Genomic DNA, 67,603 nt, shown 5'->3' on the forward strand with positions numbered 1-67,603 from the left:
CCAGATTCTAATCAGATCGGATAAAATCCATCCCATTTAAGTCGAGTCGCGTGTCCAACGGATCGGCTAAAATTGCTATCCCTAAGCATCATCAATTTTCTATCTCTTTAATTTTTGCACAGCATACATCTTACGATTAAGTTGTTCCATGTTTGTTATGATGAATTTCTTATCCGATTCGATACCTCTTATCTATCCGATCTAATATGATATGAAAATTTTAATAATGGGATGGATATGGGTATTGACCAATTTGACCCATATCTAATTTATTATCATCCCAATTTCAAACAATAATGTTTGCTTGCCGATGATAAGTTATCCATTGAGTTGCCACCTATATCTCCATGGAAAGCAAATCAGAGTTTTGGAGAATAACCTCCATCATTATTATCAACAATAGGTCCAACTCAAGCTACGCATTTTGGGCAAATATTATCAATTACAATACTAGTTAATAACAAAATAATGTTTGTTTTACAATATGGAAAAATAACTGCATCATAGCAACATTTTATAGTAGAAACATCTCTTTTTTATTAAACTTCAACGTGGAGGATGTGGCACTCTAGCCATGGCATAGTGAAATAGTGATGTAAACATGAACTCAAATTCGAAACTAATGACAGCATTATAATATATGCAATGGACCCTTTCACTAAACTGCCATAAAGAATAAGCCGCTAGCCACGATTTTACAAGAAGAATAACCATCCGCATAAACTTTAATTGAAAATTAACAATATCATTACAATATTTCTTTATGCAACTTCATTAATACCGAACTTTGACATGGAGTATATCCCTTTCGAGCCGTGACCCACTAAATAAGTGTTCATGTAAACTCAATTTTGGAATTAATGACATTCATTATGGAAATTATTTTAGCCAACATCCTCTTTTACTGATCTTTAATATATGGCATGTCACTCCGTGGCCACCCCCCATTGAAATGGTAACCGTGCAGAAAAGGACAAGCTTGAAAGTAGTGGCATCATTATAGCATTTAATTTAGCAACACTACTCCTTTGACTAAACTTCAAAGGAGTATACCACCTTTTAATGGTGACCCCACTGTAAACTCCAACTAATAATTCGTAATATCACTATACTACCTTTATTTTAGCAATGTTCCTTGTCATTGAATTTCAATGCAAAATGTGCCACTTTCAATTTTCAACAACGATCCCACTGACATGAGTTTAAACTCAAGCTTGAAACTAAGGTTACATTTAGCTAGTAATTTATCTAAATTATTAATAATTTAATATATATTTATCATATTATTATATTTGATATATTTTTAGATGGTAATTTAGATTGTCTTGACAATTCAGATTACCTCTTAAGTGATAACCTGAATTATCATAGGGAGAGATGGCTATTTAGATTACCACATATTTGATAATCTTACAATATTTTTTTTAGACAAAAATATCTTCAAAAAATTTTACGATCTTCTTCCTTACGATAAGCAGTGAAAAGAGAGGGGGCCAAAACTGGTACCCTCCTCTACAAATCTGGCCGACGGCGGTCGAAAACCAATCGATCGGTGGGCCGCCGTCATAGCCCTTACCGAGCGGCTGCAGGGGCAGCACGAGTGGTCGACCTTTCCAAGAAAAAAGAAGCACAGCAATGTAGCCTTCACCGAAGGGCTGCGAGGGCAGCGCGAATGGCCGGTGGGTGATGCAAGTAGTCAGGGGGCAGCATGGGGGGCCACAGAGGGTGAGGTGCGGGGGAACCGACAGCGTGGGTGAGGGCGGCGGCATGGGTGGGTGAAGGCGACGATGGAGGCGGCTGTGGAGGGCGCAGGGTGCGGGTTCATCGGGAGCCTAGGGGACGGTGCGGGAGACACCATTGCCGGGGGTTCGGGCAGATGGTCGGGTGGTCAGGAGGCGGAGCAGCTGGGGGTTGGGGGGTTGTGGCATGCGGAGAAGGAGAAAGAAGAAAAAAAATTAAAAAATAATATAATATAATATATAATATATTATATATTATAATATATAATATATTATATATTATAATATATAATATATTTTTATTCTTTTATTTAGAAAAATTGAAAATTTTATGTATGAGGTGTGATTTTAATAAATTTGATTTAAGAATATTTTAAAAATTTGATGTTATATTACCAGTAATCTGATTATCATACCAAACATGTCAATTAAGATTCTCAGTAATTTTACTGCAACATTACCTATGCATACCAAATACAGTAATCAATATTACTGGCAATCTATCCAAATTACAGATAATCCAGATTATCAAGTAATTCAGATTAAGATTGTCTGATAATGCACCAAACACAACCTAAAGACATTAGAATCACAGCCCATAGGATTAGCCACCACTAGACATAGATTAGGGTTTGTTCTCCATAAGGTTATCTTCTCGCCATCATTATCTTTTCCTTAGTTACCCTCTTGCTTGATCTCTATTTTGTACGTCTACTATTCTCCATTTTTTTTGATGTTCTCTCTCTTTCTCTAAAGAGGCCTTTTGAAGCCTTTCTAAGCCCATAAGTCCTAATGGAGCTAAGGCACTTTTTGTTAAAGTTTTAGAGGGAAATTGAAAACTCAAAATTCTCTCTATCTATTTCCAATCAAATCTCTAGCTTTCATAAAGTTTAATCCCACATTAAAAAAAAAAATGAGAAAAGAGTTTATTTTGAAGATCCTTCTCTTGGACCTATGAATACTCATGCGCTATCCGACCCAGCCCGGCCTGCATGTGTGCGATCGTGCCCACTATGGGGCCTACAATTTATTTCTCCGATCTTTATTTTTTTTTTGTCTTCCGAATATTGTATTTTGCCCATTGAAATTTGTTAAATTGTTTTCGTCCGTTTTGTGATTGGCTAAGTTGTTTTCGCCATCCATTTAAACTAGACTGTTACAAGATTATCGTTGGAGTTGGACTAGCTAGTCCATAGGCCTATAAAATGGTCCTGTGGTGGAGGGGTTTAGGAGCAGAAAAATACTCGCTCTTTCCTCCCTTCTGATCTCATTTCATCTTCTCAGTAATATTTTCTTCTTCAAAATCTTTTCTTGATTTTTTGATCATTCATTTGCTGGATCGAAGCTCTATCATCTTCTCTACAATTGTGCATGCAGGAGAGATTTTCGATTATATCTTGGGACAGATTTTTCAAGTCTGATCCCGTATGAGGGTCGGAAATCGTCTTGGGAAGATGCACTGCATGCCTCCGGTCCGTAAACTTTAAATTAATTAAATATTAATTTATATTTATTTTAAATTAATTTTATATTAATATTTATTTATTAGTTGAATTAGATTACAATAAACTCTTGTGAAAAATAAGATTCCTAACACTTTTTACACCCCCCGTCTCCTCTCTCTCCTGCAGAGCGCAAGATCTTCCATCCCTTTACTTCCTCTCTGATCTTGTGCCTCCTCGGAGACACAAAACCTAGCAAACGTTTGTCCGAGAGATATGATTCACCTGGGATGAGGCAGACACATGTGGACTAGTGATGGTGCCCAGGAAATCCCCTTTCTGCATAGCTATTATTAAGTGAAAGGTTTTCCTTGTGGCAACATTGGCAAGCTCAATCTTTACTATATTTGATTTTTTTCCATAAGAATTGAGAGACTACTAGAGATAGACGTCACTTTTCCCTTCATTATAGCTATCAAAGATTAGAGGGCTTACTTTATATGGCTGTGTATCTCACATATCGGACGAACTTTGACTTAGGTCCAATGACAGAGCTTCATGAGTTCTAAGTTTGCAGACAGCCCTAGAACTAGTCATAAAGGACAAACAGTTTATATGCTTACCTGCTTGTTCTATTTCTGAAAGTGCCCCGGTGCAATACCGGCTTTTAAGTTCCACACAAACTTTCTTAATATTCCAAAAGGAAGGTTGCATCAATGGAAACAATGGCCGGACCAAGGCAGCAAAGCATAATGGACCAAGGATTTCATCAAATACTTGGTACATATTTTCCTTTCTTAAGTGCATATATATATATATATATATATATATATATATATATATATATATATATATATATGAAAATAAATAAAGGGATAGGCTAAAGTTGTGAAGGCTAATGGAAAACTCCAGAAGCTTATAGATTTAGATAGAAGCTAGATATTTTCCTGAATGTATCTAGGCCTCTCTTGTGTGGAAGTGGAAGAATTCTAAGAAGTGATTTAGAGTGAGCCTAACCATTAGATTTGTGACACTTTGTACATAGCTAAAGCCATTCACTGTACATAGTGGTGCATACAAAAGGAGGTAAACCAAGCAGGCAAACAAGCAAGTATTCTATTCATTCAAACCCTTTTATGTTCTCTTCCTAAATGCACTAGCTTATCTTGTTAGCTTGGTAGGCTGACTTAGAGGCAATGTGAGCCAAAAAAACATTTTAACTGCCATACAGGCGCTCGAGGAATTGCAAGCCTGTGATTAGGGTTGAGCAAATAACCGAAATTCAAAAAAATCTATCCAATCCGATCCAATAAATATCGGTTTCAGTCGGTTGAAAGACATAAATCAGATATAATCGGATTGAGATTTGTAAAAAATAGATTATTTACCGTTAAAATTGATTCCTATATTTTTAAAATGTATGAAATCGAGCTCAACCGATGAAGTATTTAATAAACTCACTTTCATTTTTGGAATATCATCATTTAGATTTTAATATTTTATTTAAAAAAAATACTCCATCTATTTAGACTCATGAAAAATTAATGTTGAATTGTTGATGAAAGTACATTAATTTCAGACAAGTTTAAAGTGAATACTTTCAGATGTAATTGCTTTCAAATGAGTAAATCTTTCTTATTTCTGTTTTATTTTGTATAAATTAAAAATAAACTCAAAATTTATAACTTATAAAGTTTAGACTTTTTTTTGTATTAAATTGATAAAAGAAATAAAAAGCAAATAAATTAAGTAGGCCAACATTAGATTTAAAATCAATATTGAAGTCCAAACCGACACAATCCATCCGAACCCGCTACAAACTGTTCACTTCGATTTCAAATGGTTTACACATAATAAACGGTCAACAGCATGTTAAATTTTTTTCAACTCAATTAGAGTCAATCGTTTTTTTCAACTCAATTGAGTCAATCGTGCGAAATTTTTTTTCCAATTCGACCAATCTGGCCCGTACTCAACCCTACCTATAATAAAAGACATAAACCTCTTTTAGAGCATCTTTGTATGGCTAACTTCTGTTTGCTTTGAGAATGCTCACGCTATAATCATTCCAATCAAGGTATAAGTCTATATTAGTAGAAAAATCTTTTATTCATTTAATATAAAACTAACATCCATATTGTTAGATGATTCTTTATAAGTTTATTGGCAACACTATATGATTTGAAATGCAAATCATTTCAAGAATCATCTAATTAAATGTTTATTCAAGAGTGGACTAATACTACTTCTTTGAGTGTGAAATGGAACCTTTCATTCAGGTCTTAGTTCAAAGTTTATAATTTGCTTTTTTTAATGAAATGGTCATCCTTTCAATAAAAAGAAAAATTGCATTACGCTAATTTATCTAATTTAATACTATTGTTGTGATTTCATATAATTTTACCATTAAATGGCTTGGAGCTGCGCTCATGTATTAGAAGACAAAAGAAGAGAAAGATATGAAGATATACCAAATCTATTTTCATCCTTGGTTAGTGTACTTGTTTCTCTCTTGCATACAAAGGTTTATTGGTGCTCATCTATACATACATATACGTGTGTCCCCACACGCACACACACACACATATCTATGTATACACACACACACATACCTACACATATATGCATACATACACAAACACATACTTAGATAATGCGAATTGATTTGGTTTTGTACCAAACTGCAATTATCTCCGAATCGTCCCGGGGAATCCAATCTGGACCCATTGCGCCAACGGCCCAGTCTTGGTCCGGACAGAAAAAACCGAATGTCGGACCGGACCGGCCTGAGGCCAAACAAAGCCGTCCCAAATGCCGTCTCGACCTCCAATTTCTCTCTGCAACCTAGATTCAGAAGAATCGGAGAGATGGGAGTTGGATTCGTGGTCGGGGTTCTTGGCTGCGTTATTCTTGTCGACGCCGCCTATTCAGCCATCCAATGTAAGCCTGACTTCTTTTTTCTTCCGATTCTTTTCTCTGTCCCGTAGAATTAGGGTTTTATTACATTGAATTTTGGGTTTGAATCCCTCTGCAGATAGAGGCATGCTGAAGATCATGGAGGAAGAGTTCTCCGGTCCTCCGATGAATGTACGCCCACGGATAAAGATCCTATTTTTCTCTAAAATTCTTGCTAAAAATCGTTTTTTTGCCTTTAAATTCTTGTTTATTATGTGTATTTTTGTTATATAATATGAAAATTTTGGCGTTTATGGATTTCGGGTTGGTTTCGAAGGTTGTGGTGGAGCTACTTCTGGGGTTAGCTCTGTGCATGTGGGCGGGGCTGGCCGTGCCCGCGAAGTTTCTCTCCATACTCCCGATTCGGAAGAGAACAGGTATTCCCTTAGATGTTTATGCGTGCGGTTTTTATTTGTTTTGGATTTCAGCTTATATTTGTGTTTAATTTTTGTGGTTTCCCGGCAATTGCTTGTTTTGAGCACACAATAATACGTATTGCTGAGATAACAATTTGAAGCAGGAACTTATAATTCTCAATGCATCAAGTGACAGAATTCCAGTATGTTTTGATGGTCTTGTGCATTGGGTCCATTTTCTGTGCTAAGATTGTGAGACCGGGTGTAGAAGCCAATCCTTCTCAAGTCTGGATGCTGGAGTTGGAAAATATTTTCAAATTATTATCTGGCTTTAGATAATGGCTAGCAGCTATAAATCTATAGATGCGGAGCAACAAGTGTAAGTGATTGGATGACCAAAAATTTCTCTATCTAATAGTTGCATCTCTAAGACTCGTGAAATACAAAAGCCTCAAAGATATTTTTCCAATATTTTAGTTGAATTTGGTCTCTTTATGGTGTTACTTATGATAAGTGGTGTGCAAAAAGCAGCCCAAGCATGTAAGGAAGATGGATCTGTGTGATGCGACATTTCATATGGATCGTCTGAAATTAAATTTTCAAGGTGATTCACCTACTTATTTGTATTTAAGTTGATGAAACTAAGTTGTTAGGGTGGTTCTGGCTTCATAAGCAACGAAGATATGATGAGAGGTCAAATAGAAATAAAGGTATAATAAGAGGTTTCTCAATGAAAGGCTTTTCTGGTTGTTGGATGATAGATGGAGCTTGGGGGGATATGGTTATCTAGTTGATGGAGAAGTTTTAGTGGCGTCACTGGAGATAGTATACCTCACCAAGAGTCATATTTAATGGTTTAGGTTTGTAAAATGGAACTCTAATAAGTACGTGCATGTTAGGCATTGTAGTTATGTTTGTAGCCGATAAGTTGGATCTGTTGTGTGCTTGGCATTTTGCATGATGGGTTAAATTCCAGCCTGATCCTCCACATTTTTGCTAAATACGCTAAATGGCCAATGCATGCTTAGGCATTCAATTGTCATATAGCACAGGATGGAGATGCTGACCTGTGTCTAGCAGAAACTATAGGGAGAGGCTCCGAATATTAAAACAAGCTGAAGATTGCAATGTGATAGAGATTTAGATCAAAACAGACCATGAAAAGATGATGAGAGGAAATACCAAAGGAAAATGAAATGTTAAATTGTTTTGTTTTTTCATCAAAAAAAAAGTAGGGAAGAGGTGACCAGTGCACATTCTTGTACTAGGCTTTCCCCCACAAAACATTGCCTTTATGGGATTATGGATTACTTAGATTTTGTGGTATCCTGACACATTAGTGGTTCAATCTGGGGAAAAGGTAGTGCTATTAGGTGTTACCAACACACACATGCATAAAAAGAGTAGTTACATCGCTCAGGAAGAGATCTTAGAAGACGCAGAACAAAAGGAACTATTTAGTTGTTAAGAGTGAAAGTTTGATTCAAAATTATCGAAGAGTTAGGTTGATTCATAATTATCAAAGAGTTAAGAGTGATGATTTTTTGTCAAATAATATTGCTTCATATGTTGATCTGCTTGTTTTTGAATTTGGTATGGTCACTCTTGATGTTTTAATTGCCGGGGCTTATTCTGTGGAGTCTTATTCTATTTTATTGCCATCGGGTTGGGAAGCTCTAGGGTATTTCAAGGATGAGCCAAGCAAATTCATGAAGCTTTTGTGATATGAGTTTGTCAGACAATTTGGTAAATTGAAATGTAAATTTCTGTTAGTTGGAATACACATCTTTGAAGAGAAGCTTTTAGTGGGACATCCCACTTCTATACATCATTCTTACTTCTGGGATTGAAGTGGAACCTTGAGAGAACATGATCATAGAAATAAACTCATGTTTCTCATCCCTAAGTTTTGCCTAGATGAGAACTAGGCCATTATCTCTCCTCTCGAATCAAAGTATTTCTTTGCCATAGCATCTCATATGCATGAATTTAGAAATGCTATGAATCTAATCTGTAAGGTAGTAGTACTGTATGACCCTTAGTAGCTAGAATCTTCTACAAGTGCTTTAGAAATAGACTTGCTTCAAGTTTTCCAGAATCTTGAATCCTCACCCATTTCCAAAGTGCTTTCTTGTTAGAAGTGTTTCTAAGATATCCACTTCCCTGCACCCATACCCATTTCTTATTTTGGTAACTAAAGTATGACTACACTATTAGTCTTTTCACAAGCTCACTCGATTATCTACGAAGACTCATTCCTATTTTGAAGGCATCTCAAACTACAAGATCCTTGTAATAGAGGTAGAAAGGAACATAATAACAGCAACAGTCCAACCACCCCACACAACCCAACCCCTCTCCCTCCCCAACATCCACACTGCCCCATCCCCCCCTATCTCCTTCCAGCAGCAAAGACACACAGCCCAAGTTGAGGAAAATCCACACCCATCCATCCCACCTAAACGAAGAGAAAATTAACCTATGGTTCTCGAGGAGTTTGTAAGATGGATGATCGCTTGTCTTCATAATAATTAGCCATCCATTTATTTACTATCTGGCTCACTTCAAAAACTATTTTTGGTTTTGAAAGCAAGCTATTTTTGTGCAATAACAGTTAAGCCAAATAAGTTGGACTTATTGGAAGATATGTTTAAGTAACATGGGGTGCAAGATAATTATTAACTCTAGCAGTTGAAGATGCATTCATCCATGCATGTATATATAGTTAGTGATGCCAATGAGTTAAAAGGAAGAATAGTTTTTTGGGTTTCATTTGTTGAAGACAAATGAATAGTCATGAACACCTAAAGATTAAAGAGGAAAAGATGAACAAATAGATTAAAAAAATGTGGAAGGAAGCTTTTGAACAACATTAAAGAGTGGTTGGAGGGAGGAGGGAGGCCTATCTTTCTTGATGATTTACTGAAGAGGGTTGCTTAGGGTGACAACAGAGGCTAGAATATTGTGCTGGTACAGCAAAGACCACCCGTGTCCCTCCCTAACATGCTTTTGTATGCTTGCATGTAACGTAATTCTCAGGTTATGCAATAGCTTGAGAGTAAGCAACAGAGAGACAAAACATTTTGACTTAAAAAAGGGTATGCGGTAGGAGTCATAGCCTTATTCCATTTCATTTGCAACATCCACTCCCAAATATTTTTATGCAAGTTATTAACAAAATTTAGGGCTTTCTGTTCCTGATTGTGTTACGTAACTAATATAGTTGATCATTGAAGGGCTGTAAATTTTTAGGCTCATACTGACATTACTAATATCGAGTATTTTGAGTTGGTCTAGTTACAAAGAAAAGAGTGTGAAATATGCTTATAATTGAGAGATTTTTTTTTTTTTAAATTTCTTTTTCTTAATGGGCTTTTATTTAAATAAATGGTTGAAAGATGATATTTCCACTAAATTCTAGACAACTTAAGTGATTCCAATGTTTTTGATTGATTTTTTCCTGAAAAGTTTTCTCTTTTCTCCACCTGCAATAAGAAGCCTATTCAAATGCACTAGTTACAAAGAAGGACAGGAAATGGTGAATGCATTTGATGCCATTAGCATAAACCTCCAGCTAGATGTGGAAGGGTGTAGATGATGATGACCCAAATGCCATCCCTAATATCTAGGTTGTTAATTTACATTATCACTGTAGTATCTTATGCAACTTTGGCAGTGCATCCAAGATTAGGTGGGCGTCCAGTATTATCACCTTTATCTTCTTTATTCCTGACCAATAGGCTGGCCAATTAATAAATGAGCAGCTCTATTGGCAACTCAGAAATTTGCTGCAGAAAAGTTACAAACATGGCTGATGTTTCAGACAGAAATCTCACATAGAAAAGTTACAAGCTGATGGAACTTTTATGCCTCATCACCAACTGCTACCTGCTCTTGTCAGGTTCTGGCTGTTGGTGACGGGTATAAATAACAGAGCTGTACATCATTTGTGAAACTTCTTTGTGGGAGAGATTTTGTGTTATCATAATGCTGCTTTTAATAAATTGATAGTAGATGAGGCTCAGTGAGGACCGTTTCGATAAAGTTTAGCCTTTTCTCTTGGCTGCATGGAAAGGTAATACAGTGAGCCTCAGATAAGTTCGATACAAGGGCCACATAGCCAATTGTAGGTAACCTTATTTATTTGCTCTCTCTCTCTCTCATTCACACACACGGACTGACATAAGGCACAGGTTTCATTGTTTTTATCCTGATCCCAGAATTCTACGTTGAAATGCAGGATTGTTTCTTTACCGGCCAACCTGGACTTCATGATATTCAATCATCGTGGCAAAGTGTTACCAACCAATACAGAGTTGAAGTTGAAGGTGCAGGCTTTCTAATAATTCTGAAAATCCTGATTTCTTCCAATGCCTAATTGAGGGATGTTATCAGAAATTAGGAGTTAGTTATACGTCTCGGAACAAGTGTTGCACCCTTTTTATTTTTAATTTGCTCCATTAGTTGTTTTGATTGTTGAAGACCGAAACAACTGTTCCTTTGAAACACAGGGAGCTTGTGTTACATGTTTGAAATAGCGGTTTCGTATTTATTTGGTTATGAGGTGATGTTCATCGATAATATTTGTGCAATGTACAACTTTTTAAGAAAGTGGACGCCTAGTTCACTGAGCATGGTGTGGTGATGGTAAATATTGGTAATGTCCAAATCTAACATTTTCTATCTAAAAGCACTACTACTCACGGGTTGGAATTTATCATATTTTATAATGCAATTCCAAGTCATATTTTAACATTATTAGTTCTGGTGACATATAGATTGTAATGAAACTTGAGTAATGAAAGGAGATACGGAATAATGAAAGAAAAAATAATGATGCTGCTAGAACTATTGTTTGGATTGACCAACATGCTGATAGTGTTTGTGACTTATCAGATCACACAGTCTGTGATTGAAGCAATTTATTTTTCAATGATTTTCTACAAAGGAGAATTTATTCGAATGCTTGCTTGGATGGGTTTGAACGTTGATGTTAGCAGCTTGCCATTTCCCACTTTCTAGCTTTCATTTGCTGCACATATTTTGTAAAGCACTTTTCATGCACAATGTCATGTTACAATCATTGAACCAAGCAAATTAATATTGTGCATGAAACAATCATGAACCAAGCAAATTAACTATGTGGGGCACTGATGTATGGTTTCGTATCACAAGCATGGATCTAAAAGAACTAAAATAATTGGCGCAGTGCTCATAATTGAGTTTTCTGTAAAATTTTGGAACAAGTAAACAATTTACAATGCGTGTAGGGACCTAGAAGCAAATTTTTCTCAACTTATCGTGTGTAAAATGATTTAATTGAAGCTGTCATATTCTGTGGAAATTTGGATATTCAGAAACTTTGATGCTCAACTAAGGATTTAGAATTAATTTTATGTCGATATATTCGATGTAAAATGAAGTTAGCGGCATCTGCAATAGAAGAAAGTAGATTTCCAAGCATGGTATACTGGAAAAGAAAAGTTTGCGGTTTATTTCTTTTGAAGACATAATGTTCAGATCTGCACATTCAAAGAGAAGAAAATGATCAGACCAAAGCAATCTCTCTGTGACATCGCTGGTACATTTGGCCTTGAGCATGCTGTGCATGTCCGGTGGTCAAATGGTTCACAAATGACTATAGTAACAGTGGGTAAATTATGATTCAAGATATTTGTCATAGCTCAAATGGATTCTGGTAGAGTGCTGTCACTGCTCTATTCCAGTTTCTCTGGGGGCCTTGAGCTGATCATTCAAATGCATTAGAATGATCACTTATGTCATCCTACAGATTACAACCTTAATTAGATGAATGCAATGCTGGGCCACAAATGGATGTAATTTCTGGTTTTAGATTAGAACTAGCATAGCGGCCGGACGATGCTTGGCCCATTGATTTTTCAAATACAGAAAAATAGCTAGCACAATAATAAATGTCAACATAAAGTAAATTATAAATATAATAATTTAATTTATAATTTAATTGAAGTAAACAGAAAAATACATCAAATATTCAAAACAATAGTTTAGATCAAAATGAATTGGAATAGTAAAATTGTTTAGAAATTAATAATTTATGATATTTAGAATGTAGCAGATATAGTGAACTATGGAACATAATCTTATGATCTTAATATATAATACTTTATTTCAGAACATTCAATTTTCATCAGAATATACGATTGTGTATTTTTTTGATTGTTTGAATATTATCGATGGTTGGCATTTATGAATGATTTTATCAATTATTATTTCAAAATCAATATCTCCTTGAAAATCATCTATTTCATGCTCTTCATCTGAATCATTTATATTCTGTTGAGAATAGCCAACAAGACTGATAAACTCAGATGATTGAGAGCAACGGGCTGAGGAGAAGGGGGAAGAAGGTACCATGATTTCGTGAATGGCCGTGGGGAAGACGCCCAAGGGCGGTAGTATTTCAAGAGATGGAGTTTCATATTTTAAAATAAAATAATAACTATGAAAAAAGAAAATAAATAAAATAGTAAAATATACCATCATATTATGAATCTTCCTGTCCTTCGGTGAATAATCCCACGGATGCGCAAGATTTAATGCCTTTTACCATCTGCAACATGGAGCCGGCTTAGGTTGCAATTTACTAGGCTTGCAAATGGATCAGATTAGATCGAGTTTTGAATGACTTCGATCCGATTTGATTTTTTGATCGGATCTTAATATTGAATCCATATTCATTCGATAAAAAATCGGATTGGATCATGGCCGAATTTATTGATCCATTGGATTATTCGGATCGGGTCAGACCGGGTCCATATATAATCCAACCTCAATCCATGAAATACAGATCTAATTCGGATCGGATCGAGTTGCGGGTTTAATTTATTTGAAACCTACCATCAGTGAATACTAATGCTGGATGACAGCTAAGAAAGGCCTTTTTTTTTTTTTTTTCCTCCAATCTTTCAACTGTAGCTTCTAATAATTAATTGTATTGAATAGTAGGGGAAAACAAACGATTTTTGAAAAGCGTTAAGATTCCAAAATCCACACAAAAGAAAAAAAATAAAAAAATATGAATTTTATATAATGATATAATTATCTCAATCTAAAATATCATACAAGGAGAATACTTGTATAAGGTTAAAAATGAGACTGCATATACTGTGAATGACACAACATCTGTGCACATTAAAGCATGTCCTGAAATTTCTTAAAGTAACAAAACAAAGTTGGAATTCAAGAAGCTTTTTTGCTTTTGTACCTCATGGCACAGTAAACATAAACCAAAATATTTAGAAAACTGAGCCCATCAAAAAGCCAGAAAAAGTAATCGAAATGCCCTTCATTTAAGTTATTAGAAATACATCCAGTCTTTCTTTCTCGAATTGTTATAGATGTTACAACAGTCAGAATAAAAAAACTAAAGAGTTTGAAAAATTTTTAATTTTGAAGATTTTTAGTTTGAGAATCAGATAGAGAAGATCGAAAGATTTGAAAAATTTTGACCCAAGTCCAAACCCCTATTTGGGTGAGTCATTCTAACTGATTTCGGATCCTATATTTAGATCCAGATTGGGTCGGATCGAATCAAGTCATATATTTTAAAATCAAATTAACCCAAAAGTCTCCACGGATCGGACTGGGTCGGATCGGGTTCAAATTCAGAAAATTCAGATCTGACCTAGAAAAAAAAACGGGTCTAATTTTTGAATCCGACCCGGCTCTATGAATCTTTTAAATGGGTTTAAGTCGGATCTAACCGAATTAGATCAGATCGGATCACGGATCAATCCAATCTATTTGCAGCCTTCCAATTTATCGAGACCCCATCTTCTGGGGAAAAAACGTCTAATATGCAAAAGGGATGAAATTTTCGTGCGATCTAAATTTAAGAAAAAGATAGTGTTCAATATTATTAGGGTTTTAATATCTGTTTCATCGTCTAGCCATCCTCTATCACTAGGCGGTGATGGCAACCAAACCCGGAGCAAGAAAATCTATCTGAAGTAAAGAAATCAAGACTCCATATTTCGATTTCCTCCGAGATCCATCGCAACATCCTTCTCCGCTTCCATTCCCGGCCCCGGCGCTCCAATTCCCACCCCCACTTCCCTCTTCGAATCCAGGCCAAGAACATGAGCCCGCACGTCCCATCCTCAATCTTCCCCACCAGATCGTAATACTGGAGCTATGCTAGCCGGCCGCCGAAGGCGCCTCGCCCGGTGATCTCCCGACCTCCCTCACCTCTTTCCTCTCTTGGCTACGCCCTTCCCCTGCTTTCCTTTCGTGTTATGGCACTGATTTGGAAGCCGATGGAGACTTCAAAATCTGATACGTGGCGTGAGATTACTCTATAACCTCACATGTCAATACGGAATTTCATTCATATTATCTATTTATCATTTTATAAATATATATAGATAAATGCATGATGACTACGATAAAGTTTAAGAACAGGAGTATCTACCACAGTATACATTGTACCAATGGAAAATCTAGTGATATAAAGATTGTCGTGCAAAATATAATCAGTCTACTCTTTACGACATTGGATATTAGATTGTATTTGGTACATTATCGGACAATGATAATCTAGATTATCTGATAATCTAAATTATTTAAAATCTGAATAAATTATTACTAATATTGATTACTATGTTTGATATATGTAGGTAACATTACAGTAAAATTATTGAGAATCTTGATTGACATATTTGGTATGGCAATCAAATTACTGATAATATAATATCAAATTTTTAAAATTTTTAAATTAAATTTATTAAAAATTATATTTCATATGTAATTTTTTTAATTTTTAGAATAAAAAAATAAAAAATATTATATATATAAATATTATATATAATATATAATATAACATATTATATTATTATTTTTATTATATTATTTTTATTTTATATTATTATTTTTATTATTAATAATATATTATATTATTATATTATTGTGTTTGGTACATGCTGTTTTTGGTCTCTGTTAGAGCAAGATTCTGCTGGAGAGAGATCCGGTCAGTGAGAAGAAACGAAGAAGAAGAAGGGCACAGGAAGATCCATCCCTCTTCTTCCGACGACCATGCATGGCCGTTCGGACAGGAGGCGGCAATCCCAGTGGGGTGGAAGTCCTTCGTTTCTGATCCCTCTTTTTCGTTATCCGATCTGACATCGCTGTGATGATCGGCGGCGCCACATCCCTCTCTCTTTCGGCACGGTCGTTCTACACAATGCTGCCTGCAGCGACCAGTGCACTACGCCCCTTCCATTTTTTTTTTGTGCGGCATTGATCGGCATGGCGTCGATTGCGGTGATGAAACACCGTCTCTTTTATGCCTATCAGCAATGGATGGATAGGGATCGATGGCGGTACCGACGGCCATGCTTTCGGGCGCCGTCGGTCGGATTTGGTGATGAAAGAGGTGCCGGTTTGGCCCTCTTTCCTACCATCGGAGGAGGAGTTGGGAAAGTTGGAGAGGAGGCATGGGTTTTCTGCATGTGGTGCCATGTGGGAAGGAGGGTAATTTCTTCAGATATATTTTTGCAAGATTATCTCATGAGAGGTAATCTGGATAGCCACTCATCCTTTTGAAATTCAGATTGTCTGATAGGAGGTAATCTGGATTTTTTGATAATTTAGATTATCAATTCAAAAAGTATACTAAATATAATAATCAGATGAGATCTCTTTAAATTATCAATAATTTGAATAGATTGTTAGCTACTAAATGCAACCTTAAGATTATCTAATAACAGGAACTATTATTCCAATCATTCTGTTATCTAAAAGGTGTTTTTCTTCGAGTTCTCGCTGGATTTATCACATGTTCTCAAGGGGAAAGTACATATTATTTTTTTTCTGATAAAAGGAAGTACATATTATTGTTAAATTGTCCTCCCCCCTCAGCGTACTCTGCTTTTATGTGCAAAAAATTCTCTCTCATAAAAGAACCTTCAATCTACCCGAGGGGACATTTTTTTTCCTCTAAAGTAAAAGGGATATATTTACGTCACAAGAAATTAATTAATCATTAATCCTCCTGTAAATAACTTCTTGCTACCACGACCATTCAAGCCATTAATGAATGAAAAACAACCTAGGCCAAACTAAACTCCATACATCACTAAATTAAGAGCAAACTCCATCAGAACTCTCTTGCGTTTTGAGGTAGACCCGAACCAGGAATCCAGTGGCATTGTTACCACTACCAACGATGATGGTGTACTCGCCCGCCAGTAAAGCAGCATATATAGGCTGATCCTGTCACGATGTTCAAAGTCTTGCATGAGATAAAGCTTGAACATAACCACCTCATGAGTCTTGTTGGCTGGCACAGAAACGCTCCGGAATGCAATCACTTAGTTGATGAAAGACCCAACGGTTCCTTGTGGGGGTATGAGAGAATCGAATCACTGTTTCATCAGTACCATCCATCTTTTCACAGCGACGTCCATGGAGATACCCTCCTGATTGCAGGCAACGACGCCATTGATGAGAGCTCCACAGTGGGATGTACAGATAACAGAACATAAATAGATAAATTATGATATATAAAATTAAAAATTTTGATACCAATGATGAAGCATAAGTGAGACCAGAGAGAGCTATTGCCTCTCCAAAAATTTTAAAATATTTATTATCGATATATTTATATATATAATGGCCTCTCTAATTTTTAATCTTACACATATTACGAGTCCACTAATTTAAAAAAAATCATATAATTAATTTATATATTAATTTTTTATTAAAAATAATAATTTTTTTAAAGAATGAATAGTTATTTATTTATTCTTTAATCCTTTATTTATTCTTCAACCTTTAATATGGAAGAGATTATTGAGATTTTTATACAATCAAAATTATTTTGCAGATGGTATAAGATAATATTTTTTATTTATCTTTATTTATATATAAAATTAAATATTTATTGATATTTTTATAATATTTTGATTATATATCTTTATTTTATTATTTATTATAAAATATTTTTTAAAAAATTATTAATAAATTATTATTTTGTCCTCCCAACATTTGATATCAGGCTCTGTCACTATTTGCTACGATACTCCTTTATAATATTTTATTATAAAAAATATTTTAGATATTACACCTTATTATTTTTTATATATAATTTTTGAAAATAATATTTTTATTTTATTTTTTTTTCTTCTTCCTTTCTCTGTGCCCCCTCCCTCGAGAGCCACCCGTAGCTCCTCCATGCCCACCCCGGCCCCCCACCTGCAACTCCTCCGCCCTTGTCTCCATCCCCCCGGTGCCAGCAACTCCTTTGCCCCCCAACTCCACGCTCGCAGCTCCTTTGCATCGCCCACCCCCATGCCCATGGTCCACCCTCCCCTGATGGCGCTCGCCACTGCTTTATGCCGCACACCCCCATTCCCTAGCTAGCGGCCGCAACCCACGCCCCCACCCCTCGACGGCCTATGGCTAGGCACTCTGGCTGCTCTGCACCCCACACCCCCTGGACAACTTGTGCCACTGCCTCTCCAACGCACACCCATGGTTTCCACTCACACCCCCCCACCCCCGTCGGCGACCCACAGCTATTTCGTGCCACCACCCCTCTTGACACGCACCCGTGGTTCCCACCCGCCCTTACCCCCCACCTCTGGCGACGGCCCTCAACTGCTCTCCGCCACCATCCCTCCTGGCACACACTCATGGTTCCAACCTCCCCTCCCGCCGGTGGCCCTCAGTTGCTCCACGCCACTGTCCCTCCCAGCACACACCCATGGTTCCCACTCACCCCCCCACCTCCTATCGGTACATAGCCCATGGCTACTCCATGCCATTGTCCATCCACCACCCCCCCGCCAGCGACTCATGGTTGCTCCGTGCCACCGCCACTCCCGGCACGCACCCACGGTCCCCCCTTCCCCCTGGCTTTCGGTGGCCCATAGAGAAAGCTTTTTCAATAAAAAAAGATTTAATATGATATGAAACATTTTAATCTTTGAAATATTTACTGCATCAACCATATATTTTAGAACTTAGCCGGTTAAAATCTGAGTAGTCCATATTTAATACGACGATAAAAATAGATAAATAATAAAAAGACTAAGATATCCTTGGAAACACTACAGCAAAACCCATAGAATCATATATGAGTGTATATGGATGACGCTAAGGACATTGAAACAAAGTTGAACATGAATTCTTTAGCTTTATAATTTCATGATGAGATGTCTTGCATACTTGTGGAGATAGTTTTCTATGAGTATACAATGGTTGACATGACCTCTTACTTGAGATCTTGGGTCGGGGGGTGTGACACCAGCTATCTCTCTATATCAGAGAATCAATAGACCTAACAGGCTTGAACCACCTTCCACATAGAGCGAGATATGGAAAGTGGTATTTGGTCTAGCCAAAGACAAATTTGCTGGCCTGGGGGTTGCTGGCAAACTTCTACCAGAGAATTTAGAAAGTAATTAAGCAGGATGTTTGCAGGCTGTCTGAGGAGATTTACTCAAATTCCACGGACATCTCGTGGCTAAAGTACTCTTACATCGTGCTCCTCCCAAAGAAGCAATAAAATTTATCAGTTCGTAATTACAAACTGATCACAAGTCTGATCAGTGGGGTCTTGAATATCTTCTCTAAGGTTCCCAGCAGCCGGCTGATTAAACATATGGACTCATTGATATTCAACTCCCAACCCACCTTCATCAGAGAAAGGCAAATATCTCACAAAATGACAAAGTTGATAGACAGTGATAGACTTTTTAGCGAAAAATTAATCCTGTCCTTACATAGGTTCCAGAGGAGAACACAGAGCAGCAGATTCTATCCTCCTGCAGTCGAACCCAGACTTGCTTAGGTGTCCAAGTGACCATAGTAACTTCTTTCATCCGGGATGATTTTGAGTTGATTCAGGTTGATGGCACGATCGAGAACAGCCTACGGACATTGCATGGCCAACATTCCTCCCTCAAGCTTATCATCTTTAGGAAGATTGTTGAATGGATGTCTGATCAAGACACCATCTCTCAAGACCTTTTCAGTATCATGCGATGCAGCAGGAAAAAAGAAGAAACAAAACAAAACAAAACAATCAAAATATGTGGATCAGCCACAAAAGGGCTCACCTCCATGGGACATGCAAACTTCACTATGAAAAAAAAATTTTACAAGAAGAGACCTCACCCTCAATCCTGATACACCAAATTCTCTCTCTAGAAGTTCCCTCTCAAAAGCTCTTTCTCTCTTGGAAGACCCCCTGAACCCTGAAGTGACCGGCGTCCGCTGTCCAAGAGCCCTGCTCCTTCTATCACAGCGGCCTCACGCCTCTCTCTCCTCTGGGTCCGTACGACGCGTCTTCACAGAAAACTGGATCACCTCCTCTCTGTTTCACTGATCAGCCCTATTTAAAGAGTTTAAACCTGATTAGAGATGGTTTAGGAGTCCTAAACAAAGTCAAATAACCCCTTGGACCATCGGATCAAGATCGTGACGTCCCTGGCCCTCCGATCGCACTCCAGTCCATGAAATAGTACCGTGGACCATGAGAAATGCATGAAAAACACCCACACGGTCCACAAGCCCACCAGTGGACCGCCCGGTCCACAGTGGACCGGGGTACAGGCCTAGGCAGGCGCTGGGCACCGAGCGCGGGCCTGGTCCGCGCCCACGCGCGGGCCCGCCACGGGCTGGGCCGTGCGCCGCCTGGGTCGCTCATCCCGCGTGTTGGCCCCGCCTGGGCCGCACACAGCCACCGCTCCGTCGGCCCGCCGCCGGCCGTCGGTGGTCCTCCGCCGCCTCGGATTTTGTGCCGACTTCAAAAGCTCGTATCTTCTCCGTCCGAGCTCCATTTTGGGTGATCTTGATCTCGTTGGACTCCATTTTTCACTGCGAACCTTGCTGTGGGCTCAATATAGACTGAATCTCAAGATGTCAAATCCTAACAATCTCCATCTCAACTGATATTCGGCCTCCTCCAAACTCGAGAGCTTCTGGATCTCCTTGCCCCCATGCCTTGGGGCAATCGCCTGCTGATCATGGATGGACAAATATGAGAGTCGATCTAGGCTGCTCGATCCCATCTCCATCGTATGCTGTGCTCCTCCTGACCTGAGACCTGCTCGGGGCATCATCCTGCGGTAATAGGAATCTTACCTTGCGACGTCACATCTCCTCCTCCCGAGTCTCCTGTCCCGAGCCCGATCCACCTCCAAGAGCTCCACCTGGCTCTCCGAAGCTCCATCTCGCACTGAGCTCCCCATCAGGTAATAATCCTCTGCTCCCCTTATTCCCCTCCAGCACAATTCTATCGCCGCGTAGCACCTCAAGATTCCTCCACCAGCTACCGTCCTGTAGCCTCTCGAATCCAGTTTGCTAAGTGAGATAAGATTCCGCCTGAAATCGAGTATGTATCGGACCTCCCCAATCTCCTCACTACATCGTCATGTGTCTCTAGCTGACCGTCCCAATACCTCTGATCGCACAGCTCGATCCATCTGGCAGATATACAGTGCTCTCACTGTTTTCGGAGAGTCAACTGCTCCTCTCTGTAATATACATGATAGGGGCATGCAGAATCTAATATCCACAGCTGAGAAGAAGTAGATACCTCATCAGATATCTCCAGGATATCTCCATCTAAATCCTGTCGGCCGTCGCTACAGCAGCCACCGTCCGATTTTTGAGTTGAGGGAATCTCTGGCTAGATGCCCCAACTCCATACATCGGTAACACCTGATTTTGCTCAAGTCCTCCTGGACTTGGACCGCCCTCGTTGCGATCTCCTGTCGCTCCGTCTACCGCCTCCTGCTCCTCCAGAGGCCACCAAAGCTGAGCTACCGCCACCTGAGCTCGAAGCTGGGTTCTCCCTCCTGAGAACCTCATTCTGAATATCGCCACGGTGACCTCGTTCATCTTGATGGTGCTCTTCTCCATTAGAAGAGTAGTCACCAAGGACTCGTATGAAGGGGAAGCGATGCCAGCAAAACCAGCGCCCGGTTTTCTCCTCAACATTCTCGCCAACGCTGAGGAGATCGGAGAGGATCTTCTGAAAGTGGCTGAGATGCTCCTGCACGCTCTGTCCCTCAGTCATCCACAGTTGGTAGAACTACCTTCAGAGAAAAAGAGTGTTGGTGAGAGACATCGCCATGTACAACTCTCGAGCTTCGACCACAGCACCGTCGGAGAAGTCTCGCTCAGCACATGGATCACCACTTCATCCGTTAGGTCCATGCGGATGGTGCTCACCGCCTGCATCTGTAGCCATTTCCAATCCCGCACCTCCATGGTAGTCGGCTTCTCATTGCACAAGAGAGTATCGATCAACCCCTATTGGATGAGCACGTCCTTCACCCTTGCCTGCCACAAGGAGAAATTGCTCTTACCATCAAACTTATTGATCTCCATCTTAGTTGTTCCTGCTTCTCCATCTTCAGTCTTGCTCACCATCATTGCAATCTGCATCATTGTACCGCTTGCTCTGATACCACTTGTTGGGTGGATTTCTGGCCAGGACACCACCTCCCAAGACCTTTTCAGTACCACGCGATGTAGCAAGAAGAAAGAAGAAACAAAACAAAATAATCAAAATATGTGGATCAGCCACAAAAGGGCTCACCTCCACGGGACATGCAAACTTCACTATGAAAAAAAAATTTACAAGAAGAGACCTCACCCTCAACCCTTGTACACCCAATTCTCTCTCTCTAGAAGTTTCCTCTCAAAGCTCTCTCTCTTGGAAGACCCCCTGAACCCTGAAGTGACCGACGTCCGCTGTCCAGGAGCTCTGCTCCTTCTCTCACAGCGGCCTCACGCCTCTATCTCCTCTGGGTCCGTACGACTCCATACGGCATGTCTTCAATAGAAAATTGGATCACCTCCTCTATGTTTCACCGATCAGCCCTATTTAAAGGGCTTAAATCTGATTAGAGATAGTTTAGGAGTTTTAAACAAAGCCAAATAACCTCCTAAACCGTCGGATCAAGATCGGAACGTCCCTGGGCCCTCCGATCGTGCTTGGTCCATGAAATAGTATCATGGACGTAGAAACGCATAGAAACACCCACGCGATCCACAGGCCACCCGTGGACCGCCCAATCTACGGTGGACCGGGTACAGGCCCAGGCAGGACGCCTGGGCCTGGGCCGCGCACGCAAGCCTGGGCTGCGCCCGCATGCGGGCCCGCGCAAAGGGCTGGGCCACGCCTGGGTCGCGCATCCCGCTCATTGGCCCTGCCTGAGCCGCGCACGCCGCCTGCAGCCGTGCCGCCGCCGCTCCACCGGCCGCGCCGGCGGTCCTCCACCACCTCGGGTTTCATGCCGACTTCAAAAGCTCATATCTTCTCCATCCGAGTTCCTTTTCGGTGATCTTGGTCTCGTTGGACTTTTTTTTACCGCAAACCTCGCTGTGGGCTGAATCTAAGGCGTCAAATCCTAACAAGAATTGTTGTTTTATGCAACCAATATAAAAATTTGATTTTCTTGGACTTGGGTTCAAGAAACTTAAAAGGACAGAACATTTTGTTTCACACAATTTTTAATTTTAATTCACCGAAAGTGGTCAATGATCTCTCTCTCTCTCTTCTTTTTTGAAATTTTTAAGGCGTGGATCCACCAAGTTCGCTTCGAAGAAAAAAAATTAGGAGAAAAAAAAAAAGGAAAAACGCTTGGTTAAGAGATTGAAAGCTACCAGCCTTAGTGTTAGTTTTCTATTATGACATTGGACCTGTCAGTCACTTTCATGCTTAACTTTTAACATCAGAAGGCTGGAACAGCCTCCCATGTTGTTTGGCTCACGCACAGGCTACAAATAATTGAACTCTGAAGTGAACTCCGGCAAAAATCAGCACTTAACAATCTTGAATCCTGAATGACTCTCATGAACTGATATATAGGTGCAGTTTCCATGAGACAAGCAACTTTAAGAATGGTTTCGTTTCCACGTCGTTGAAGAAGACTGTCCTTGCTTTGCTCTTTTTTCTTTTCCTTTTCCTTTTTCTCACTCTATACGCGTTGTACTTGGAACCACTTTTACACAAAGCCATGGGGAACTATTGCGATAATATAAGAATGTATTTAAGGAAAAAAAGAATCCGATGAGGTCCTAGTAATTAGAGAGACGTAACTCATGATGATGTGTTAAGAAATATATAATATATAAAAAAACATGAATGGAAGATAGAGTGTGTGAACAAGATTAGGTGACCTCATGAAGAGAAAAAATTATCTGCTGCATGAGTTCTACTTTGTGCATGAGAGAGAGAGAGAGAGAGAGAGATCCGAAGATTTCATAGTGCACGTGTTTGCTGTTGGTGGACTCTCTCTTTCTGCTGCCGTCCCTCAATTGGAATTTTTTTTGTGTCCTGCATTTTTTTGGTTTTCATTTTGGTTTATTTCTTCGGCAAGCCTCCTGCCTTTTATTGGTCGTGCTTGTCAAAGCACCTGTTAATTTGTATATTCTCCTTGTTTGTAAATTTTACTCTTTTATTAATAAATCTGGTGACTAATGATGATGTGCCATTAGTCTCCATCTTTCTTAAAAAATTATTAAAAAAAAAAAACTTGTGTGTGCGTGAGAGAGAGAGAGAGAGAGCATGAAGCTGTATATGTTACGATACATTAAGGACTAAAATGCACCGATGTGCTTTCATGTTACGACAATAGATAAGTGACAAACTACTGAATGGGTCTAACAACCACACTCAAGTCTGTAAACAACAGTCGCACTGAAGCTGCAAATAACTAGCTAGAAACCACACTAAAACAAAATAAAAGGTTCTACACCCCCCTCTATTGGAGAATATGGATAAGCTCGTCCAACATATACCCGCCATCCTATCATGGCTTCCCACCTCGATGCTGAGCTCTGAAACCCACACCAGGAGTGACCGGCACACCGATGATGGGGACGGACCCAAAGACCGGCCTGCCGAACCCAAAGCCTCCAGGAACCAGACCCGAGCCACCACCACCAAGTCCAGGAGGACCAGTGATGCCCCCAAAGCCAAAGAAATTCTGAGGCTTATAAGGTTTAGGCTTGCTCTGAATGTTTCTTCCCTCCACAAGGCACACAGCAAAAGTGGCGAGGGCAAGAGCAAGAACCAGCACCATCTTAGCAGACCTCTCCATTGTTCTCTCAAATTAACTAGCTCGAATGGATACTGAGGAGCTGTACCTGTCCCATTTTTATAATAGAAGGTGCTGGTGGTCAGTAGGTCACTTTATGGAGGGCAATAACTCAGGACCAGCTTGCCAACGGCCCTAGCATTTAAGAGCATCTTTATTACAGACTCTGTTGCCATCTGATGAGCCTCTTCATTGTCTTCCCATTCTACTGGGCCTCAGGATGGTACGAAAATTTTAAAAATATTTTTTATAATCAAATTGATTATAAAAAAAAAAATTATAATCAGACTATCACCTGCCGTATTGATATATTAAAATATCTATAAAAAAATAATTATATAATATTTATTTAAATTATTTAAATATTTTTAAAAATTATTCATTTATTTTTTTAAATATTTTAATGTATGTGTTTATACGCATGCGGTGCTCTACTTTTGATAGATATTTTTTAAATATATTCGATCGTAATTTTTTTCATAACCGATCAAATTATAAAAATTTTATTCGAAAATTTCATCCGATTTTCTCTAACTGGGTTAGGACTGTAGGATACGTGAAGCAACTGATACGTGCGCATACCACTTGATCTAAGAATTAGCTGTACTGGGTTTAATTACCTTTATCCAGGAAAAACAGGAACCACAAACCGCATGGCTTCCCTTGGCACAAAAGGAGTGCGCGCGCAAAAATGTAGTAAACAACCATGTCAGAATATTAACTACGTTTGAATTCCTGCCCTCAGGACTCCAACCACCGACTGGTGCAGTTCTATTATTGGTACTTGGCAGACCATAAGTAAGTGGAACTAAATAGGGAGTTACCCATATGTAAGTTATCAAACAAGGATTAAATTAGAAAAGGGGTCAAAGGTCCATACTTAGTTGAAATCTGATATGAATTGATGAGGAGCTGAAAAAAATTGAGGATCGAACCAGAGGTGAGCTATATTTCTGAGACAGGGTAAATCTTTGTAGTGACACTCTCGTTTCACCAGACGTGATTCAAATGACTAAAATCCAGACTTTTCTAATATCTTTAACTTGGGCAATTAAAAATAGGCTCAGGCATCGAGATCAGTAGATAATTCTCACATGACTTGATAATTGGAATACCATGACTTGCATATTTATCACATTAATTATAAACACAAATAAATTGGTGGATCTCTTAGCCAATAGTGTTATCTTTCTTTTTTTTTTTTTTTTTTTTTTTTTTTTTTGACTAAACCAATAGTGGTATCACTTTGTCACAGGAACATTTACTACATAAAATATGTCAAGAACTAATTTTACTATGAGAATTCAACTGTATGTGAAGATGATTGTTAAATCTGGTGGGGTTCCCAAATTCTGTTGGAATCATAAAACCTTTGCGACACAGTAAGCTAGGCTGATCAAATGTGGCAATCATCCTACTCTTCACCCTGATGCCATCACACCCAAAGGAGCAATCATCCTACTCTAGCAGAGTATATCAATTTTGAGTTGATGATTTAATCAATGCTCAACTTCTCCTGTTCACCTAATTCCAGTGCTCCATGTTATATACTTCCAATTTTATTAACCCCTCCATCTCATATGATATAGGATGAATTTCTTCACTGCTTGCAGGTCAAAAAGTCTCTAAGCCCATAAAAAATTCATGAACAACTCCATCCACCTCCAAACTTTTACCTGCAATCTTTTGAACCTGTACACCATACATCTCCCTTCTTCTTACCTTTCCTGCACACTCCCATCACCCAGCCTCATTAATGATATTCGAGATAAGTGTGCAAAAACCACTATCTTGAGGGCCCAACTCAATTAACTTTCTGCATACACGATCAGTCACTTCCAGCTTATGAATTCTACATGCACTGAGCAGGGTCATCCAGATAACTGCATGAGGTTCCATTGGCATCTTCTCCACAAACTCCAATGCCTCTTTCGAAAGCCTAGCATGCACAAAAAAAGATAAATCATGCACCCATAGAGTCTTATTTTTGGAGTTGACTTGTAGTAATCGGTAAAGAGAAAAAAAATCATCTGGCCGTCACCGACCAAACCTGCATGAGTACAAGCACTTCAAACACCAACAAGTTTGATATCATTGGGGGTCATAAGGGAGTCCTCCTGCATTCTTGAGAGTAAACAAAGATCTTCTCAGCCATGACCATGGGCTGCAACACCGAAGATTATAGAATTCCAAGCGGACGATTCCGTTTGCTTGAGCTTTTCAAAGATGGCTACAGCATTCCTAAATGCAGCCACATTTTGAGTATTGTCCGCAAGATGCACATTTATCGCCAAGAGATAGCAACCGAGCGGGGGGGGGGGGGGCTAAAAATTAAAAGCAAATATGACTCTAAATATCAATTACAAGTACACTTGTGATGTGATTTAAGAAATATAGATATAGCAACGGAAAGTAAAGATAGATAAACACACAATGATCACAAACACAAAAAGTTTATAGTGATTCGATTGTTGGGGATGTCTGGCCAGGACACCATCTCCATAAGATCTTTTCGATACCATGCGCCACAGCAGGAAGAAAGAAGAAATAAAACAGAAATAATCAAAAATATGGATCAGCCAAAAAAAGCTTACCTCCATAGGACATGCAAACTTCACTATAAGAAAAAAAAATTATAAGAGGAGATCACACCTTCAACCCTCATATACTCAATCTCTCCCTCACAAGAAGCTCTTTCTCACAAAAGCTCTCTCTCTAGAAAGATCACTTTGAACCCTTGAAGCGATTGCTGTCTGCTGCCTGAAACATCCTACTTCTGCTCTCTATCGGTACCTCTCTTCAAGATCTACTGCTGCCGAACCACCCTCTGTTCTATGCATGGCATCGCCCACTGCTACCATCGATTTTCTACGGCTCTATTCAACAGTACCCAGCGTCTCTATTTAAAGGGCCCTAAACTACTGCGTGAATACAGCATTGAAAATGGAGCTCAATTCGGGTGAAAGACGGTCTTAGAATCCTGATAAAATCCAACTCCCAGTGCCCTTAGGAAACCTCCTTACTGAATCCACATACCGCCCAAACCCGCATTCGTGTACCCTTCATTGTAGCCTCAGCATCGGAACACTGTTCTCTCTGAGTCGTGATTTTTTCCTATGGATCCTTAAGGATCCATAAGCCTGCCATGGTCCATAATAATAGGAGCCGGTCCACCATGGATCGGAAGAGGAAAAAATGGCCTGGGCCGCCTTCTGCCGTACGCACTCGCTCCGTCGTGGGCTCTGTCGGCCCACCACTAGCCTCCACCATCTCATGGGCCATATCATCTGCTTCGGACTTCTCTCAAGTGTATCTTCTCCATTTGGACTATATTTACACTGATCTTAAACTCGTTGGACTTCGTTTGTCGTCACGGACCTCACTGTGGGTTCAGTGTGGATCGAACCTCGAGATGTCAAATCCTAATAATTCGATACTAAACTCGATGCCTATGTCCACTCCTCAAGGCCTCCCATTTAGAAATTTCAACTATAATCAATTAGATTACAATCCAATTATTTTACTCGGGCTCATAATCAAATCTAATGAGTTTTGCTCAATCTTATCGGCCAAAATCTTTCCAACTAAATCTTTGAGATTTACTCAATTACACATGCCCAGTTCCAAACTTGAACAGGCCTTAATCCCCAAATTTCTATCCCATGAACTTGTCGGAAGGCAATTAATATAATGTATAAAAAAATTAACATTACTACAAAAAGGGGCTATGGCAGTGATCTAAAATCGCTGCTGTAGCTCAAAAAATTACTATCATTGTGACCGTCGCCGTAGGCTACGGTAGTGATTTTTTAACTACGACAGTGATTACGTCAACCGCTGTTGTAGGCTACCTATGGCAGCGATTTTTCAAGCTACGGCAACAGTAGCCAAACCGTTGTCGTAGCATTTGATCGATCAAAATATCCATTTAGCTACGGCAGCAATTATATCAACCGCTGCCATAGATTACCTATAACAGCAGTTATCAAATCGCTGCCATAGCCTTTGACTGATCAAAATGATCGATCGGTGGAAGGGGGCAGTGGCTGGCCGCTGCATGCCGGCGGTCAGTGGGCGGAGGCGGCGGCGGTGGGAGGCTGAGGCGATGGGCTGCGATGGCGGGCGATGGACGGCAGCAACGAGCGACGGGGGTGGGTGGCAGTGGCGGCACTGCCGACGGCGATGGGGCCCGCAATGAAATGCTCAAACCTAAGCTGTTGGTGGTTGACCACATAAGTTATTATATACCGGTCATTCATTAGTTCCACGATCGATATTGGATTATCAGAAAAAATATAGATTGGACCTCTAGCAGCGATTATAGGTAATCATTGCCACAGGTCAGCCTATGGCAGTGGTTATCTGTGATTGTTGCGATAGGTCCGACCTATGACAGCAGTTATAAGTAACCGCTACCGTAGGTCCAACCTATGACAATGATTTTTGATAACCGCTATCATAGATCCGACCTATGGCAACCGTAGGTCCGACCTAGGTTGAGCTACAGCAGCGATTTGAAAAAACTGCTGCTATAGGTGAGAATATATATTTTTTTTCTCTAAATATGGTATAATTTTAAAATTTAAAATTTATCTTTACCGTTTATTATCTAAATAATTATTATTAGAGTATTGTCATAAAAGACTGCCTCGATTCAGTAGCTTTGGGTATATCGATCAATAAAATTTGATTTTGACAGCCACAAACGACCGCATAATGATCTGATAGATAGAGACCACCGATAGATTCAAAAATTTACAATGATGATCTCGATAATATTTATAGTATACTATCAAAATTTTACTTCAATTAAACATCATTATCATGATCAATTTAGCACGAAATAATTTAGACCATTAAATAAAAAATGAGTGATCAAAAGGTCAAACAGCATCTGATTATAAGATGATTTTTTAGATAAATGATCTTTACTACTACTTTGATCGTTTGTACGGTGGTGATCATAAAATTCAAACCGTGCATATATGAACCATCCAAAATTATATATCTTGATTCTCATTCTTAAAGTCCCTTAGTAATTATACTTGTGCATTTGTAAGATCTACTTAATATGGATGGTTCATATACGTGTGTTTGAATTTGATGATCATCACCGTACAAATGATTAAAATAGTAGCAAAGATCATTTATCCAAAAAATTACTTTAATTGGACGTTGTTTGGCCTTTTGATCACTCATTTTTTATTTAACGATCGAAATTATTCTGTACTAAATTGACCATGATAATGATGTTCAATTGAAGTAAAATTTTGATAGTGTGCTATAAATATCATCAAGATCATCGTTACAAGTTTTCGAATCCTTTGATGGTCTCTATCTATCAGATTATTATGCGATCGTTTGTGACCATCGAAATCAAATTTTATTGACCAACATACCTAAAGCTATCGAATCGAGGCAATTTTTTTGATGATACTTTAATGATAATTATTTAGATAATGAACAGTGAAGATAAATTTTAAATTTTAAAATTATATCATATTTAGAGAAAAAAATATATATTTTCAACTATGACAGTGGTTAGGAAAAACTATTGCCATAGCTCAACCTATGGCAGTGGTTATCAAAAATCACTACTATAGGTCAGAACTATGAGAGCAGTAATCAAAAATTACTGTCATAGGTTGGACTTAAGAAGTGATCATTTGTAACCGCTGCTATAGGTTCGATCTATAGCAGCGGTTAGTGATAACCGCTGCCATAGGCTCTACGACAGCGATTTTCAAACTACTACCATAGTAAGAGCTGCCATAAGCTCTTATTATAGCAGTGTAAAGCTCAAACACAAAAACTCATTGAAGATTATGGAAGTCACTCAAGTAGCTTCTTTAACTAGTTCGACTTCCTTCTTAATTGTTTGAGAGATGCTTGAAGAATTGCTTTAATTGATTTCTAAGTTATTAGACCATACAATAAATGATCTAATCCTCTCTTTTAGGGTAAAATTTAATGTCTTTAAGGATTGGACTTGAAACCTCTCTTAAATGAACTATTTTTTTTCTTTTCTCTTCTCTTGGTTTCCTAATTAAATTCTTTACTTAAATATGCTAAAAAATGGCTGGAAGAGGTAATATGACTATTGGAAAGCTAAAATTAGCCATTGTCATCTTTTTCTGCTCATTAGAGAGGTTTAAAAAAACTAGCCATTGGGCTGTGGATGCAAAGGGCTCGACTCGTCTCATCCAAGGGTTGACTCATCTCAATCAAGGGTCAACTTGTGAAGCATTATATCTCCAACTAGGTCTTTGTTTCTTGACCATGGTCATTTTAAGATTGACTTGGCTGAAGTTGTGGTTGACTCATCCTATCCTGGAGTTGACTCATGAAGTGCAAGGGCCAACTTAGGAATAGAACTTTTTTTGACTACTTTTATCTTCATGCTAAGACCATTCTAGGGTTGACTTGTGTTCTGCTAGAGTCAACTCTTGCTATGCTGGGATTGACTCATTAAGCTTTGGAGTCGACTCATAAAATGCTTAAATTTCATACCTCTCTGTCTGCATCCTAAAATTGTTCTGGAGTCGACTTCTGTCCTATTTGGGTCGACCATGAAATTTGCCGATCTTCTTCAAGCATGCCAGGGTCAACTCCTGATGCTAGGGTCATCTCCTAAACATTTCAAAATAATTATTTGCCTTCTATTTAAGTCTGTAGATGTTCAAGGATCAGCTCTTAATGACTAGATGTAGTTCTTTTCCAACACTTGTTAAAATTCTTGGGAAACTTGAACTTAGATCATTTGGAAGAGGATTTCTTGATTTTGTGTACAATATTTGAGCATCATAAGAAATCCTATAATCATGTTGTCAAGCTTACATCAGTATCATTTATACTCAAGCATTTTGGCATCATCAAAATCAATCTTTGGGTCAAGCAATATTCCCCTTTTAATTTGATGATGACAAAACTCTTTAAGTACCAAGTAATAAAAAAATATAAAAGTTTGATACATAGGATTAGACTATGCAATCTAGCTATAATTCTAAAAGAAATCATTATTTCTAGAGGATTCAAGATTTTTAAGAAATTTTAATTGCTACCTTTTGTTGTGCATGTGTGGTGCTCTCAAGTCTTAAGAGGCCATGAGAGGAGTGACGATGATGGCTCCGAAAGACTAGGACTGGATATGAGTCCTAAGACTAGGATAGAAGAGGTCCTAGGCTGAAGATCTATTTTTGACAGTAGAGAAGCCGACTCAGACCTGGATGGAGTTGACTCAAACTGGGTCGAGCCAGCTAGGGACCCTAAAAGAGTTAGCTCAAATGAGAAATAGAATGCTAGCATGCAAGTGGCATGGTAGTCGAGCCGACTCGAGGTCTAACCGAGCTGGCTCGAGCTACGAACAGAATCGTGCATGGATTCTGATTTCTGCTCGGATTGATTTTGATCCTGGGGGATTTGAGGTCTTATTTGGGAGGTCTTAAAGGGGCTAACTCAATGGCTTGGACTGAGATTAAGTTCAAAGAGTGAGAGCATATGAGACATGGATGAGATATGATTTGGTGAGTACTTTCATATATTAGGTTGAGCTAGAGAAGTTTTTGATTGAGCCTAATGGCTGTGTATAAATATACATAGGTTGTATTAGGATTTTTATGATGAAAGAAGTGGAATAAATATCTTTTCTTCCTAACTCTCTCTCCCTCTCTGGCTCCAACATCAAACCCTAGCATCCTTCTTTCTTTTTTGTTGTTTGCTAAAGTAACATCCAAGTTCCACATGAGATGATTCTGATCAGGTATGGGAAGGTCGTATCGAAGTTCTACAATAATTGGTATCAGAGTTTGATTACATAAAGAAAAGAAGAAGACATCGAAGATCAAGTTTCAACCTAGATTTCTGCAGCACCCAAGTTTTCCCTTATTTTCTTCCTTATTGCTTCTTTGGTTGAGATGATCTCCAGGATAGGTGGAGGGTTTTGACTCAAGGAAAGTTTGGTAGAAGGTGGAGGAGATCTTTTTCAGATTTGATCCTATTTTTGGGGTGTGAGGCATGGTATTGTAGAAGGATTAGGGCTGGTAGTTTGCTTGAAGGTTGAGATAGCTTCAAACGATTTTAAGATAGAGTTTGAGAAGTTTGATGGAAAAAAAATTTCATCTTATGGCAGCAGCGGGTGAAGAATTTGTTGGTGCAATAGCGGATCTACAATATTTTGGTAAGAGAAAGATTGAAAAAGATCAGCGATAAGGATTGAGAGGAGCTGGAGGAGATTGCCTTCAGCATGATCAGAATGTGCTTGGCGGATCAAGTTTTATAGGAGGTCAGCTCATAAGCCATAATGAGAGGCCTTTGGGAGAAGCTAGAAAAGAGAAAGATTGAAAAAGATCAGCGATAAGGATTGAGAGGAGCTGGAGGAGATTGCCTTCAGCATGATCAGAATGTGCTTGGCGGATCAAGTTTTATAGGAGGTCAGCTCATAAGCCATAATGAGAGGCCTTTGGGAGAAGCTAGAAAAGATATACATGGAGAAAAATATGATGAACAAACGCTGGCTGAAGAAGTAGTTGTACAGCTTGTGGATGTCCGAGAGAGGCGATCTAGTTGGTTACATCTAGAGATTCAATTAGGTGTGCTCTAATTTGTTGAATATGGATGTGAAGATCGAAGAAAAAGATCGGATGTTGTTGCTACTGTGCTCACTCCCATTGGCATATGATGGTTTGATCACAACCTTAGTATACAGCAAGGAGTCCTTGGAGTATGAGGCGGTTGTGGGTGCTCTGAGATCAAACGAGCAGCAGGAGAAGATCTGCGAGGGAGACCCTACATTGGAGGCATTCGCTGTTCATGAGAGGCGAGGTAGGCCTAAAAAGAGAAAAAAATTTAAGGACAGATCGGACAAGGTTCTGAAGTGTTATAGGTGTCACAAGATTAGATGCTTCAAGAAGAATTGTCCGCTGCGGAAGAAAGAAGGAGAAGAGAGGGACTCCATCGGTACAATCACTGAGAGATTAGATATAGATGATCTCTTGATAGTTTTGGAGGATCCTACGGGGTGCAGTATATTCGAAATGACTTCGAAAAGATCTGCGGAGAATGAAGGATCCGAAGGGATAGCGACGGAGTGTGAGGCGCAGTTGGGACACAGACAATTACAAGATGCGATAGAGATACGATCGGAGATACACGGTTATGGAGTCATGGCACGGATGCAGTCGAAGCACAGGCGACTACATGCAGCAACGCAGACGTAGCTGGGATACAGATAGTTACAGGCTGGAGAAGTGGCACAGAGGCAGTTGGGAGGCAGACAGTTGCGGACCGCAGGACAAACACAGTCGGAACATAAACGATTGCGGGCTGCAGTACAGGCACGATCGGAGATAGGCAGCTGTGGAGCTGCAACATAGGGACGATCGTGGAGATAAGCGACTGTGGACCACAGCATAGGCGTAGCTGGAGAGACAGGCAGCTGAGGAGCCGCGATAGAGGCACAATCGGATACAAGCGACTGTGGGACAGACGTGCAATTGGACTACAAATAGATGCAAAAGTCTGAGATTCAGATGGAGGCTGTGCAGTATCGAAACCAAAGAGAATATCTTGAAGGATGCAAGCTTCAAGTTCTTTGGTGGTGGAAGCATGCAGAGTGCAGGGTCGATGCACAGGGCATGGAGCACAGGAGATTCACTATGGCGGCAGGGATGCGGATGCATCGAATGTGTGAGCATAGAGTACTAAAGAATAACAAGACACTGGAGGGTGCCAAGAGACAAGCAAGGTAGAAGGATTGTGTGGAATTTGCTAAGACGTGAGGCATCAAGGTGGAGATTGTTGTGTATGTGTGATACTCCCAAACCTTAAGAGGCCATTAGAGGAGTCATGACAATGGCTCCGAAAGATTAGAATCGGATATGAGTCCTAAGACTAGGACGGAAGAGGTCCTAGGTTGAAGATCTATTTTGACAACAAAGGAGCTGACTTGAATCTAGGTGGAGTCGACTCGGACTGAGTCGAGCTGGCTCGGGACCCTAAGAGAGCCGACTCAGATGAGAAACAGAGCACAAGCACACAGATGGCACGACAGTCGAGCCGACTCGAGGTCTGATCGAGCCGGTACGAGCTGCGAACAAAATCATGCATGGATTCTGGTTTCGGTTAGGATTGGTTTTAATCCAAGGGGTCTTGAGGCCTTGTTTGGGAGGTCTTAAGGGAGCTAACTCAAGGGTTTGGACTAGGATTAAGTTCAAGAGGTGAGAGCATATGAGATATAGATGAGACATGATTTGATGAGTACTTTCATGTATTGGGTTGAGCCAGAAGAGTTTTTGATTGGGCTTAATGGTTGTGTATAAATATACATAGGTTGTATTAGGATTTTTTTGTCGAAAGGAGTACTGGAATAAAGATCTTTTTTTCCTAACTTTCTCTCCCTCTCTGGCTCCAATGCCAAACCCTAGCATCCTTCTCTTTTTTGTTGTTTGCAGGAGTAACATCTAAGTTCCATACGAGGTGATTTGGATTAGGTATGGGGAGGTCATACCAGAGTTTTGTAACACCTTTTGTATTATAAATTATGCAATTTAAGGGTATGGTCCCTCTTTTCTTGTAATTCAACAATTAAGCACTTGTACTTTAAGATTTTTCTCCCTCTATTTGTTCCAAATCAAGCCATGTTACTTAATATTTGCATAATTTTTACATAATTTCTCTTCTCCTTTTTGTCATTATCAAAAAGAATGCAAGATAGTTTGAGCTGGTAAAATAAAAATGACCATTAGTGGGATTTTTAAATACTGCTACAGGTTAAAAAGAATGCTGCAAATATCTTTATTGGTATTCTTGTAGCATTTTCTTATGTACCATCTTAAAATGGTATTGACAATTAAGAACTAGCATTTTCAGCAAATATAGATAAAAATATTTTTTAGCAGAATATGCCAATGCTTTTAAAGTTTCAATCACATCATATATAAATACCTCTAAAGTTTTAATGCTAGCATTTTATATGCACCGATAAAAATTAAAAAAGTAAATCATATATCCTAGAATTGAAAGAAAAAGATTCAAACTAATGATCTCTTATTTGAATGGTAAGCTCTTAACTATCAAGCTACAACTTGTATTTTTAGAATATAAAAATAATTTATTTAGCTTATTAACATACATTCATATCATTAAATAAGTAATATATATTCAATATTTTAATCTTTTAAAATTATTTCATTTATCATAAAAAATAAATTTTATTTATTTAATTATTTATGTTTAAGGTTTTATTATCAAAAATATTTAAAAATTAACTTTTGTCCAACTACATATTCATATATAATTTTTCATAAAATCTTTAAGAATAGATAATTCATGATTAATTTTATTAATGTTATGATAAAAGGTAATAATAATTTTTTATTTAAAAATATTAATATTCTTATATTATATTTTTATCTTAAATATTTTTTATCTTTAAGATTTTAATATAAGTCCAGTCGAACAAATGACCTATATATAGTAATGCTAAGAATATATATGCATGATAATATATTTGATGGAATCGGTATGACTAAACCAAGCTCTATATAAATATTAACAATTTAAGATTTAGCAGTAATTTTCTAAAATCTCATAAATTATGATATTATTTATCAGCATATTAGTTAAATATCATAATAGCAGTTCTGATTTTTGGCACTTTAAGTTATATGTCATAAAATATAAATTCACAGTAACATTTATTATAAAGTATTGCTCATAAAAAAATAATTTTTGATGGTAAATCAACAAGTTAAAAAATACTCATGTTAATTCTACTTAAGTATTCATGTTGTGTTTCAGTTTACATTTTTTTCTCTTTTGTATCAACATGAATATTTAGCAGAATTAGCAACAAGATAAATTGAGAACACAATATTCATTTGTGACAAGATAAAGAGTGCATATTTTCAATAATACCATTCATTTATAAAGGTATCATAGAATTATAGAAACATAACATAAGTAACTAGAGTCAGTACATGGTATCAAAATGAGATAGCTAGGAGAGGAAACTCTAAAGCTCTAGACAAAGAATCCTAGCATCCTAAAGATGCATAAGGAAAAGGGGATGACTCCTATGAGGAAAGTCTAAGCTGTGTTAATGGTGAGGACTCTCTGATCTTCCCAAGTGGCTGGACAGTTTGACCACCATTGCATATCTGAGACAAAATATATTGTAGATCCCTTTTGACCTCTGCAGCAAATCTTTGAAACTCTACTCTGATAGAAGACATAACATTGGCAGTCACCCTCTCTGTAAGTTCTATTTTCTTATCATCATCCAATCAAAGATTTGACTCAAGCTGTTCTCTAAGCAGGTGGTCTAAGTGTCCTAAGTTGTAGAAGATGGTGCCCACTCACTCTGCTCTCAAGTCTCCCTCTCAAGTCAATCCTTGACTATTGGAGGTGCAAGATCAGCCTCCCCCTGTTTCGCATCCTATCCTCGATACTCATTTCTTTTTATGCCATGGTGCACCCAATGACCCTTTATCTTCTAGTAACCCATCTTCTGCAACAAGAGATTGTTGTAAATGTCTGTGTGCATGAGACTCCTAGAGGTCTCACCCTCAAGTGCGATCTTTGCTCTTGAAATATCAATATGAGAATGTTGCCCAGGTAAACAACTCAAAAGGATGGGTGAATTAGATTTTTTAAAAATTAAAAGTAAGAATATGCTGAATTTAAACTATGCAAGGTGAAAATACAGTAGAAGCAGTAAATCAAACAAAAATATGAGAATGCAAATAAGAACAATAAGAAAAGTAATAAAAATATATAAAAATATAAAATTTTATAGTAGTTCGGTGTCAAACTTATTATTTACGTCTACTCTCCAAACACACTCTTGAGAATTCCACTATAATCTCTCCAAGATTATAGTTTGATTTTTTTTTCAATTAGTTCATAATTAAAATTTAGTAGATTTTTTTAACAGAAATCAACCAAAATCACTTTCTAAAGCTAGCTATTTCTAGGTTTGTACGAACATACACTCTAATTTAAGGCTTGGATTGGCCTTTTCCTCAAGTTTCAATCTTAATTGAAACTTGTTACAGCAAAGGATAAGCAGGGAATATGAACAAAAAAAATCTCCTAAAGAGCAAGTGAAAATACCGTTGAAGTCACAAAAATATCATTGATGAAGATTAATAATAAATGCTCTTTTCTTCTTCTTGAAACCCTCTAAAATCTTAAGAGTTTGGTGGTCGAAAATTGATTATTCTCTTTTGAATAAACTCTCAAGGTATCTTGATTTATCATTTTACTCTTTCTATCTTCATCAATGTGCTTAGTAGGCATTTAAGGCTCTTCAAATGTCCAAAATTGTTATTTTGCCAATTAAAAATCTAGAAGTAGCTATAAGAAGCATTCTGTAGGTTTCTGTAACTTTTGCAAAATTAGCCATACAACTATCAAATGCAGTCGAATCAACTCAGATCAACTTGAGGTCGACTCAAGGTTGGCTTGGAATCGACTCGAGGAAACTTTGGATTGACTTGATCTCAAGTCCATTTTGACACCTTTCTATCTTATTTGAGAGAATCGACTCTACTAACTAGGGGCTAACTCGAAGTAGGCTAGGAGTCAACTCAATTTCATCATTCAGTCTGAGATGTCGGGTCTCAATAGGATGGCTTTCAATGGTTAGTTAGTCAAGATCACTATGGAATGGGCCTAAAAGTAAGGTCAGAGTTATTGAGCCAAGGTGACAAGGGAGAGGACAGCCTTTTTCAATTTGAAGTATCGGGTCTCGGCATCTTGTAGTACCTTGTTTACATAGTAGATTAGCTTTTGGATCTTTTCTTCCTCCAAATCAACACTGAACTTGCTACAAAATCTGAGACAGCTAAATACAAGCACAAGGTCTCACCTCTGCGTTCAATTTGGACAGTAATGGTGGTAACTTGAGGTAGCTCTTAAGCTCATCAAATGCAACTTGACACTCCTAGATCTATCCACTCGAAGTTCCTAGCCTGGCATAGGGCATTGAAGAATGGGAGGCTCCTTTTAGTTGACTTCGAGATGAACCAATTGAGGGCGGCTACCTCCCTATGAGGCATAGAAATCCTTTTCTGAGGCCAAGTGTTTCATCTCAAGGATTGCTCAGATTTTCTTCAGGTTCATCTTGATTCCCCCTTGTGTCACCATGAACCCCAAAAATTTTTTCGAGATGACTCCGAAGATACATTTTATAGGATTGAGCTGCATTTGATGCCAACTTAGCTATCTAAAAGCCTTCTCCAGATTGGTTGTATGCATATCTGCTTCGGTGCTCTTCACCAGTATATCATCCACATACACCTCCATGTTGGGCTAATCTAATTTTTGAACATCTTATTGATGAGGCATTGATACATCGTACCTACATTTTTCAACTCAAATGACATTACTTTATAATCATACAAACTTTTGTCGATGATGAACACCATCTATTCCTCATCTTCTAGTTCCATTCTGATCTAGTTATACCTAGAGAAGGCATCCATGAAGTTCGACAGCCTATGCCCCGAATTGGCATCTACGAGCTGGTCAATCCATGGTAGCGAAAAACTATTCTATAGACAAATTTTGTTAAGATTAGTGTAGTCAATGCATCTCCTTGACTTGTCATTGGCCTTCTTCACCATCCCTATGTTTGCCAACCAATTGGGATAGTGGACTTCCTAGATGAAGTTTGTGATCACCAGTGCCCACCTCCTTGTCCACCACTCGCTGCCAATATGGTGCGAAGCTCCTCTTCTTTTGTTGGATCGAGTGATTTCCTGGGTCAATATTTAATCTATGAATAATAATTTTAAGAGGAATACTTGACATGTCGGATGTTAACTAGATAAAGATATTGGCATTCATCCATATAAATCATAGTAAGTGGGCTTGTAGGTCGGCTGGCAGCATGGTCCTGACCTGGATCACCCTAGTAGGGTCTTCTTGTTGAAGCGATATAGATTCCAAGTGCTCAGCAAGCTCACCCTTGGCTTCTTTGGGTTTTTCTAGACAGTTGACGTTCTTGGTTGGTAGAGATTCCATAAACTTTTTCCCTTTTATAATACAAGCCATGACAGACTGATGGGCTAGTATTTGGTCTCTCCTCAATCTCATCGATCCCATTTTTTATCAAAAATCTCACCAAGAGAAAGTATGTGGATACTACTGCTCGTAGCACATTGAGTCTGAACTGGCCAATTATGGTATTATAGATAGATAAAACTCAGACTGCCAAAAAAGTGAGCGGCAAGGTAGCTTGTTGAGGTTCCCACCCTACCATGACAAGTAGAGTCACCAATCCTTTGATCAGGATGGAGTCTCTTGAGAACCTCCACAAGGAGGTATTTATCCTTCTTAGTCCATCAGTTGATAGTTTCATCTTATGAAAAGCATTATAAAATAAGATATCGATCAAGCTTCTATTATCAATCAGAATTTTTTTTACATCACAATTTGCTATTATGCATCATGGAAATGATGACAGCATCATCATGAGAAATTTAAAATCCTCGGATGTCCTCATCTAAAAAAGAGATTATATAACCCATCCGTTGCCTCTTCTGTAATGGATCCTCAGCTTGGCCCTCTGCCCCCTATCCCTGACGAACCTGGAGATCATATCGATAATGCCAAACATTGGATGGTTGGTGTTGTTTTTTTCTTGGGGCTTGAGTCAGGGTGGTTGTTCAACTGTCAACCTTCTTGCTCTCATACATACTTTCTGTGGTACCCTCTTCGAATCAGGACTTCAATCTCATCCTTTAGTTTGCAGCATTCCATGGTGTCGTGGCCAATATCTTAGTGGGATCGATGATATTTATTATAGTTCTATCTTATTGATGATGCCATCATCGGCTTCGATTTGCGAAGCTATTTCTCTCCTTCGATCTTCATAAGAATCTAGGATCGAGATGTGGACAGAGAGATATAAGTGTCGAATCAATGAGGCGGGCTCCTTGGCCTTAGGTTGTTTGGTTGGTGGGAGGACTCAAGCTCATGCCCAGAACCCAAGGATCTTCCTAAGGGTGCTTTTTATTTGCTTCCTTCTTATTTCCCTCATCCCATTAGTGGATGGCTTCTGCTTCCTCAGCCTATCCATACTTTTGGGCACAAGCAAGGAGGTCGACATAGTTTCTAAAAAAATTTTTATCGAAGAGAGAGAATAGATGGTTGCTCCGAAGTCTCCTCTTCAAAGCCAACATCACAACCTCATTGAGATTGCTGACTTCCAATGTGGCCACATTGAAGTTAGCTGGAGCTTGAGAACAAAAAAAGAAGAAGAGAAGAGATAAAGAGAGAATAGACTATATGCTCGGTGGGTATGATCGCTTGTTTATGTAAGGATCCCTTGGATTATCTCTTTATATAGAGATTGAGCTATAGGCCATTATACCTAAATTTGATACACCATTAGGCCTTAATGCTGTAGGTTATTAGCCCTTAATCAGGTACGTTGTTGGCATAAGAAATCTATCAACTATCTTGCGAATCGTGGTTGTTGGTCGTGGTTGTTGGGGCCGGTCTCTCCGCTGAATTGGTGACAAGCTTGACTGCCGTCTAAGGTCATTGGCTCATGTAACCCACCCTAGATTGGATTATGATATGGTCCAAATTATTTTATTAGCATATGTTATGATCAAGAACTCATGGCTCAGCATATGAGATATTATTCGCTCTGGTCCATAGGTCTCAAGATCTTATCTTTCAAAAAATATCTCACGTGAAAAAATTTATCCTTTCCTATATAAGCTAACGTTCTTCTTAACTCATAATTAATGTGAGATTAATGATATTCTCTCTCCTAGACAACCGTAACGTACATTCACCCCACTTACTCGTATAGATAGAAATCTATTCTCTTTGCACCCAAAAAAAAGAAAAAGAAAAAATCTATTCTCTGAGTTCCCTGGAGCTTCGCCATTTGCTTTGCAACCCGGAGTGGCAACAACCATATATAGAAACGAACAAAATGAAAGAAGAAAAATCCACCAGTAGCGACGTCATCGCGTCCAAACTTACATTCTTATTATTCAAAACGGATAAGATCGTTTCCCTGAGACAGCTGATCATTATTCATCACAGACCTCCTTTGATTCCTCTTGCTCCTTCAGCGATGCCAGCGCCTTGTCAAAGAGCTTCATCCTGATGCCCAAGTACTCCGCCCACGTAACACCCCGATACGCAGGGGCCCGCCCGGGGCCCACCAATTTTTCAATGGGCGACACCTTCACGTTACCCGGAGGCCCGAAGAAATACGCCACCGACACACGGTGCTGGATCCGGTCGACGACCACCCGGTGGAGGGCGGTCTTGAGCTGGCCATTGGATAGTATGTGGAGCAAATCTCCCACAAGCACGATCAGAGACTCCGGCAGCAGCGGCACCGTCACCCACCGGGCCGGACTACTCTGGTCCTCGTCCCGCAGCACCTGGAGCCCGGTGGTGCCGCTCTGGTACAGGATCGTCAACAGGCTTGAGTCGGTGTGGGCTAACATGCCCATGGCCTTGTCCGGCTCCGGGCACGGCGGATATGAGTTCAATCGTAGCGTGCCGGTCAAGTCCGGCGGCAAATTTCCAACTGGAGCAGCCCAAGCGACGTCCTCAAACTTTAGGCCCAGTGAGAGAAGGATCAGTCCGATCAGCCACCCGGAGAGAGCCTTCATCTCCTTCTTGTATTCTTCTATTGCATCACTGCACGGACATATATAAGAATTAACAAAAAAAAAAAAAAAAAAAGGGGAAAAACATTGCATTAAGCTGTTGGGAACCATATTGGCCTGCCAGAAACAAGAGGCCTGCATGCAGACAAACCAGAATTTGTCATGGTCATGGGGCCAGAGCTTGCGAGCGTGGTCCACCGGGGACCCCGAGATGGTGAAGCCCTCCGACCACATGAGCTTGTCGCAAAAGGCAGAAAGAGGGATGGGGCCATAACCAGATCTGTCATCAGGAGAGCTTGCTGCCTTTAGTTTCTGCTGGATTGGGAGCAAGAAGAGGCGGCGTGTCTCGGCCTCGATAGCATCCAGAAGGCGTGGAGCGATGCGGTGTCCTGTGACCTGAAATGCGCCCCACGACATGCATGCACGGCCTATCGACCCGGCAGCATCGCGGTCGGCAAGATCGATGACCGGCATGGGCTCCGACGCAGATGGCTGGCCATGTAAGGTCGGCCATGCATAGGAGTCAGGGACCTCGCTGGCAGACTGCAGATCGAAGTGGTGGGGTTGGTGAGGGCCAGCAGCCGGATCGGAAAGCGACGACATGCTTAGCGAAGATTTTTGAATAAACAAATGGGGGAAGCGAGAGAGAGATGATTTCTCTGTTGATATCTCAATGATTATATACAACAATGCCAATCGATTGCATCAAAAATTTTAAATAAAATTATATGAGAATAAAAGTAAAATTAGTAATTATTTACGGCATATATTTATATCATTGATTCTTGGATTTTGTCTTCAATATAGTAAGATATTTGTTTCTTTAATTAACATCTTCAAAATCTGAGTGATTATTTTTCTTAATATCTTTAGAGAATATATTCGTATCATTGACTTTTGATTTAATTTTGTTTTCAATATAATCAAAATATGAGAAATTTTTGTCCTTAACATCTTCAAAATCTGAGTGATTATTTTCTTTAATATCTTTAGAGCATATATTCATATCATTGACCCTTGATTTTTGTCTTTAATATCCCCAGAATATGAGAAATTTATTTCCTTAATATCTTCAAAATCTGAATGATTATTTTTCTTAATATCTTTAGAGCATATATCTATATCATTGATCTTTGATTTTTGACTTCAATATAGCCAAGATATGTGAAATTTATTTCCTTAAGATCTTCAAATCTGAGTGATTATTTTTCTTAATATCTTTAGAATCTGAGAGTTTATTTTTCTTAGTATCTTCGGAATCTAAGAAATTATTTTTCTTAATATCTTCAGAACCCGAGAGATAGTTTTCCTTAACACGCCCCCTCAAGCTAGAAGGAGAATGAATATAGACTCCCAGCTTGGCTCGAAGTAAGTTGAATGCTTGCTTTGGTAGAGGCTTTGTAAAAATATCCGCCGATTGAGATAATGAATAGATATGTCGTGTGACAAGGATACCCATAGCAACTTTCTTTCGAACAAAATGATAGTCGAGCTCAATGTATTTAGAGTGAGTATAGAACATGAGATTGATGGACATGTGAAGAGCACTAATATTGTCACAAAATAGTTGAGGGAGGTTGATGAAGAGGGATACTAATATCTTTAAGCAGAAAGGTTAGCCAAGTGATCTCTACAGTGGTGAAAGACATAGACCTATATTCGACTTCGAAACTAGAACGAGCAACGGCAGGTTAGTTCTTGGAACACCAAGAGATACAATTTGTATCCAAAAAGATACAAAAAACAGTAGGGCTTCTCCTTATGGTTGGACAACCTGTCCAATCTGCATTACTAAACCCATATAGAGATAGAGGGCTTTGAGTAAGATAGCGCAACCCAAAATTTTGAGTACCCTTCAAATACTAAAGTATGCACTTGACTACCTTCAAATAGAGTAAAATGGGAGCATTGAAAAATTGGCATACATGATTAACAACATGTATAATATCGGACCCAATGAATGTCAAATATTGCAAAGCACCAACAATGCTGTGATAGACAATTGCATCCACGAATTGTATGTTTGAGGTAGATGATTTTTCTTTTAGAACCATAGGTGTAGATATGGAGGAACTTTCAAGCATCTGTGTGCAAGTGAGAAGGTCTTAAATGTACTTTGTTTGTGATAGGTAGACTCCATCAGAAAAAGGTCTAATTTTTACTCCAAGAAAATATCGAAGTGAGCCAAGATTCTTAATTGTAAATTCACTGCCAAGATGAGCAATCAAATCTGAAATAAATAAATCATTATTACCGGCAACAAGAATATCACCAACATAAATAAGGAGAATTGTAGCAATTGTGTTAGTGCGATAGATGAAAAGTCAGGAGTCCGCCTTACTACAATAAAATCTGAGATAGAGAAAAAATTGTGAGAGTCGATCAAACCAAGCATATGGTGCTTGCTTAAGAACATATAAGGATCGTTTGAGCAGGCATACATGATCGAAAAAAATGGAATCGATAAATCGTGGTGATTGCTTCATATAGATCATTTCTTTAAGGTGATCATATAGGAAGGCATTCTTGACATCTAATTGGTGCATGTTCTACTTGAGTGAAGTCGAGAGAGCTATGACGAGTCGAATGGTAGTCAGCTTAACTACAGTATTAAAAATTTTATCATAGTTGATGCCAAACATTTGAGTAAAATCTCACACAACCAACCGAGCCTTGAAGCGATCAATGGAGCCATCCTCTTTATACCTAATGTGATAGACCCATTTTGATCCAACCACATTTGCATCTAGAGGATGAGGGACGAGTGTCCATGTTTCATTGTCATAGAGAGCTTGAAGTTCGTTTTGCATGGGCGATTGTGGCAAGCACATAATCATTTAAATATGCAACAAGCCCTTCTTCTAGTACCATTCTGTTGCCGTAAGTCTTCGGACTAATACTGGTTGCCCACCACTGGAGTGATAAGATACGGTCGATGAAGTGATTGCTCCTGAGGGACACCTATAGTAAAAGTCTAATGCTTAAGTTAGCCGAGGCTTGAGAACAGAGAAGAAAGAAGAAAAGAGACGAAGAGAAAATGGACTATATGCTCCGTGGGTATGATTGCTTGTTTATGTTAAGATCCCTTGGGTTATCTTTTCATATAGAGATGGAGCTATAGATCGTTATATCTAAATTTGATACACCATTGGACCTTAATACCGTAGGTTGTTAGTCCTTGATCAGATACGTTGTTAGGATAAGAAATCCACCAACTATTCTACGAATCATGGTTGTTGGTCGTGATTGTTGGGGCCGATCTCTCCACCAAATTGGTGATGAGCTCGACTGCCATCCGAAGTTATTGGCTCATGTAACCCACCCTAGATCGGACTTATGATGTGGTCCAGATTATTTCAATCCCTTGCTATCGGTATAATACACCACAGATGTAGTAATGTAAGGTATAATTTCTTGTATTCAAGTGCGAGAAGTGTAGGTCAGTCATTCAATTTTGTATGGAGAGGAAATTAAACATAGAAACAGCATGACTATTTTATTAGCATGTATTATGACTAAAGGCTCATGATTTGGCGTATGAGGTATTATCCAATCTGACTCATGGGACGTCTTACGTAGGAAAGATTATCACTTTCTATATAAGCTAAAATCCTCCTTGACTCATAACTAATATGAAACTAATAGTGCCCTCTCTTCTATATCACAACAGTATAAATTCGCTTCACTCAATCGCATGGATAGAAATCTGTTCTCTTTGCACCCAAAAAAAATAAAAAAAATCTATTCTCTGAATTGCCTTGAGCTTCGCCATTTGCTTTGCATCCCGGAGCGGTGACAACCATAGAAACAAACAAAATGTAAGAAAAAAAATCTACCAGTAACGATGTCATCGTGTCCAAACTTACCTTCTCATTATTCAAAACGGACAAGATCGTTTCCTTGAGACAGCTGATCATTATTCATCACAGACCTCCTTTGATTCCTGCTTTGATTCCTCTTGCTCTTTTAGCGACGCCAGCGCCTTGTCAAAGAGCTTCATCCTGATGAGTAGTCCGCCCACGTAACACCCCGATACGCAGGGGCCCGCCCGGGGCCCACCAATTGTTCAACGGGCAACACCTTCACGTTACCCGGAGGCCCGCTGAAATACGCCGCCGACGCACGGCGCTGGATCCGGTCGACGACCACCCGGTGGACGGCGGTCTTGAGCTGGCCATTGGATAGTATGTGGAGCAAATCTCCCACAAGCACGATCAAAGACTCCGGCAGCAGCGGCGCCGTCACCCACCGGGCCGGACTACTCGGGTCCTCGTCCCGCAGCACCTGGAGCCCGGTGGTGCTGCTCTGGTGCAGGATCGTGAACAGGCTTGAGTCGGTGTGGGCTACCATGCCCATGGCCTTGTCCGGCTCCGGGCACGGCGGATATGAGTTCAATCGTAGCGTGCCGGTCAAGTCCGGCGGCAAATTTCCAACTGGAGCCGCCCAAGCGACGTCCTCAAACTCGAGACGGGTCAGGAACACGCCGAAGACTTGGGATGAAGTTTTTAACCATCAAACCGTTATAGAAATAAAGATCATCCCGGAGAACACTCCTAAAATCATGGGCGGTTTGTGGGCGAACTTCATGTGGGTAATGCCTGTAGCCCACAATCTACAATTATCGCAATCATGCATATTGATTCTTCACTGCCATTACCGGATTTAGGGACAATGGACGACTACCCCTTTCTATATGTTAAAAAGGGACACAGGAGACCCGGAGATAAGTGCGCACAAAAAGGGGAAAAAAAAAACAGAGAGAGAAAACTCTATTCTCTCCTATTTCTTTGCTTCCATTATTTTCAAATTTCGGCTACCTTAAATATCAAAGAATCCCCATTATGAGAGGACTTATTTTAAGATTCACCAAGATCATCATCATCCTCGGATTGGAGCTAACCGCAAGCTAAGACGGTCCCGGCCACAGCTGCTCACCTTGGACAGGAGTTTCGTGGCAACACCATCAAAATAAAAATATATATATATATATTTAAAGGTACAGATAGCCAATGAAATGAAAATTGAAACTAACACTACAGAAAAATGACTGACAAAGTCATATGCAAAGAGTTCACTGCCATGAGTTCGGATTTTATTTTTTGCAAAAGAATGATTGATCCCCTCTCATGACCTAAACGGTTGAATGGCATACTGCACAACTCTGAAAGCAATCCGAACTCCCCGAGCAGATCTCTAACCATCGTGCAATCCAACACTAGATGTGTACAAAAACAGGTGCATTATTCTTTCGCACATAACATATCTGTGTCCCACTATTATGAGATTAGGGCTGGAAGTAGGCTCAGGCCGGCCCAAAGCCCATCAGACCAGGTCAGCTTCAGATCGAGCTTCAAACTCGGCTCGAAACTATTCAGGTCGGACTCAGATCAAAAAAATAAAGCCCGTTTTACTTTCGGACTAAGCTCAAGCTGACCTTTGGCCCGACCAGGGCCTGATCATGAGCTCAATTTCTGGCCCGAGCCCAATTCTCCATTTCAATGCTTCCATCCGATATTCCATCCTCTGATCTTTCTTTCGACTTCCAAGTCCCGAATTTTTTCAATCCCCATCGAGGTCTCGAAGAACCCTAGCCCCTGTCCGTCGACTATTGCCATCCTCACTCCTCCGTCTTCTCCCATAGTCGACGGTGATGCCGGCCTTGTTTCTTCCCCCATCGGCCATCCATGTCTTTGATTTTTCATTTTTTTCCCATCGATTATCACTAATGCAGTGACGCCACTCTTTCGACCTCCCTCATCGACCATCGTCGACGTCGGTCTCCCTCTCAATCGGAGGAAGCCACTGTCGAGAAAAAACGATGTGCCGATGCTAAAGGTGGAGGCGGCAGCGGACTTGGCTGCGATAAACGACAACTATGATAAAAGAAAGTCGAAGGCCCCTTGCTCGGATCGCCTTGCCCGAATCCTCTCGAAAGGGGTTCGAAAAGATGACCATGAGCCGTGATAGATTGCTCACGATCCACAACAGCTCCCATTGAACGATGTGCCAGACGGGCTCCGTCAATGTGTTGGACGGTGACCTAAAGCCATCGGCCGTGATGCCATCGTGGGAGCTCTCGACAGAGGGAACGCTCGACGGCACGACCTCCCCCTCCTCCATTCCCCCGCCAACCTCCCCCTCCTCCGCTCCTCCATCCTCTCCCTCGCCTCCGACCACCCCCTCCCCTGCTTATTCCCTTCCTCCGCAACAAGCTAATCCAGACCCGATTGGGCTCAAGCCTCATTCGGATTTGGATGCGGGCCAACCCGATTGAGTTCGACCGATCTCAGATCGAACTCAAACCTATATTTTTTTAAAAAAAATCAAGCCTAAATTCAGTCTGAAGCCCAAAAAATTATTTCAGACACGAACAAAAATAGAACCCGACCTGGCCCGACCCAATCCAGCCCTATATGAGATATTTAACAAGCCGACCAAGCATAAACCTGAACATACCAAGCCGACCCAAGCATAAAGCAGGAGGTGATGCTAGTAATATGAAATAGACTAGATTTCTCGACAGTTTCAGCTCAAAAAATGGTAGAACAAAAAAAATGATAACATCGCATGCGACACTGTGCATTAAAAGCTAACAATATCATTGGCTACTGCCATGTATGATCCTCGCATCCAAAAGATTAAGTTCATTCAATATGTCTACCGGGAGCATAACCTAGTAGCATCGAAATGTCATGCATAGTTTCCACACGTCCAGCCCGGTATCACTGGAAATCCAAGATGGAATAGAAATTCTCTACTCCAACAAAATTACATTGTCTCAGCACAATTCACACTTCAGACGTTTGCCAAGGCAACCAAATTAGGTTATTGCAGTATTGGACTCATTCATGTTCTCTAAATGTTCTCATTTTGTCCTTCACTATGGATAAATCACTAAATTCTGATTCTTGCTCAACAAAATAGATGGAGAAAAACAAAAGTAGAGTACATGAAATCCAAATTATGCAGCAGACATGATGCAATCAATAGCTTGCTTGCAAATTCCGGTCATTGTTGCTTCTGGTCCATACACCTGCAACAAATCATCATGCATCCCTTTTCAGGTTAGTATTCATCAGAAACCAAAAACTAGAAAGATCTCTGACGTCCAACAACATTTGGAAGGTGAAGTGGGATATAACACTTGTTCTAAGTTGTACTCCACAAGGCAAGAATTATGAATAACTCTGACCATTGAAATCTCACGTCTACTAAAAGAGTAAGAAACTAGTGCATGGAACTAATTTATTACCTCAAGGGGAATGCCTAACTCGTCACCCAGAGCCCGCATTTTGGCTAGACCTGTTTGATAATTTGGACCACCTCTTCGGACAAAAATGTGCATCCTTGCAGCCTTTAGCTTGGATTCCTGCAAGAAAAGATGCAGAGTTGTGCTTTACACTGAAAGTAGAAAAGATAATAAACCAGTTTGTTATTTGATCAACGTACCTTTTCTTTTAGGGCACGGATGATGCCACTAAAAGTAGCAGCAACATCAGTGAAGTTAGCTATACCCCCTCCAATGAGAAGGGCCCTCTTTCTGCCATCAGGATCCGCAGTTGCACACTGCAAATGCATAAAGAATCCACAATTTGGGTGAATAAAGCAGCATAAGTACCTCGAACAAAAAAAGCATGAAAACTGAGGATAAGGAATTGAACAAGTTCTTACATCAAGAACCACTCTGGCATACTGCAGGACCTCATCCGCATTAGGAGCACCACTGTACTCTGCATAGTTTCCGAGCTCTGATGCATAACCCAAGTCACCAACCTAATAAAGTGATAAATAAAATATCAGATTTGCAGGCAGCTCTTTTGCACCAGGTGTATTTTTTTTGTAAGTTCCTATGAGTGGTGGCCTTAAAGGCATTTTGATGCCATGTAGGTTTAAACTGGACCAACAAAATGATTTCAAAATCTTATTAAACCACACAAAAGAAATGTGACATGGATAAATGGAAGCTTACAGTATCAGCATATATAACACTGGCACCACCACCAGCTACCATGGTCCATATGCGTCCTTTGGGGTTTAAAACAGTGAACTTCAAGGAGGCACTAGTCTGAAATGAAATAGGTTAACATATCATGTATATGCTCTATTCAAAGCTTAGTGAATCTCAAGTTTATTTCCAATTGCAGAAACACACAACAATTAATACTTTCTCAAAATATATCAATTACAGCTCCTATTTAGAACATGAAAAGACTGCAGAACAAAATGTAGAAAAAATGAAACTGCAATCTGTGCTAGCTAGCAGTCACAGATATTTCAAGGGCTTCACTCATTCCACCTAACAGTGAGCATATTCAAAATGATAAAGAACATTTATGAAACCCATTCAGGAATTTGCTTGGACAGTTCTAGCTTTCTCCAGAAGTGTTTATCAGTTATCCCATCCTGATGCCCCAGAAGAAAGTCACCATTGGGAATTCACCCAGTAGCTAAGCACTCTAAGAAGTTAATAATAAGTTACACAGATTTTACAGTATCTTTTTCGTGAGGTTTTTACAGAATATAATTGAATCACTGGCAACCACAAGCAATCATACGCCTAAAAAGATTCTGGAGTGGTGGGGATAGACCAGTCAATGGTTCAGCTCTAATCCAACCCTACCTGTAAACCTGACCCAACCCATTTCTGGAAAAGACCCGATATTTGGACCCAAATGTATTCAACCTGAATTCACCACCTCTGTCAGGCCTCCCCAAAAAACAAAACCCCTCACCCCTCCCAATGGATCCACACTATGACGACAACACCAAGAACAGTCATGGCAGCAGCAAGGACAATAATGGCACCCTCCCGAACCATCCCCTATCTCTGTCACCAAGATCCATTATAAGTCCACCTACCACAACCCCAATATCGCTTGCATCAAAACTGGCATGTTTGGGAATCTGGATGCAGCTGCAGCAATGGTGACACCTGTGCCAATGTTTGGGACAGGGAGAATGGGCCCACACTCAGAGATGATCAGATCAGACCATCACCACGGTGACTATAGTGGGTATGTCCATGGGCTCAACTTTCTCAATCTCCTCGTCGCCGAGCTCACTGTCACTGCTGAGCTTTTCCATGAAGGATAGGTTAGTGATATGGTTTTGAGCGTTTTGAGAGTTTCAAACTGCAATGAGGGAGAAGGGAGGAGCAGGTGGGGTTATTGGGCTGGGTCAGGTAAACGACATGAGTTGGGCTGGATTATATTTCAAGTTGGATTGAGTCCTAACCTAATCCATTGACAAGCTTAATTGGAGAAACTGAGTCTTACCTCTCTATATGGCCAATGATGTTGTAGCTAAGAAAATTATAATAAAAGGAAAACATCCAACTGGAGGGAAAATGTATCTTTGATGAGCTCAGTAGGTCGAATGTGAAGTTTTAACAAACTAAAGAGAACATCAAAACATAAAGTGATCAACACCATAAAATCCACATGACATAACAAACCGAAACTAGAGAATCTCACTATCCTTTCTAACAAAGTAGATATTGGAAAACATTGATTCCCTGCATTAAAATTTTCATAGGATCAAAGTACTTGACCATACAAAAACTTAGAAAGATCAAATTTATTTTCAGAACTTCCATTACCAACTAGGAAATTTCTCCTTCAACAAGAAAAAGAATAATGAAAAGAACACTATTTGAATAATTGAGATCATAGATCAAATTCAAACACCAATAACTCCATGCCAATCTGAACCTCCAGCAGAAGAAAGAAAGAATAATCGTGAAAATTCAAGCCCTCATTTTTTCTGAACATGCAACATTATTCTGATGGAAGATTTCACAACTCAACTTTACCTTTTCAAGCTCCCAATCCACACTAATCAAATGGCCATCTTGAACAATCAAAAAGCACATCCAGAACTCTTATGCCCTCAATGCATACATAATTCTGGAATCTAATCTAGAACCCCCAAGATCCAATTTGAGTGCTAAGAATCCCCATATCTTCAACATTCTCTTCTCGATACATTAAAGATAATTTTTGAGATTTCACACTTCTCCTTTTTCAGTAATTTCACCTAATCACTTGCATGCAAAATACTTCATTTGTATTCAGAAAGTGTGATTCATTTGCTCCCAACTGGTATTTTTTGATCTCCATCTCTACCAGATTTGGAGCCAACCCGAACCTATATCGATCTTTTTCACCCACATCTCATAAATAAATATAACCGTTTTTTACCAAAATCCTATTCTCCTTTCTCAAAAATGTTTGTAGTGCAAGTCATCAAAGGTCCAATTCTAGGCAGGTTCACTGCCTGACCTCACAAATGTTGTTGTTCTTGCATTACACACTGAGTCTCTAGTACTATCTACCTAACAGTCAACAGTGCAAAATTTGTTTGTGGCAATCACCTATAAGCCATTTTCATGCATCCAAAGTCAAGGTAACATGGCAATCATGTGATGACCATTGAGAAATAAAAAGGCATGATATAAAGATAGACTATGGCTACTTTACTTAATAAAACACATTGACATATAAAGATGGTCCACCAAGAGATCATTTTATCCAATCTAGAATTTATTTTCCTGTTTTACAGTGCAGAGAGATTTTAAATATCCAATCCCCATCTTGCTAGGAGTTCTCTTTCTTTCTGGCCAACAAACAATTAAGCATAATAGGGGTATGCAAGGTTTGGCCAAAATCATTTTCAACAAAATATTAATAAATCATCATGTAATTCTTCGTGATAAAGATTATCTTGTAAGAAGCAAGATTTAAACACAAGTTCAGTGTAAACATTGCAAAAGTACTAATATAGCATTAAAGTAAACATTGTTACTTTTCATCCAAGAAAGGTTTGCTCAAATTATAATATTTGTAAATCAGTAAATGTTGCCACCTTTTCATCAAGTTCATGAATAAAGCTTTCTGTAGGGCTCAAAACTCTGCCAAAAGGAAGTGGAAATTCTATGTTCCCCCACCTGCACATCGTAACATAACTCAGCATATAAATATATACAAGGTTCACTTGAATGAAACATCGTTGATAAGATGACAATGAAGCTTGTACCACAAAACCTACTTCTTGAAGTTTTTGAATGCAGCAGTATCATCCAACTCTCCTCGCATATCCAATGGATAAGGCTCCCCATTTACCAAAGTAAATGGGTTCATCTCAAGAAAAGTGAAATCCAAGTCTGTGATATATTTCATTAAATCAACCCCATTACAGAAAAGAAATCAAGAAAATGGAAAATATTACAAAAATGTCTCTAGATCTAATGTACTTAGAAAATGATATGGCACAAGAAAAAAAAAAATTCCCCCTCCCGTTCACCAAACTTATGACATGAAGCTTACTATGAAAATTATAATATACTAAGATTATAGACAACCACCTATAAATATAATAAAGTAGTTATGTACATGGTTTCTTGACTATTTAGCAAGTAAAAAAGCATGCAAGTAGATTTCTCTTCCAGCATACCTTGGAAAACAGCAAAAACACCTTTTATGAAGTCCCCTATTTTTCCTCGTACCTGACCCAACATTCATGATAAGTAATATCAGCAGAGCAATAACAAAGTATACCTCTAAATTATAATAGCATAGCAATTAAGTTAACTCTGCTGTCTAGGAGGAAACAGCTTAAACAAGATTACCCATTCTTATAGCCAAGGGCCCATGGCTTGGCATATGAGGTATTATCCACTATGATCCATGGGTCTCATGGTTTTGCCCTCTGGATTGTAATCCAAAAGGCACCTCATGTGAGGAAGGATGTTTCCTTTCCATATAAGCTAGAGTCCCTCTTGACTCATAACCAATATAGGACTAATGGTACGCTCCTTTCTTATTACCACTATAGACCCCCCAGTCAAGGGAGAGTCTATGTACGGATGGGAGACACATCACAATCGCAGGCTCAGGACCTGCATGAGCCACCAATATTATAGCCAAGGGCTCATGGCCCGACACGTGAGGTATTATCCACTCTAATACATGAGTCTCACAGTTTTGCCTCTCTAGATTCTAATCCAAAAGGTACCTCATATAGGAAAAAATGGTCCCTTCCAATATAAGCCAGAGTCCTCGTTAACTCACAATCAATGTGGGACTAATGGTACCCTCCTTATCATCACCACCACTTAGCAAAGATCATTATGTTGAGAAATCGGATAAATATTGCAAGTAAAATGGATATATAGAAGAAATACACCTCACCTCCAGGGGAAGTGTTGCAATCAGTGGAGCACATGCCTCAGATGTCATAGGCTTCTCGGTAGGGAGAAAGATAGTCTTAACCTTGTCCCAGTTCTCTTCAATTTCAATTCCACCACACTCTGAGAAGCTGATGGTGCAACCAAGCCTCTCGGAGACAATTGAGAGATAGTACTCTTGGTCATGGGGAACAAATGGCTCAACTATAAATGTGGTTATCGGGGCCTTGCAACCACCCATCTCAACCTATATGAAATTAAAATTTGGAATACATTTTGTTCTATTAATAATCACAGAGTCAGTAAAGAATTAAAATGCAAGCAATGTTAATCCCATAATTACCTCCACTCCCAGGCGTTCTTTCACAAACTGAGCCACCTGAGCCATATCTAATTTCAGAGCCACCAAACCACTCTTCCCTCGCTTCCCGAACAGCATGTCAGGCTTCACAACCAGTTTCATGGATGAAAGCCATGGCTCTTTGTTCACTAACTCAGCGAAGTCCGTAGATTCCGTGACCTTATTTAACCAACATAAATAATTGCACAAAATCACCACTAATTACAAGAGTCGAAGAGCACAAGCAAATCATCCAATCAAATAACCAGGAAATGACTGCCATCCTTGAATCAGTGAAAAAAATAGACTGTTGTTGCTTTATCATTAAATCCAAAACATTTACGATCTAAGTGTCATAAAATGCCACAAACCTGCACTAATCAACCGCCAAAAACACATCCTTAATCAGAAAACCGGGCGAACACAATGCACTTGATAATCCAATCGAACAAAATCATTTTTTTTACACTAAAAACACATGGATTATTGAAATACCCTAAAACAGTCAAATAAACATAAAAATAACCACAAGTTTGCTGGTTTTTCCATCGATAAGTGCACATATAGCTAAAAGATCTCCCAGATCTCCACTGAAAAACAAATTTTTCAGCCAATTCTCAATCAATCACCACATGAAACTCCTAGAAAACGAGATCAAGACAGAGATCATAAGAGCCCACCTGGGCTGAGCAGATCTGGAGGTCGATGGCGGCGAGCCGCTTGAGATGCTCCCTGAGAAGCCGCTTCGAATCGTACTCCCGGATCTTCTTCCTCGCCATCTCCTCCTCCCTTTTTGGAACGCTTCAGAAATCGATTGGAGAGCTCCCCTAGATTCGAGCTTCCAAGGAGCGGTGGCTTCGAAGAGAGGTAGATCGGAGCCGAGGGAGATTTAAAGGAGGGAGAGAGAGAGAGAGGAGGAGAGTGGGTGGTTAGCTGCGATCGCCGTCAAAACGCGGCAAACGTCCCACCTACCATTCTCCCAACCAAGCGAGCCCTTGGACCGCCTTTCGCCTTAGTAGCAACTGAAGAAAACGACCGCACAAAAGCTTCATGCTAGATGCAAGATCTGCCGTCAATGTGAATAGTGCGAGAGGATTTGAACGATAGATCTGATTATTTACGTAAGAAGTTTGTGGGGACGATTTGATGGGAGGAAGAGAACGGAATGGATGGGTAGCGAATGCTTTCGTTTTCGGCAACCAACTGGGAACGGATGGGTCGGGGATCGTGTTGCCATAATGTGATTTTCGGTTGATGGAGGGGAGGTTAATTGGACAAGGTCCAATGGACCACAACAAATCGCACGGTGGAGAACACGCCGCATTACCTGTAGTATGTCCCTAAATCCCGATTGCGCGTTATCCACCGTGCATATGCCCCGAGATTTGCCTTGTCCACTTGGTCCTGGTCCATGCATCAAATTTTTGTTAGAATGGGTCCTGGAAGGTAGGTGGGTTGGTGGTGGTGAGGGTGAGGGTTTTTTTTTTTTTGGTACGATGATGGTAGTGGAGTTTGGGGAAACCACGTGCGGACGTTGAAGCGGTTTGGCGGCGTAGTATTCACGGGCCAGCGAACGACCGTGAAAGAGGCGGATTAGATGGCATAATAAGATTAGTTGGACGGTTGTTAGTTGGGGATTGGGATCCACGGCGCAATAATTCTACAAGGGGACAGACTTAGATGGGTTTATAATGAGCTAGTTCCGCCATGAACGATGTTTGCATTAGATTTTTAAAAAACAAGCAATTTTTTTTTGTATATATAACAAAAATATATTATTTTATTTGATTGAATTAAATAGATATTATTTTTCAACGTACATTTAATATAAAATTTTGAATGATAAAAATATTTTTTTTAAAAAAAAATTATGACATCCTGTAGCCATATTATGACATCCTGCCGTCAAATTATGACTTCCTGTATATAGAAAATCATAATTTGATCACAGGATGTTATAAGGAAGGAGAAGTATTTTTTGTTATTAAAAAATTTCATAAATTTTCAATGACGAAAATGTCATTTCCTCTTATGACTTCTAAAAGAAAAATTATGACATCCTATATGCAGGAAGTGATAATTTGACCACAGAATATCATAATATGGTAATAGAATGTCATAATATTTTCAAAAAAAATAGATATTTTTATCATTCAAAATTTTAAATAAAAAAGTGAAACTACAAGTATTAAATATGCATTGAAAAACGATGGCGATGTGGCCCAATTAGATGGAGCGGTATATTTTTTCTACATCGCATGTAGTGTACAAAGAATTTCTCTTTAAAAATCATATAGGTGGGCACTACAGGCCATCATATGGGGCAGGTCTAGTTTCATATCATGTTTTCTTTTTTCGTATCTTAAAAAAAATATATAGATCAAATAGGGATTTAATTTCTCCTACTAACAGAGGCTGTTAGTTTCATAATTGAAATAATAAAAAAAATAAAAATATATGCTTAAGAAAGATCCTTCGTGACCGTCCATATCATTTTCTTTCTCATCAAGTCTCTCTATCTATTATCTTTCTCGATGAGTTATTTCTTCATCTGTAAAGTCTTCCTTCCGAGTCTCTTTCTCTTTATCCAAACTCTACGCACCAGCTCTCCTATCTATAAGGTTTTCATTGAGTCTCCTTATCCTCTTCCAAATCCTTTTTCTTTTATAAAATCTTTGCATCTAAAAGTTTATCGAAACTATGTATCATTTTATCTAGAGATACGTATATTGGGATGTCGGATAAATATTTTGCTAACTAGATATGTATCATCTAACCGTATACTATATATTGATGAATACTAAGTTCAATATACTATATATTAATTTATCTGTAGATATATATTAAATTATTGCTGGATATATATTAAAAAAAATTATAGTATGTATCATTAAGTTATCTAGTACGTATCATTTGGTCATGTGTTGTGTACTGATGATTACTGTATTCTGAAAATTGTGTGTTGCTTTATCTAAAGATATGTATTGGGATGTCGAACGAATATTTTGCTAGATATATATCAACCAGTCATATACTATATATTGATAAATTTAATTTCAATAAATTATGTATCAATTTATCTATGGATATATATTGGATCGTTACTAAGTATGTATCAAAAAAATTTACAATGTGTATCAATGGCCAAAAATTATATATTAGTGAACTTCATATTTTAAAATTATATATTAATTTATTTATAAGTATGTATTAACTTGTTTGATGATTAATTTATTGTGTGTATATCATATGGTTGAAGCGAAAATTCAGTGCAGGGGCAAAATGGTAATTTTAAAACTTTTTCAAAATTACTATTTTATAGTAAAATTATTAATTAATCTCATTAATTAATACTAATTAACCTACACTAGGATCTAAATATGATACAACAGCATGCATTTAAATTTAAAATTCAAATTTGAAACAGTAAACTTTTTACTGTACTGTGTTCAGAACACATCACCTTTTGTGGATAGTCGATCACCGCAATCTGATCACCGTCGGAGGCTCTGATCATCATGTCACAGCCACACTAGTGTCTAGCCTCTGCGGATCATCCACACGAAGCTCCCATCTGATCGGCTCCTCACGAATGCTAGTTCGTGATTTCACCCTTTTGATGGCTGATGTTGATCGAACTCCTTCGATCGATGTGTGCCGACTCCTCGGATGCTCCGGATCATCTGCACGATTGGTTGAGAGGTTGATGGATCTCTCTCTAAAATTTGGTGGACTCACGACACTCGTGGCACACCAATCTCATTTTTCGAATCCTAGGTAGAAACCCTAGGATACACACCAAAAACCCTGCGCCCAATTTTCTTTCTTTTCTTTCTTTTTCTCTCGGAAGGTTTTGGACCTTCACCTCAGGCATAAGGCTTCCTCATGCCCCACTTTCTTTCTCAAAATTTTTCACGCACGCCCCACCTCCTATCTCTTTTAAAATAATTCAAAACGTGTCTTATCCGCGTGAGAGGATAAAGACAAGTGGTTACACATTTGAATTCAAATCAAATTTGAATTCAAATGAAAACCAACTCATCCCTATCCACTTATGGCGTGAGAAGAGAAGGGCGTGGACTCTTTGTGCATGAAAAGGTTTCACGAGAAACTCTTTCTCGTGTGGATTATGTGGCGCACAAGATGGATAAGCTTGAAGGCAAAAGAGATAAGTTATCCATTCAAATTCAAACACGCTTTGAATTTGAATGGTTAACTAATCAGCTTTATCCATCCATATGGTGCACAAAAGTGGGCGTGAGAAGGGCTTTGCGTGAGAAAAAATTCATGAGAAGTTTCTTCTCGTGAATTCAAATGGGCGCAGAGATTTAAGGTGGTGCAGGGATTCAAATTCAAATGGTGATTTGATCTTAATTGAACCAACCTAATCAAAATAGGTTAAGCACAATTAGATTAAATTAAACCAACTTAATTAGGCTTAATTAGGCTAATAAAATCTAATCAAATCAGAAATTGACTAAGTCAACCCCTGATCAAATCAGGGACCAAATCATCTCGACGATTAGGTCAACTCTTAACCTAATCGGGTCAAACCCAACTGAATCCAATTCAATTGGACTTGATCCAAAAATAATTACTCAATCAAATTGAGTTAATTAGCGATCAAATCACTAATAAAATCTCTCATAATTATTGAGTCCAAATCCGATGGGTAATTAGGCATCAGAAACCATCGATATGAACCCTGATCAAAGAGTTCAAATTTCAAATTCAAAATTTGAAATTCAAAATTTTGACCCCGGTATCCAAAATGTGTGGAACTCATGATCAGAGAATCTTAATTCTCAATCATAGAGTCCCAGACACATAAGACTCATAATCAGCCATCAGATCAGAAAGGAACCTCTAATGTGTGTGACCCCGCAGGTTCGAATCTAAGCCGGTGGCACAGGAACCAATTCCTGTACTAATCGAAGTGACCATCTAGCAATGGTACCCGTCGATCGGATAGGTCGAATAGTCGCAATCGCAACATTCAGAACCTACGTGAATATGTTACCGTATAATTCATCCCTTTTGACCCCTGTGTTTAGGATGACTCAGGGTTAAACTATCAACCCTGATGAGATCATCCGAATCGTGCTCAACTCAATTAGTCCTGTGACTCCTCACTAGGACTACCCTGGTCAAAGTTTTGCTAAATTGAAACACGACTGTACGCAGCTCCTAAACTGGAGTGGTCAATCCCATCTTGACACACGCACCGACAAGTCAAGTACTTGACTACACCCAGCAGTCTTCCGTCACTGAATTAGAAATTCAGGTAGTCCAATGTCTAAGTGCAGTGAGTTGCTTGCAAGTCACCGTGGCGGTCTCAGGTCGGAGGGACATTTATACCCATATCCCATCGGAGCAAATCTTGACAGCAGAAATAGCTCCGGAGTCGGTCACGTTCAGTGCAGATGTACCATTACATCTCACCTGTATGCCATACCAGTGTCTCCACACTCCTTGGTTATGAGGACAACCAACCCATATGGCACACAACGACCTATGCTCGATAAACGTTGTCGTCCTTGGTAACAACGTATCATTTGATCGGGAACAGGTTTAAGGACTAAGCGACAAATCCTCCTTTGTCGAGTCTAAATAGTCCTAAGGACTTCACCACAACACAGGAGTTCATTAGAAGATGAAACATTTGTGATGAAAAAATATCAAAATAACTTTTATTTATTTATAATTCATGTACTAATACAAAAGGAGCACAACCGTCAACAGACTGACGATTGGCTTTGGGACACTATTCCCAACAATCTCCCACTTGGCCTAAAGCCAATCAGTGCAGTATCTAATACCCATCTTCGACTTGTAGTCGTTGAACTCCTTCACCGCAATGGCTTTAGTGAATGGATCGGTCAGGTTCTCCTTCCTGTCGATCTTCTGAAGGTCGACGTCACCTCGATCCACGATCTTCCGGATGAGATGGTAGCGATGCAAAATATGCTTCGTCCGCTGGTGTGCCTTCGGTTCCTTCGCTTGAGCAATGGCTCCAGAGCTGTCACAGTAGAGCAAAACTGGACCAACAAGGGAGAGTGCTACTCCGAGCTCGGTGATGAATTTTCTCAGCCACACCGCTTCTTTGGCAGCATCTGATGCAGCAATATACTCTGCCTCACATACTGAATCAGCCACAGTGTGCTGCTTGGAACTCTTCCAGCAGACAGCCCCACCATTAAGGGTAAAAATAAATCCTGACACACTCTTGCTGTCATCACGATCAGACTGGAAACTAGAGTCTGTAAACCTTATAAGTCTCAAGTCTGATTCACCATATATAAGCCACTGGTCCTTAGTATTTTTTAAATACTTCAGGATGGTTTTAACAATCTTCCAGTGATTCTTCCCTGGATCAGATTGGTATCTACTCACTACCCCTAGTGAGTATGCCACATCTGATCGTGTACATATCATGGCGTACATGATAGATCCCACTGCCGAAGCATATGGAATCCTATCCATACGCTCTCTCTCTTGAGGTGTTGTCGGACAATCCCTTTTCGAGAGAAAAATTTCACGGCCTATCGATAGATAGCCTTTCTTAGAATTCTCCATGCTGAACCTTTTCAGCATAGTATCAATGTACGTTGACTGGGATAAGCCAAGCAACCTTTTGGATCTATCCCCATAGATCCTCATCCCTAGGATGTAGGAAGCTTCTCCCAGATCTTTCATGGAGAACTGTGACGACAGCCAAATCTTTATTCCTTGTAATGCAGAGACATCATTCTCGATTAAGAGAATGTCATCCACATACAATACAAAAAATACTACTACTGGACCATTAGCTCACTTATAAATGCAGGGCTCTTCTTTGTTCTTAACAAAGCCATATGTTTTGATCGTCCTATCAAAACGTATGTTCCAACTCCGAGATGCCTGTTTAAGTCCATAAATGGACCTTTGTAGCTTGCATACCTTAGACTCATCTGTGGATGTGAATCCTTCAGGTTGTATCATATACACCTCTTCGTCCAGCTCTCCATTTAGGAAAGCTATCTTCACATCCATCTGTCAGATTTCATAGTCTAGATGGGCAGCTATCGCAAGCATAATCCGAATGGATTTGAGCATTGCCACAGGAGAAAATATCTCGTCATAGTCTATACCATAACGTTGACGATATCTCTTGACAACCAGACGGGCTTTATAGGTCTCCACCTTTCCGTCTGCGTCCCTCTTCCTCTTGAAGACCCACTTACACCCTATGGGTTTCACTCCTTCGGATGAGTCAACCAATGTCCACACATCATTGACCTTCATGGACTCCATTTCGAATTTCATGGCCTCTAGCCATTTCTCAGAGTCAGGTCTCTGCATTGCATCCATATAGGTGATCGGATCCTCGTCGTTTTCATCAAATTCGACAGGATCGCCATCCCGGACCAAGAAACCATAGTATCTGTCTGGTTGATGTGATACTCTACCAGACCGCTTTAAGGGTGCATAATCAATGGGCTCCGGATCTGATCTAATCAAATCCGGTTCAGGTTCAGTAACATGTGTCGGATTTTTCACCTGTCAAACTTCGTCAAGTTCGACCTTAGAGGCAACAGTTCCTTCACTAAGGAACTCCTTTTCTAAAAAGATTGCCTTAAGGCTGACAAACACCTTTTGCTCATCAGCAAGGTAGAAATAATACCTTTTGGTCTCTTTTGGGTACCCTATAAAATTACACTTGTCAGACCTAGGTCCAAGTTTGTCTGTAATTAAACGTTTAACATAAGCCGGACACCCCCAAACTCTAAGGTGCGAGAGTACTGGCTTATGTCCTATCCATATCTCATATGGCGTTTTGGCTACAGACTTACTCGAAACTCTATTTAGAAAGTAACAAGCCGATTCGAGTGCATATCCCCAAAGAGAGATCGGCAGACCAGCAAATCCCATCATGGATCGAACTATATCCAATAAGATCCGATTCCTCCTTTCAGACACACCATTATGCTGTGGTGTTCCAGAAGGAGTCCACTGAGAGAGAATCTCATTCTCTCCTAGATACGTCAGAAACTCATTGGAAAGGTATTCACCTCCTCGATCAGATCGAAGAATTTTAATACACTTTCCAATTTGTTTTTCTACCTCATTTCGGAATAGTTTGAACATTTCAAACGACTCCGACTTATGCTTCATTAAGTAGACATACCCATACCTCGATAGGTCGTCTGTGAAGGTTATGAAGTAGAAATATCCTCCTCTTGCACTTGAGCTCATAGGTCCACATACATCAGAATGTACCAGACCCAAGAGTTCACTGGCTCGCTCACCTTTTTCAGTAAAAGGTGACTTGGTCATCTTTTCAAGAAGACAAGACTCACAGGTTGGAAGTGATTCACAATCACCAAGTTCAAGAAATCTTTCTTAAGCCAACATGTTTATCCTGTTCTTATTGATATGACCTAGCCTACAGTGCCAAAGGTAGACTTCTGACACATTATCTATTCTAGGACGTTTACCAAAGTTTTGAACCACATTAACAGGCTGTGATAGTAAGTAAATTCTATTATTTAATTATCCAACAAACATTGTAACACCATTCAAAATGATATTGCAGATATTTTTTTTTATTAAAAAATCATAACCGTACATGGCCAAAAGGCCTACAGAAATAATATTTAATAAAAAGCTTGGACAATAGTGACATTCACTCAGAATTATATTACGAGAATTAATTACAAGACTCATGATTCCTAAAGCTAGAACTGGAACTTTGCTTCCATCTCCAACGTTCAGGAACCTCTCACCTTCATCAAATCTCCTACTGACCTGCAGACCCTGCATCGAATTACAAATATGATAAGGGCTTCTGGTATCCAATACTCAGGCAGTAGTATCACAAATAAAAAAGTTGCAAGGAGTTATCATATAATTACCTTGCTTCTTCTTCGACCTGTTCGCATCCAGAGAGGCAATGTATTGAGGACAGTTCCTCTTCCAATGCCCCTGCTTCTTGCAAAAGAAGCACTCCGCCTGGCTCTGGTCGGGCTTGTGCTTCTTGATCTGACCCTGTGCAACTGTCCCAGCATGAGGCTGCACCTTCTTGTTCTTCTTCTTCTTGTTCTTCTTCCCCTTTCCAAAGGATCGACAATGAGAAGAAGACCCTCCCATTACATTCACCGACTCCTTATGGAGCTGGTGATCCTTCTCAAAGTTTTGCAGCAACCCCAACAACCCGTGGTAGTTTACTGCAGGCTTTGTCATTCAAAAATGAGTAAGGAATGGGAGGAAGGACTTGGGCAAGGAATTAAGGATCGCATCCATACCGAGCTGCTCGTGCAGAGAAAAATCCAATTTGCTTAGGCACTCAATCATCTTGATCATGTATAGTACATGATCAGTGACTGAGGCCCCATCCCTCATCCGAGCATTGAAAATGGCATAACTAGTTTTGTGCCTTTCAACATCGTCAGGCATGCCAAAGGAGTCGTTCAACATTTGAAGCATCTCCTGTGGCTGGACATTCTCAAACCTGCGGCTGAACTCGTCATTCATTGCTGCCAGCATAATACATCGGATGGTAGTGCGGTCATTGAGCCACTTCTGGTAAGTGTCTCTGATCGCCTTACTAGCGTTCGGAGCTGGCTCCTCAGGTGCTAGATCCGTTACTATATAAAGGATCCGCTCATGCTCAAGGATGATTTTCAATTTTTGATACCAGCTATCGAAATTAGGTCCCATGAGCTTGTCATTATCTAATAATGACCGGAGCGACAGGGTAGTGGCCATAGCTGTATAAAGAAAAATTAGACCTCTATTAGTACATAAATTAATACTAAAGACTTGGACTTTAGTCTAAATTTTTTCCAATATTTTTACGAACCGGTAGCCTCAATCTCAAATTCGAGGAATTACTTTAATTTTTAATGGGTACTAGAATTCACACAGACTACACACGAGCCCAACTTTGGTTGGTCAACCCATGTGCATCTATGGGTAGGTTCTTAACCAGTTGTTTCTCTAAACAACTTCTAGTAATTAATTTTGCCCCAGAACCTAATCAGTAGGCTTTGGCCTCCACTGAAAAGATCTGGTTAGGTCCAACCATTAACATAACTTAATTTGGTGAATCAGACCAATAAATGATCAGGCCCAACTTTGGTCGGCCAACCTAACCACCATCAGAAAGACTCAACCAAATTATCATATTATGAATGATAATTCCATTAGCCAATGAGCACCAGGCCTTTAGGCCTCCAATGATCATTGAACTAATGGACTCATTATCACTCACTTAATGGGAGGCATTGACTTAGTTATCATTATAACTTAATCATTTTAGGGACCTAATAATTTTTGAAGATTTTATTAAAGGATAGTAGAGAAGAAATCATCCAGTCAATTTCAATCCTCCCACTGACTTCACCAAGTCAGATTAAAAAAGATTTAATTAAAGCTGGCATTAGGAGCACCTAAATCAGTCACACTGATTTACCTAATGACATGGGTGAGCTCTAATCACCAAGTGATCTAATCAAAATCTAACTTACCAGATTGGCCAGGTAAGTGAGATCAGTGGTGGGGATTTACCATTAACTCGTCAATGATCGAATCAATGCGAGTAGCTCCCGCTTAAGAACCACTGGTCAAAACTGTCGAACTTACCTTAGACACCAACCGGTTCATTAGTTTTAATTTTGATCAACTTAGTAAATAGGGCTCCACCACGTAGCCATGAATTAAGTCCATCTTGGTCTAGTTAAAGACATGGACCCATTCAACTACAACTATTGAAGTTGAGTCTAGAGTATTCTTGACCTAATCTAATTCAACTTTTGATTAGATTTGACCAATTACTCCATTTAGTCTATTTTTTAAGCTAACCTTAGGTCTAACCCAATTATGGACCTAATTCATCTAACCCATTGACCCACAAGTTTATGCAATTGTCTTAGGTCTTAATTCACAATTCTAGACCTACTAGACTGTCACTTAATTCTTTTAATTAAGTACTTGGGCTGATGGGTCAGATTTGGCATTTCGAAAATAATTTTTAAATTTTGAAAGATTTTATTTTCTGTTCACCAAATGTGTTGACTCATTTCACAAACGGGTCAGCACAATTCATAAACAGCAATCCTATTGCTCATTTCATAACAGAAAATAACTCAAAATAAATCATGAATTTTTTTTAGATCTAATCTAACACATTCATGATAAATTTTATAATTAAATCCTTTCGCTGCTTCATCGACATGGGATATAATTGCATCGGCTCCCTACCGCCATAGGAGACCCCATCGAATGGGAAGAGAGGGCCTTTAAACCCTACTTTTCTCCTATGATCGGACGGCCATGGCAACCAACCCAATTAGATTACTTGCTACTTGGATCAAGTATATCTAAATATACCAATTTCAAAATTTAAATTTTGAATTTCAAATTTTAAATTTTAAATTTCAAATTTGAGATTTCAACCAAATTTCAAATTTCGAATTTCTAATCTTTGAATTTTAAATTTTGAATTTTGAATTTCAAATTTTAAATTTTGAATTTCAAATTTTAAATTTCAAATTTGAGATTTCATCTAAATTTCAAATTTTGAATTTTCAATCTTTGAATTTTAAATTTTAAATTTCAAATTTGAATTTAAATTTCAAATTTGAAATTTCAAATAAATAAATTTTAAATTTCAAATTTTAAAATTTAAATTTAAATTTCAATTTCAAATTTGAACTAATAGATTACACTTTAATCTACGCATGCATATGTATATCATATTCTAGAACCATGCTCTGATACCATTTGAAGCGAAAATTAGTGCAGGGGCAAAATGGTAATTTTAAAACTTTTCAAAATTACTATTTTACAGCAGAAGTATTAATTAACTCATTAATTAATACTAATTAACCCTACACTATGATCTAAATATGATACAACAGCATGCATTTAAATTTGAAATTCAAATTTGAAACAGTAAATTTTTTACTGTACTGTGTTCAGAACACATCAACTTTTGCCAGTAGTCGATCATCGCAATCTGATCACCGTCAGAGGGCTCTGATCATCAGTCGCACCCACACTAGTATCTGACCTCTGCGGATCGTCCACACGAAGCTCCCGTCTGATCGGTTCCTCACGAATGCTAGTTTATGATTTCACCCTTTTGATGGCTGATGTTGATCGAACTCCTTCGATCGATGTGTGCCGACTCCTCGACACTCCGGATCATCTGCATGATTGGTTGAGAGACTGATGGATCTCTTTCTGAAATTTGGTGGACTCACGACACTCGTGGCACACCAATCTCACTTCCCGAATCCGAGGTAGAAACCCTAGGATACACACCAAAAACCCTGCGCCCAATTTTCTTTTTTTTTTCTTTTTCTCTCGAAAGGTTTTGGACCTTCATCTCAGGCACAAGGCTTCCTCACGCCCCACTTTCTTTCTTAAAATTTTTCTACGCATGCCCCACCTCCCTATCTCTTTTAAAACAGTTCAAAACGTGTCTTATCCGCGTGAGAGGATAAAGACAAGTGGTTACACATTTGAATTCAAATCAAATTTGAATTCAAATGAAAACCAACTCATCCCTATCCACTTATGGCGTGAGAAGAGAAGGGCGTAGACTCTTTGTGCGGGGAAAGGTTTCACGAGAAACTCTTTCTCGTGTGAATTATGTGGCACACAAGATGGATAAGCTTGAAGACAAAAGAAATAAGTTATCCATTCAAATTCAAACACGCTTTGAATTTGAATGGTTAACTAATCAGCTTTATCCATCCATATGGTGCACAAAAGTGGGCGTGAGAAGGGCTTTGCGTGAGAAAAAATTCATGAGAAGTTTCTTCTCGTGAATTCAAATGGGCACAGAGATTTAAGGTGGTGCAGG

At 39.3% G+C, this 67,603-nt stretch overlaps 4 protein-coding genes across 4 annotated transcripts; 1 reads left to right on the top strand and 3 right to left on the bottom strand.

Moving 5' to 3' along the window:
- Positions 1-5,959: 5,959 nt before the first annotated feature.
- Positions 5,960-11,073, top strand: LOC105059755 (membrane magnesium transporter). The gene is given in 5 exon segments (XM_010943182.4): positions 5,960-6,121; positions 6,216-6,268; positions 6,414-6,489; positions 6,492-6,513; positions 10,733-11,073. Coding segments are annotated over 5 exon segments (327 nt in total). The 5' UTR covers positions 5,960-6,048; the 3' UTR covers positions 10,836-11,073.
- Positions 11,074-41,436: 30,363 nt separating this feature from the next.
- Positions 41,437-42,917, bottom strand: LOC105059757 (gibberellin 3-beta-dioxygenase 1). The gene is made up of 2 exons (XM_010943184.2): positions 42,381-42,917; positions 41,437-42,260 (listed from the first exon to the last, which is right to left on the bottom strand). Exons 1-2 carry the CDS (start codon positions 42,830-42,832, stop codon positions 41,639-41,641), a joined length of 1,074 nt encoding a protein of 357 aa, XP_010941486.1. The 5' UTR covers positions 42,833-42,917; the 3' UTR covers positions 41,437-41,638.
- A 3,308-nt stretch (positions 42,918-46,225) lies between these two features.
- Positions 46,226-47,911, bottom strand: LOC105059960 (gibberellin 3-beta-dioxygenase 2). The gene is made up of 2 exons (XM_073245157.1): positions 47,842-47,911; positions 46,226-46,719 (listed from the first exon to the last, which is right to left on the bottom strand). The coding sequence occupies exons 1-2, from the start codon at positions 47,909-47,911 to the stop codon at positions 46,226-46,228; spliced, it is 564 nt and encodes a 187-aa protein (XP_073101258.1).
- Positions 47,912-48,951: 1,040 nt separating this feature from the next.
- Positions 48,952-55,726, bottom strand: LOC105059758 (ATP-citrate synthase alpha chain protein 3). Its single transcript, XM_010943185.4, has 11 exons — positions 55,434-55,726; positions 54,757-54,933; positions 54,418-54,660; positions 53,681-53,732; positions 53,276-53,390; positions 53,093-53,174; positions 50,199-50,294; positions 49,901-50,002; positions 49,679-49,795; positions 49,482-49,598; positions 48,952-49,262 (listed from the first exon to the last, which is right to left on the bottom strand). The coding sequence occupies exons 1-11, from the start codon at positions 55,530-55,532 to the stop codon at positions 49,191-49,193; spliced, it is 1,272 nt and encodes a 423-aa protein (XP_010941487.1). The 5' UTR covers positions 55,533-55,726; the 3' UTR covers positions 48,952-49,190.
- Between the last annotated feature and the right edge of the window lie 11,877 nt (positions 55,727-67,603).

Source organism: Elaeis guineensis, chromosome 10 (assembly GCF_000442705.2).
Source record: "Elaeis guineensis isolate ETL-2024a chromosome 10, EG11, whole genome shotgun sequence".
NCBI classification, from domain to species: Eukaryota; Viridiplantae; Streptophyta; class Magnoliopsida; order Arecales; family Arecaceae; genus Elaeis; species Elaeis guineensis.

What these genes read in the sequence shown, in the direction of transcription:
- LOC105059757 (XM_010943184.2), bottom strand. Translation starts at nt 42,832, where the DNA reads ATGTCGTCGCTTTCCGATCCGGCTGCTGGCCCTCACCAACCCCACCAC. An exon ending in CATGACCATGACAAATTCTG is followed by an intron (nt 42,261 to 42,380) that starts GTTTGTCTGCAT and finishes ATGTCCGTGCAG; the next exon opens with TGATGCAATAGAAGAATACA.
- LOC105059960 (XM_073245157.1), bottom strand. Translation starts at nt 47,911, where the DNA reads ATGGCCGATGGGGGAAGAAACAAGGCCGGCATCACCGTCGACTATGGG. An exon ending in AAGACGGAGGAGTGAGGATG is followed by an intron (nt 46,720 to 47,841) that starts GCAATAGTCGAC and finishes CTTCATCCCAAG; the next exon opens with TCTTCGGCGTGTTCCTGACC.
- LOC105059758 (XM_010943185.4), bottom strand. Translation starts at nt 55,532, where the DNA reads ATGGCGAGGAAGAAGATCCGGGAGTACGATTCGAAGCGGCTTCTCAGG. An exon ending in ATGCCAGAGTGGTTCTTGAT is followed by an intron (nt 49,796 to 49,900) that starts GTAAGAACTTGT and finishes ATGCATTTGCAG; the next exon opens with TGTGCAACTGCGGATCCTGA. An exon ending in TCCGTGCCCTAAAAGAAAAG is followed by an intron (nt 49,599 to 49,678) that starts GTACGTTGATCA and finishes CTTTTCTTGCAG; the next exon opens with GAATCCAAGCTAAAGGCTGC.